We start from the raw sequence: 58984 nt of genomic DNA on the forward strand, positions 1-58984 counted from the left end.
AGGCCATTCTTTGGTTTGCAAACTTTTTTTATGAAGGGATGATAATATCCTGATGCAGTGCTGGAGCTCTTCAGCCTGGCCAGCTCCTGGCATTGACACCAGGAGTGGATCACTCCCCAGAAAGCCACACAGTCCAGTGTTGGAGTCCAGGGCACAGGGAAAACTGCTCAAACAGCGCTGGAGGGTCTGAGACCCCTGCTGGGACCCCAAGGAAGCATTGCCTTTGACTTTAGTCTGTTGGAAAAACTTCCAACTATTATGGATGAAATGAGGATGACAAAAATTTAAATTAGATAGTAGTTTACTTTGGCACAGGGTGAAAATTTGTAGGTTTGGGGTTTTAGAATGGGAATAGATAGAGGCAAGATGGAGAATTTTGGGCGGTGCCTTAAGTTCTTCTACTCCATCTTCTGCTGTGACGGTGGCACAAAGACATTGGGAGAATGTAGGTGATGTTGAAAATTGTGTGTCTAGAATTGGTAGCAATTATTAGTACAAAATTGTAAATATAGTATGTTTTAAGAGTTAATTGGGTTAGAAACCTTTAAGAGACCTTGGACACCAGGTCTCATGGTCTTGGCTGTGGTGTCTTTCACGCTGAGCCTGGTGTTGGGTGGTGTGCTGACCGTCAGATAAAAAATGTAATAAACACCTTTTGAGACCGAGCTACAAGTTCCATTCCTCTTTCAAACCCTAGCACAGAACTTTGAAAAGGAAAAAAAAAAAAAAAAAAAACAATTGGGGGGATCTTGGACTCAAAATACAAGAAGGTGGAATGCATCGAGGGCAGGGACAGGCCTTCTGTGAGATTTCCAAAGGTGCTTATTCCCAGCACGGTCAGGGACAGAAAAAGGCACAGAATCTGTGCTCACAGAGGCTATAAGCAGAGGAAGTCCTGGGAGAGGATACAATTTCCAACCAATAAGGGTTACATGGGGGAGGAATATAGGGCAGGGAGTACAATAGACAGACCAGTGAAAGAACACAAGGGGAGGGAACAGTTTAAACTAACCACTAGGGCATCCAAGATTGAGGGATTGATAGGGAACAGTCCAGAAGAACGGGAAAGGCCGGGGAAGGATTGACAATACTGTAGGTGGTGGGAAGGGCAGGTCTAGGATAGACAGACAACCAAGGCAAAACCAGCAATACAGGGGGAAAGGAGCAATCCACTAGGGATAAAATACACTCTAACAGTACAAAACTGCGGAGGTGAGGTGGGTTATAGAACAGACCATTGAAACTGAGCTGCAGTTGAAAACACAATAAAACCACAGCACAACAATATCCTAATTCTCTTAAGGAATAAAAGCTCTCCAGGAATGAAAGTCCACTCGGTGTTACAAAAGTACCCCAAACAAATGAGTAGATAGCAAAAGGGGTAATCCTCTCCCTGGTGCAGATAATCTAAGTGGCCACTAAAGTACAGCTCTCCCCTCTTCTTCCCTGCAGGAGAATCAGGACCACTAACAGAAAAAGTTAGAGATATTATTTCTGCCCTCCATAACCAAAGCTGTGCCAACCACAGATGCTGCCTTCAAACTGACTCCAATTCCAGCCTAAACCTCTCACCTTCCAGACACCTCCTTCCCCAACACACCCACCAACACCAGCACCCCCTGAACACCTGCACAGAAGCCCTCCACATCCCACCAGTAGCTCCAGCTGTTCCCATCCCTCCACAGAGCTTTCCCACCCTCCACTGGCTCCCCGCCCATGTCAGAGCAGCTTCCACCAAGCCAGAGGCAAATGCATATTGCCAGGACAGGAAAGATGTGAAAAGTGTGTGCCTGGAGGCCTTTTATTTAATTCACAGCTCTCAAAGAGAGCTTTGGGGCATGCAGCTGGACAGAGATGCTCCTGCTCACACCTCTGTCCATAGTGGGGGTAACACACCCTGCTGCAGGTGCTTGCCTTGGTCTCTGCAGGTCCAGGTGGATTCCAAACCTGCTCTTCACAGCCTTCTCCCTTCCCCTGCCCTTCTGCCAGGTGCAACAGGCCTCCAGGACTGAAAGGACCACAGAGAGCTAAAGGGGGACACCTTTGGTGTCTTTGCACTTTCCTCACTGGGAGCTCCTTGGAATGCACTTCCCTTGAGAAGCAAGCCCCTTTCTCCCAGAGGCATTTCCCCAGATGTGTAGCTTTCCTGGGAAACACTCTTAAAAAAAGCCTGGCAAGGCTGAGTTACTTGTGGTCCTTTCTGGACAGGCACTCCAGCTCCAGCTCGGATTCCCTGCAGTGTGATTCCAGGTGGAGGTTCAGCCCCAGGCCTTCTACAAACACAAGCTGCCTCCTCACCTGCCCCAGCTCCTGCCTGTGGCCACAGCACCAAAACCAGGCTGTTCCCGGCCACAGACCAGAGCCCTGTTCCTGCAGGATGCTCTTGGCAGCACACTCCAGGACTCTGCTGTGCACACAGCACTTTTCATCCTGCTCTCCACAGCCTTTGGAGGACAGAGCAGAACCTGGCTGGCGCTGCCATCAGCACAGCCCAAACACGGGCAGGGGAAGGAGAAGCAGGGGCTGCTTTGTGGCCATGCCCAAGAGAGTGGGAAGGGTGCCCTCCCTCTGGTCTCCCTTGGGTGCCTTTCTGACTGCTCTGACGCAGGGGCTGCTGTGGGAAGCCTGCCTGAGATGTGGCTGCGTGAGAAAGGACATAGCAGCCAGATTCAGCTAATCTCTGTGTGAGAAACTAGGCGTACGTGACTGAAGCAGGGCCAACAGTGCCCTTGAAACACAGGTGCAGAGATACCAGCTGGGTTGTTGAGAATAGTTGGTATGCAGTAAAGAAAATTAACGAGATGGGAACTTGGAATCGCAAGGCTAGTAATAGAAAACAAAGCATTAGTGTTAGACCCAATCCTGAGCTTAGATTTTGCAATATGCATGAGCTAATTATTGTGTGTATAAAAGACCACTGGTTTTACAATAAAGCGAGACCTGTTGACCATGACAAGATGAGACATGTCTCCCATCTTTTCCAATATCTGGTGACCCCGACGTGATGCGCTGCGTCCCTCCCTGCAGGAGTTGAGAAAAGATGATGGGTTCGGATTCTGCAGCAACCAGAATGGTATAAGGGCAATAAGCGAGGAAGCCCCGACCCTGAGTGATCGTAACGACGAGCTCAGCCGATACGTGCCGCCGACAGCCTTTTGGAGAGTTGCAACAGCGCTGACGTGAGTATGGATAGGCAAGCGGCATATGAATTATTTACCGCCTGCTTAAGGCAGAGGCGGATACAGGGTATCGACCTGGATAAAGAATTACCTTTACTTTTGAGACACGGGGAGTCTTATGGGTTTTTTACTAATCCCCACACAGTGCATGAGTTGTCGGAATGGAGAAAGTTCGGAGATAGGTTGTGGGAGTTGACCTTGGAGGATGATAAACCGGCTAAAAAGATTGGAAAGCTCTGGCGGGTAGTGCACAATGAGCTGTTATTAATGCAGGCAGAAAAAAGAGCTGCAAAAGAAGTCAAAGCCGCTCAGGAACGTAATTATGCCTATGACTCCTCGCGGCAACATCCTAATACCCCCAACCCTCCTGCCTTCACCACGGTTACCTTGCCTGCTCCACCGGCCCCTGCTGGAGCCGCGCCATCGGCACCTCCCCTAGACGAGAGCTACGAGCACTCCCCTGAGCGCACCCCTGTCCCTGCCGGTGCTTCAAGCCATCTGCCTACCCCCCGCAGTCAGGAGCCTATCCCTGGGGCGGAATCCGACCTAGCGGAGGCCCTGGCAAGGCAGCGGCGTGAGTTATGGGTATCGCTGGCCCGCCAAGGTGCGGAAAGTGGGGACAAAGGGTTGCTGGAGGTTGCCTCTCAATGCCTGGCGTGTCCGGTGGTGTTTACCCAAAACGCAGCTGGAGGTCTGACGGCAAATCTGAGCGCGCTTGACTGGAAGCTGTTAGCACAATTGCGTACTACAGTGGCACAATACGGTGTGAACAGTGAGCCGGCAAAGCAGATGCTTGAATATCTTTTTAATGCGTATTTGCTTCTGCCTGGGGATATTAGGGGTATAGCTAGATTGATCTATTCACAGCATCAGGTTATGTTGTTTGGTGCGCATTGGCAGGCAGAGGCTCAGGCATCTGTGGCGGTACAAAGAGGACCGGGTGATCCTTTGCACGGAATAACAATAGATGAGCTATTAGGTCTCGGCGCATTCCTTAGACTAGAAGCTCAGGTGTTAATGGGCCCCAATAAAGTCCGTGAGGCAATGGAGGTAGCGCGTAGGGCTATGAATAAGGTAAAAGATCCTGGGGGAACGCCTATATACATGGGCATTAAACAAAGTAGGGAAGAGTCGCTGGGTTCGTTTGTAGATAAGGTGGCCGAGGCTATAGATAAAGCGGGGGTGCAAGAGTTTATGAAAGGGGCATTACTGAAGCAGTGTATATTACAGAATGGGAACGCACAGACTCGCTCATTAATAAATACTATGAATGGAGACTGGACCGTTCCCTTGTTGCTTGAAAAGGCTGCCGGCATGCCATCTGGCTCTCAGGCATTTTTAGTGGAGGCAATTAAGCAATTAGGTTTAGGGCTCCAGGAACAGGCAAAAACATCACAGAATCAGGTCATGGCTGCCCTTGCACCTCTCCAAACTGCAGCGGCCGGTATGGCTTGTAACCGCACCGGTCAGGTCGGCTCTCGCATGAAGTGCTTCCGCTGTGGAAAGTCCGGTCACATCAGGAAGGAGTGCCAGGTTAAGGGTGTCTGGTGTATTAACTGTCAATCTAACACCCACAATACTGCTACATGCCGCCGTAAGCAGGGAAACGCGAGACACAGCGCGAGCAGCAGCCGCGCCGGGATACAAGTAGCAGCTGCAATGCCATCCAACAGCTCCGACCAGCCACAGCCGGGAGCCTCGGTCTGGACCTGAGCAGCCGCAGTAGAGGTTACGCTGATGACACCTCACCCACAGACTGTTCCTACGGGAATCTTTGGACCTATAATCATAGAAGGCAATCAAGTCGGCGGACTGATATTAGGCAGATCATCAGCTTCGATATCCGGACTATTTATCCTGCCTGGGTTGCTGGATGCTGATTACAGCGGAGAAATCATGGTCATGGTACATACCCCTTTTCCACCTTTAAAAATCGCCAAGGGTCAGAGATTGGCTCAAGTGGTGCCCCTACCACAACTCGCGAAAGCCCTCCCCCCGATTCAACCAACACCGCGGGGGAAAAAGGGTTTCGGGAGCACCGGAGGACTTGTCTTGTTAACCGTGGATCTTTTGTCCCGGCCTAAAAGACAGCTGCAGCTACGATTTAAGGATAAGACTGTGGAGTTAACTGGACTGTTGGATACGGGCGCGGACTCAAGTATAATTTCTCCGGACTACTGGCCACAGAACTGGCCCTTACTAGCCTCCTCAACGACAGTCACAGGTATAGGAGGCATGACGTTAGCCAGTAAAACACCTACTGGAAATCAGACTTTTCCCATAATTGTTAATGCCACTATAGCTGCGTATAGAAATGTTACTGCTTGGTGTAACTACACTAGCACGAATGTTTCTCGGTCATCTAACACTCCGATTGCTTTGCCAAAAGGGATATTTTTCATTTGTGAAGATAGAGCATGGGCTGGTATTCCATCAAGGATAGAGGGTGGTCCGTGTACATTAGGAAGGTTGACCCTATTGACACCTAATATGACCATGATCTTACACAAATACAGAAATCACATGCGATTGAGGTCAAAACGAATGACACACGCATACACCCCAGAGTGCAGAGATGATGTAACGTTCTGGTCCCCGGGTGAAATCATTGCAATATCATTTTTTGTCCCTCAAGCAGCAGCTGCTCGGGCTTTAACATTGTTGGATAGGATGGCCTGTTGGCTGGCTAAACAAACTAATGCTACTTCTAAGGCCATTTCAGACCTGCTGATCGATGTGGATTCAGTGCGGCATGCGTCCCTCCAAAACAGAGCAGCTATCGACTTCCTGCTGCTGGCTCAAGGACATGGATGCGAAGAGTTTGAAGGGATGTGCTGCATGAACTTGTCTGATCACTCAGTCTCTATCCATGCTCAGCTTTCTAAGTTGCAAGAACTAACCACACATCTACAGAAATCCACAGGCTTTGGACTTGATGATTGGTTGAAAGGACTCGGTTTTGGCCCTTAGATAACTTTATTGCTGCAACATGGAATAATCTTGCTAATTGTTATTGTAGCTATCTTATTGCTTTTGCCATGTTTTATAAAATGCTTGCAACGCATGCTTATGAACATGATTGATGGTGGTGGGAAACAGCTTTTGTTAGCACAAAAAGAAAACGGGGGAAATGTGGGAAGCCTGCCTGAGATGTGGCTGCGTGAGAAAGGACATAGCAGCCAGATTCAGCTAATCTCTGTGTGAGAAACTAGGCGTACGTGACTGAAGCAGGGCCAACAGTGCCCTTGAAACACAGGTGCAGAGATACCAGCTGGGTTGTTGAGAATAGTTGGTATGCAGTAAAGAAAATTAACGAGATGGGAACCTGGAATCGCAAGGCTAGTAATAGAAAACAAAGCATTAGTGTTAGACCCAATCCTGAGCTTAGATTTTGCAATATGCATGAGCTAATTATTGTGTGTATAAAAGACCACTGGTTTTACAATAAAGCGAGACCTGTTGACCATGACAAGATGAGACATGTCTCCCATCTTTTCCAATAGGCTGCGATTCCTCAGCTGTGGGTTCAGGGATCCTGGCACTGCCTGATGGCACTCCAGGTGTTGGCACTGTCGTGTGTCCCAGTCTCGGCCACCCTGCTGCTGCTTCCCTTGCCCTGAGGAACACCCAAAGCTCCCTGTGAAGCCCTGTGGTTCTGCCCTCTTCTGACCCTGGGCAGGGATGGAGCATGGCTGTGCTTTCAGGAAGCTGTTCTTGAAAACCTCAGGCATTCTAAGCACCTTTGCCCTCTTTGGATGCTTGCCATGAGATTAAATTAAAAATTATTATTGTTTTTTTTCAGTTCCTATGTGCTTGTTTTCGCTGCCTTCTCCTCATTTCCTGTGCTATACAGGATTTTTCTGGATTTGGATGGTGTTCTGCCTCTCTCCCCACCTCCCAGCCCCTTGAAATTCCAAAAAAATATCCCAAAACACTGCAGAAGACTGAATTAGCACAATCTGTTAGGCTTTTCCCAGCAGTTGGCTTTGAATCTTGGAGTGATTTGCAGAGTCATTATTCATGGCTATTCACAGTTCAGAAGTTCAAGAGACACAAAAAAAGTCCAGGGTTTGTAATCAAGGATGAATTGTTGCCAGCTTCCAAAGAAAGGAAGGAAGAAAGAAAAAAAAAATAGGCATACAAACCCAGTTGTTTGAAATCAGAATGGAGGATCTTAGAGGAAAATTATTATTTCTGTAGCTGCTGAAATTGTCCCTGTGAATACAAGTGAGTCGGGAGCATTGTTTCCCCCCAACATCCGAAAAGCTGGGAGAGCAACATAGGCATTACCTAACAAATGCCTACCCAGTTCCTCCAAATCTCTGGAATTTTGCCATTCTGAGTTTCATCTGATGATGATGCTTAAAATTTTCAAGAGTTTTCAGGTCGCAATCCAGCTACAGTACTGAGTTAAGAAAGTTAATCAGAATCAGTTGTAAAAAATAGTCCTTTTGTGTATTAAAATAATTTTTAAAAAAGCACCAGAAATATCCTCTCTCCTTCCTGGCCTTAATTGGGATCCTGCTCATGGAACAATATATAGTGCTAAGTATTTTAGAAAAATCAGTATCTGCACAGAAATTGAATTTGTAATTATTGTAATTGCACATATGAATAAGTCCCCTTGTCTTTTCTTTGTTTTCTGTGTGCCAGTGTCTGCTGAGAGTAAGGAGTCTAAATTTTAAAGACCAAACAGGGCCATGAACTGAGCTGTGCAGAAATGTGAGGAAACAGAATTTGATGAATGTTAAGAAATTAAGGGAAGTGTCCATAGTTTGTAGCTCATAATGAGAGGTTACAGGAGGAGGAGCACACACAACCAAGATAAAAACAGCATAGAAGTAAATCACTGTTTTCTTAATCACACAACAATTAAGGTTGGAAAAATCATATGAGATTGAGTCCCAGCTATGCCCAATGCCCACCATGTCGCCAGCCCAGAGCTCTGAGTGCCACATCCAGGTCTTCCTTGGACACCTCCAGGGATGGGGACTCCAAACCTCCCCTGGGCAGCCCCTGCCAATGTTTAACAACCCCTTAACTGAAGATATTCCTGCTGCTGTCCCACCTGAGCCTCCCCTGGGCCAGCCTGAGGCCGTTCCCTCTGCTCCTGTCCCTGTGCCCTGGGAGCAGAGCCCGACCCCCCGGCTGTCCCCTCCTGGCAGGGACTTGTGCAGAGCCACCAGCTCCCCCCTGAGCCTCCTTTTCTCCAGGCTCAGCCCCTTCCCAGCTCCCTCAGCCCCTCCTGGGGCTCCAGCCCCTTCCCCAGCTCCTGCCCTGGACACGCTCCAGCCCCTCCAGGGCTCTTCTGCAGGAGCCACAACTGGACACAGCCCTGGAGCACAGAGGGACAATCCCTACCCAGTATGATCTGCGTATTTCTTCACAACTCCTAAAAATCTAACTTGAAAAATCCATGGATCTTAGCAAAAAATTATCTAAATTAGTTTTTATTACCACATTTCGTATGTGCATCAGTTCGTATTTACGATTCAGGATCAACTTAATGAAAAATGTGCAAGGAATAATTTTCAGGAGTAAGTCTGAGAGCTTCAGCTCCTGCTTTGTGCCAGTGGTGACACCAAAGTCCAACAGAGAAGGTAAAAACCCACAGATTTTCCCTGATTACTTCACAAGCCCCAGACCACACCTCAATGTCATCAGGAAGACAAACCAAACTTCACCTGAAAAGGTCATGCTCTTTTCAGATTTTAGGAGAGTATCTAAATGATGATTTTTCATTTTGTGCTTTAAATACACAGCAGATGTAACCCCACATACCTCACACACTCTGAACTTGCATGAATTTATATATGGATAAATAAATACTTGATATGTGTCCCAGCCATATTGCTGGGTTGTTTTTGACTCTTATTTCACACTGTGTGTGTAGTTTATTTTCCCTTGTTTTAGCTTTCAGGATGTTTCTCTGGTTTTTACAAAGAGAGTTATTTAGGAACAGCTCTAAGTTGCAAACTAAAGGACTCTGTAAACTGATGCTCCAAAAAAGCAAACCAGCTCACCAGTTATTTACAACTAAGCTGCTGATTCCTGTAAGGGCTTCTTGAAGAGGGGATTTCTTTCTTAGGGGAATTAAAAACCATCCAACTAAAAATACTCAATATGGGACCTAATTTACTTGATGTAATCATATAATCACAGAATAGTTTGAGTTGGAATGGACCTTAAAGATCATCCAATTGCAACATTCCCTGCCATGGGCAGGGACACCTTCCACCATCCCAGGTTGCTCAGAGCCCCATCCAGCCTGGCCTTGGACACTTCCAGGGATTCAGGAGCATCCACAGCTTCTCTGGGAAACCTGTGCCAGGCCCTCACCACCCTCACAGGGAAGAATTTTTTCTAGTATCTAATCTAACCCTGCTCTCTCAGTCTGAAGCCATTCCCCTTTGTATTTTACAGGTGAGGGATTTTTTTGTTTGATGGGGTTTGTTTATTCATTTCAGATTAAGGAAAAAAATTGGTCCCTGGCAGCTGTGGAGTTAAAATAATTTCCAGTTATATCACCAGGAGTTATTGGCACTACTCTCAGACACTTTTCTAATGCCAGACAAGGAAATGATAAATACTCCTTTGTCTAGAACACCAACTACTCGGCTTTCCACGGATTAACCCTCTAACCACAAAATATGATCCAAAATCTGCCCTCTTCCCTTCTGGAGGCACTTGTGGGTGTCACCATGCCAGATGCCGGGGAAGAGACAGCAGGAATAAATAATGCTCCAGCAGGAATAAAAAATGTTCCAGTACTCAGCAGAAGTAAATCCAAGAGTACCCATGTCTGATTTCATCTCTGCTGAGCAGGACTCGCACGCTGGATATGAAATGAGTTTGAGATTCTTGCTTGAGAAGAATCTTGTAATTAAAGGAACTGCTCATTTCCTGAAGATTTCTGTTTTGGTAGAACATTGCAATTTTAGAAACGTATTACAATCTGGCTAAACAAGTTAACACATGGGATTTGCAGAGAGGAAGTGTTTTCAAATAAGTCATACCATATATGCTGGGAAGCATCACTTGAGGTTTGATGTCCATGCCATTTTAATTAATTATTGCAAAACAACAACAACAAAAAAAAAAACCCACCCAAAGTCACAAACATTATGGGCTATTTACCTGCTGATTCTTTCTTTCATCAAAGCTCCTCCTGCATTACAAAAGTGTAATAAAAATCCCCACACTGGTAAGAACTAGTAAACATTTTTCTTCATTTGCATAAACAAGAAACCCCAAACAAATACAAAGGCCAAGGACTTTCCCTGGCCAAGAAGGTTAAATAGTTTGAAACTATGCTCAAGATATCCTGAAAACGTATTTGTCTTTCAGCCAAACAATACTGTTAAAGCAATGTAAATGCTTTGCTTCCAAAATGTGCTTTTTTTCTGTTCACAGAGAGCAGCAGTGTAAAAATAAATCATCCATGAAGCATATTCTCATTTTTAATTTCATCCCTTGATAGATCAGTTGCTTCAAAATCCCTTAACAGCCAAGGAAAAAAAAGTTAGAGGGTTCACATTTTAAAGATTGTCCATTGTACAGACCCAGTGCTGCTAATCCATGGGCAGGTTATGGGCTGCTTCCATCATGACCTGAAACACTGGATTTTATTCACACCAACTACGAATCTTTATGGATGGCTACAAGGTTGGAAAGGCATTTCCTTGCCTTCTCAACACCTTGCTTTTCTCTGGCAAAACCAACTGCCATCACTCAGCAGGTCCTAAAGAACTGAGTCACAGAAAAGGAACGGATTTTGTATTTCCCGGTGACAGGAATGAACAAATGACCTGATTTGGGCAATCACCATAAAGCACATCAGTGCCAATTTCACTGCCCTTTGCACTGGACCATCAGGTTACTGTAGGACTTGAAAATTAAACAACCCAAGAAGGTCTCTGAAGGAGTTTAGCATGCCAAGGGCAGGGGAGGGGGGAAGGAATCCACGCTGAGTTTGAGTTTGGCAGAATGAACCTGCTTTTGTCCTCAGCTCCATTGCAGAGTGAAGAGCAAAGTGCATCCAGCTGCTGGTTGGATGGTTTGCACACCACAGTTCAACGTGCATGTTCATGGATATGCTGTTTTCAGGAGGTGGTGAGAGTTTGAATTTATTATTAGGAAACCAAAACATTTCACTTAATTGTTTAACATGCGAGATTTTCATGAGGGAACGAAGGTTAGTTACATTTCCAACAGGAATTCAAAACTACATTTTGCCTTTTCAACTCTAAGCCAAATGTAAGGCTGAAAGGTTGAAGAGGCTCATCAAAGGAACAGAAGTCAGAAAAGACAATAACAATACAGTACCTAAAAATGGGTAACTCACACATTTTTGACATTTGTGTCTTGCATAGACAATTACTTATTCATTGTTTTTCTCCCAAGACGACTCAACTTCAGAAAAGAAAACGTTAAATCAACTTTAATTACAATTAAACGCATGTGTTCCAATTTTTCAAAAAACCAGGGTGTTCTGGATTTTTGTTTAAGTGCAACTATCATCCCTTGGAAAGGCTTTGTCTTATCCCGTGGGCTGCCAAGTTCCTACAGTCAGGAAGGTGGACTTCTGACTCTTCCAGAAAACAAATCCATGTTGTATTTCCCATGGAGGGACCCATGACGAGTCCAAGTCCCCAGAGAAATGCCCACACAGGGATCAAAGCTGTGTCCTGGGTGTCACTGGCACCACTCTCTGACCAACTGAGGCAGTGTCAGGCCAGGAGCTGGGCTTTGAGCCACCTGTGCTCCTGTTCCACTCCAACATCCATGACCATAAAGCTGCTTTGGAAGCACAGGAAATGGGAACTGCAATTCCTCACTGCGGGTCTGGCTCCTGGCCGCATTTTGATCATCAAAACCAAAAGAATTATTTGTTGCACCCCAAATCACCATGAAATCCTGCCCTGCCAATCCCTTCACCCATACTCAGGTTTCCACTGGAAGAAGAGCCAGGTATGAAGGCAAGGTAAAGCTGGAGGGCTCTCCAAATATTCCTGACAGAGATAAGTACCAGGAAAAGGTAAATGCAGCCTGACATGGATCTGTATGGAGCTTCCCTGAGGTCAGCAGGACTCCACTGTCACACAATATCCAGATGTAGAAAACCTTCTGCAGAGCCAGAGTTGATTCTGAGTCTTTTCCAACATGATTATTTCTTTGTAACAGTCACTCAGAAACTTATCCTGATCTTTTTGGAATTCATTTACTGAACTGCAATGCTTCCAAAGTAAAAAAAAAACCAACAGAAAATTGTCTTGCCTGTTCCAGGAATATTGAAAAAATTGGACTGAGAACCCTGTTTTGGGTTAGATTAAAAAAAAGTTAAAAGTTTCAATAATGGTATTTGCAGAAGAATCACATTGATTCGAAAACCAAATTAGTTCTATTGCATACGAACATGATTTTAATTTGGGGCAGGGTGGGAATTATACACGGATTTGAAGTTAAGTCTCCTCTAAAGACCTTCTACCTAACGTAAACATGTACCTTTCCTGAATGGTGGTGCTTTGCTGAAACCAGCAATCTTTCCTACAAAAAAAAAAAAAAAAAAAAAGAAGGAAAAAAAAGGATTACTTGTTTTTTCTTCTTTTAAATCATGAAAAGAACAAGCACTTCCCTGCAGTTCACACCCGCTACAGAATTCTCACTGAATTGAAAGAAAAGATTTGAGTTTCATACGTTAAGCAGTACTTTTACATTGGTGAAGCCTTTTCAGTTTTAGGAATTCACGTCCCTATATTTTTTTTGTTTCTGATCTGACAGTGAAACTATCCCATATTTTCCTTTCACAGTAAACTCTTATCAACTTCATTCTCCAGGAATTGATAAAGTAGCTGAAGATAAGGTCATGTTTTGGCCGAACAGAACTTCTGCTGCATGTAAGGTGGGGGAAATAATAATTAAAAAAAAAAAAAACAACCTAACTAGAAAATGGCTTTTTTCTGAAAAATAAACTTTCAGAAGTTTGCAAACCCTGAGGCCTGTTTTTTTCCAATAAAAACCCCAAACAAACCAACAAATAGAACCTGCTACTGAATGGAGACAGTGGGGGTGATGAAGCACTCTGGGAGTTAAAAACAATTAAGAACAGAAATACAGAATCTGAGTTCCAGTAATCTAAGCTATCTTTTGTAGGGACAGTAGGCTGAAGGCTTCCAAAGGAGCAAGATTTGTACATGGTTTGTCTTTTTAAGTGCTTTGGGGCCAAACTGGATTTGACAACAGCCTTTGATATAGCCATGCTATGTCAAAATCTTCCTAATTACATCTTTCATAATTCCCTTACTGTGCTGTTTAACAACATGGCACCTTAGTGGCAAAGCAGAGAAGTCAGAAGAAAACAAATTCTTTAGAAATCACCAGTCCAGTGGAGCAGATCATTACAGCACTTGAACTAAGGAAGATCCTCAGCCAGGACTCGGCGAGAGCCAGAGCAGAAACATCTCTTCTGTTGAGTAAAAACCATCAGAAAAAATAAAAACTAACTCCCAGTCACTGAAAACTGTTATGCTCCATGTATGTATGGCAATGCCACTGATATTTCTTCCTGAAGCTTTTCTTCCTACCAACTCAACCTTGCCTTGGAAGACAATCTGCCATGACCAGCTTCCAACCAGTTTAAGCATGTCCAGCAGCACATTCCTTCCTCCTCCTGAAATCAAGGGAACAGAAGCATGTGCCTGAGTGTTCTGAGAAGCAGGAATTAACTATTCAATTAAATATTTGCATCTGCCAAAGGGCTTTGTTCAAATACAGCGTCTGAAGATTGTGAAGGCTACCACCTGTCTCCCTGCTAGGAACACACCCAGATTTGGTGGAAATCAGAAGGAAGTTCTGGCTTTGATCTAAGCCAACACTGTGACAAATGGACAGGGACAAGAGAGGGTGTTGATCATACCATGAGGCTCTTGAGGCTCTTATTTGGACTCAACAACGGGAAATACAAAGTTCCAAAAGCAAGTGTTCATGGAGAGACAATCACAGACTTCAAACTTTGGGAAAATAAAAGAAATGAACTGTTACCATCAAAAAAAAAAAAAAAATTCCAAAACAAAAAACCAAAACCAAACTAAAACCCAGCTGTTTTCATCACCAGCTCTTCGTTTTTTTAAATGACACACAAGGATTTCCTACTCTAACAAAGCCTGCTGTATATTCTGGTAGTAAACTTCAGATCTGAAGAAATTTTATATAAATTCATGTTATATTTTTCTTTTTGCATTAGGGGAAAATATTTCAAATGCAATAAAATAGCAGAATTCATGACTGTATAGTAGGCAACTTTTCATTTTTTTTTTAGATTCAGTTGTACAAACTATAAACTGTTAAATTTCTCTAATAATTGGAAAAGTCGTGGGTATTTGAACTTACTTACCTGAATACTCATTTAGCAAATATTTTTAGATACAAGTCTAGATACAGAGTTATGCAATTTGAATATTAGTTTACACATAATATAAATCAATGTTTGACAATATCAAAATCCCATCAAACAGTGGGCCCTTCTTATGCTATTATCAAATATAGTATATCACTGTGGGATAGCTGAGAATCATAGAATGCTACTGTAGGCTTGTTTATTAAATTGGGTCAATTTTCAGACCTTCCAAATAGGAATACTAAACATTTATTTTTTCCCCTCTGGAAATTCTTTTTTTTTTTTTTCCTCCTGCTTAATACAGTTGTCATCCCAATTTCTAGTGAATTTATAAAAATATTTTTTTTTTATCCAATAACCCCAGCAAGGTAAAAATAGGAGTTTTTATAGCAAATGATAAACAGGCTCACGGACTATGAGAGAAACTAAACTTATTTAAATTGCCATACATTCTCTACTGAATCACACATCAACAGTTTCTTTTTATGTGTGTTGCTGTCCACCTCAGACTAGCAGTTTTTAAGGTGCAGAAGCATCTTTCAAATATATGCATCTAACTCAATAATCAAGTTTCACACACTAGTGTCACATGCTTTAAATTTACATCGCCTGCCCATCAAAAGCTGTGTTAAATAACAGCACTAATTGAAACTGCATAATTCATCAGAAACTGCAGCACTTCCAATTCATAGAACAAAGGGGTGCTTACGTGGTTTTTTATATTACTAGATAAAATTTTCTGAAATAAGGAAAGGAAAAAAAAAAAAATGGAGGAAAAAAGAACCAAAAAACCAAACACATTTGAAAGAAGTTGCTGCACCTGCAAAAACACTCTTTAAGCTTACTATGAAATACAAAAAAGTGCACCCTTCTATATCTACATATAAAACATATTAGAAATAAAACTTGTGTAAAATGTTTGCTGTGCAAACTATAAAAAAGTCAGTCAGTCAGTCCATTCTTGGTTTTTTTTTTCCTAAGTGTTTTTTTTTTTGTTGTTGTTTTTTTCTTCCCCTCCAGCCTCTCCTGCTTCCTACTGCAGGGAGTCGCTGTTATCCAGGACCAGCCCACTGATGTTGGCTGTCGAGAGGTCGCCGCCGTCGTCGTCGCCGCTGTCCACGGACTCGTCCTCACTCTGCCCTGCCATCATCACCTGCTGCACGGCCAGGGTGGCCCCATCCGAGGACAGGGACTGCAGACTGTCCACATTCATGTTCACTGGAGCTGTGATGGTCACGACAGCACCTGCAGGAGAACAGTCACAGCACTTTCAGCACCTCTCCTGCCTTCGGCTTGGATGTAACAGAGCTTGTTTCTAACCAACAGTTAGGAAACTTAAGGAACTACATTAAAATAGAAGATATATATATATTATATTAAACTAGAAGATATATATAGGTGGTCAAATGCTTAAATATCAGGAAATGCCAGAATTAGGTAGGTCAGGAATTCTTAAACTTTGTGGTTTGAATCTTAAATCTGTGCTACGGACACCCACTACAGCAATTCTCCAATCAAGTTTGTGCTATGGACACACACTACAGCAATTCTCCAATCAAGCCATCACAAGGCCATTTCTGCAAAGTATTCCAGCTTAATTCATTGCAGAAAAAGGGGACTGTTCAGATTCAAGGTAACTTCAATGGATAAAGCTGTTGTCAGATCCAGACAGAGGCCGAGGGAAAATTTGTTACGAACTGGAAAGAATAAAGCACCAGGCAGCAGGATAGAAAGGATGATCCTGGCATTAAAGCAGTTATTTATCTTTCTTAAATTGAATCTTTTTGTTTGATCTGACACTGAGGAAGTTACTTCAGTCAAAGGCTGTGGAGGCTCTATGACATTTTTTTCTGCCTCTCATTGTTCAGCTTGAAGCACGAGGCAGATGTGGAATTGCACCTGCTCAGCCATGAAGCTGAAGCTGCAGTGCTGCTCATCCAACAGGACACTCCTGACGTGCACACAGACAGAACTTACATCATTTATTCTGTCATTTCATAACTTTTGAAACAAAAGCAAGTTTCTCAACATGAATTCCAACATATTACCCTCGCTTAAACCACAGAAAACTGTTGAAGACAGGAAAAGCGACACATTTCTGTTAGGCTTTCCCAGATTAAAACCACGTTTATACTGAAATAACCAGAAGTTTCCCTCCCACCACAGGCATCAAACCCTCCATTTCCCTGTCAGAGAGGAATTAACTTTATTATCCATGTCAGGCAGCTCTCCTCACCATCTGACATCGTGAGCTCGTTCGATTGCTGCTGAGCAACTCCTGAGGCAATGGAGTCAGGCCAGAACCTCTGCACTGGTCGGTTCTGGGCTGTTTTCTTCTTTGTTTTTGGAGTTTCAGAACAACTGGAATCCAGCATTGGCTGAAGAATTCGCCTTCTAGCATTGATAAACCTAAATACAATCGAGGGCAAGGTGAACTTAGGATCAATTGGCAGTAAATTCTGTCACTCTCTCTCACATTCACAAAGTATGCAGGAGGAAAAAGAAAATTAGGAATATAAAATCATCTATCAGCTGGGCTTCACATTCTTTTTAAAGTGTAGAACCACTCCTAGAACACCAGCATCCTTCAATTTTGGCAAACTAGCTAAGAAAGCACTTCTATCATTTTGCAGCTAACAGCATTTTCCCCCCACCTCAGAAGGAAAAATTCTCCAGACAGCACAACAGATGTACACTTCAGGATCTTATTAAAAACTAAGCACCAGAAAACCTGCTGACAGCCCAGCTCAGAAAGCTGATACTCCTCTCATCAGGGTTCACCTAAAATCTAGCCCCTGCCTAACCTGCTTTGTTTGGTCTGGTTTCATTTACTCCCTTTAAGCTTCTGCATTATTTATTTTACAGGCTCCCTGGCTTTCCAAGGGCTGGCTCCTCATCCAGGAGATGACAGAAAACACATTTGCCAGAGCTGTCCTGCCTCCTTTTAGTTCTCTGAGTTTCACTTGCTTACTTTAGCATGCTAATTGCTGCCCTTCCCCTTCCTGCTAGTGAACAAGAAAATACTTAAACTGAATCAATTTCAACACAGTGAGCTGTGGCAGGGAGTTGTGACTGAAGACATTATCCCTAAATGTCACAAAATACATCCAGGTCCCAAGTTTACTGCAATGGGAGGAAATCAGGTGCAGCTGACAGGTTTCTAAGTTGTAATACAATGCTCTGCAAAGACAGCAGCCACATCCCAGAGCACAGAGCTCCATGGCCACATGTCACATATTCCACTTTTGGAACCAGTGTTCTGTCACTATCTTGACTATTTCCCCCCCTGGACCCCTCCACAACCTCACAGCCAGTGTCATCTTTGAAATCTGAGGCAGACCCCTGTGGAACTTTACTGCAGCAATTTTAGGAACCGATGCCACAAGCAAACAGGACAGATATCAGCACCTTCCCTCCTCTCTTCTGCAGGGCAGGTGTCTTATCTTACACCTCCAGGAAAGATAAAACATGACAAAACATGCTGAACCATGAACTGGTGAGGCACTGCCTCTCCATTCAGACATCAGTGCTCAGGAGAGCATCCTTTGATACAAGAACAGAATCTGTTAACAGTAATTTCTTAAACATCTGCAGCCACCAGGCCACTAAATGCCTTTAGACTTCAATTTCTTTACTTGCAGAAGAGACATGAGAGTACTTCCATCTCTCAGCACTGGAACAGAACACAATTCCTTAATGCTGCAATGTTTTCTGGAGTCCTTATATAATTTAAATGGCATAAGTATTATTATATCTTATAAAAATAACGTGCTTGTTTGCCAGTGCATAACTCTTGTATTTCTATATTGATTTTGTAATATATGCAGAATATTTAAGTTCAGCTCCAGATGTCCAAGTTATCCTCCTCACTATTTCTGAGCTGTTAGCACATGGAGACAAGGACAGATATTATGTTAAGGGCTTTGCTCTTACCAGTTGTTAACCTGGAGTAGTGTCAGATTTGTTTGTGCTGCAATCTGCTTCTTCTCATCCTCTGTTGGATATGGATGCTACAGAGGCCAGAAAAGCAAACAAAAAAGGCATAAGCTTGTTTTTCATCTCTTCATCAAAAATAAGAGCTCCTTTATTACATCTGATTGAAGAGGGTGGATTAAGGCCATCTGACTCATTAAAACACAAACCTTAGAAACATCACAAACTTTTACAGACCTAAATAATTCAACAAAGAGTGCTTTACTACACAAAAACCCCTGATTTTATCCTTGAGAGTGACTGTGGCACCATGAAGCTGCTGCTGTGTAATTCAGAAGAAAAAGCTTCTCATGGCTGACAGTCTTTATTAAAGAGCATGATCCCTGGGCAGCACAGCATGTGAGCAGCTCTGATTAGTTCTGCTGGCCAGGGCAGTGTCATATGAGAGAACTGAGGAGCACTCTGCAGTTAAATAAAGCTGCTCTAAGCAGATGAGGATGGGGCATGTAACACAAGAAGTGCACACGCAGCTTCCCAGGATCAGTTCTCTGCTGCAAAACAGTTGTAAAAGGCAAAGTATCAATCAGCTCAACACTGTAAGAGCTTGAGAGCCATTTATCCTTTCAGGGTGTTCATGCAAAGGGAAGACAACTGAAAGCACAAGTAGACAGCGATGTGCTTGGTACACATCACAAGGATTAGAAAGGAGATGAAGACAGAAAATTTGGAATTTTCCTCGGCTAAAAATGACCCTAAAACACTGCAAAATACAGGCAGAATTAGTTTTCCTTGTGCCATGAGCCAGGGTGTAGAGAGCATTAAGTTCTCAACACAGTGAAATGAAGAAAGGTTCCTTGTAACAACACTTACTGAGACCATGCAGTACAAATGTAACATATTTATTGAAGTATTAATAAAAGTCAACCAGCTGGACTGTGGAACTACTCCAAATGACTCCAGGGGAAACTGAACTGAGATTCCATAATTGACAACACAATAAATTTACCTTGTTTATAAAGAAAAATAGTTAAGAGACCACACGAAAGAGCTACATAAAAAACTGGCCATGCTCAGTCCTTACCCCTATGTGCTGAAAAAGCCAAGATCTCATCACATTTGTAGCGTGCTTGGGAAGAACTCCTCTCTTATTTTTTGATGAGCCATCATCTTGATGCAAGATGCCTAGATCTTGGTTTAATTGCAACTGGAGCTGCACATGTAATTTTAGGAGAAATAAGGCACTTAACATAGGAATGGCAGTTTTGTATCAGTGAATGAACAACTCATTTATAGAAGGGATGAAAAGAAATTAGGCTTGAATATCTTGAATGTGCTCACTGTGTGCAAACACAAACAACTATGGAAGCTGTGAAATATTACTGATTTTAAGACTTAAATGAAGGACAAAGTAAAATTAATTCTTATGCTGCTATTGCAAACCAAGATGCTAAAGGTCCTTCTATATAAATGCAATAAATTCTCAAAAAGCATTAAGATCTATACAGTACAACCTATAATTCACTTTACAACATTCATACAACTACTTCCTAAATATTAATATTTCTTTCTCTTTGTTTTTCACTTCTCATGGCTTCATCAAATCATTTGCACATTGGTTATCTGAACATTTGGGAACACATTCTTAAATGCTTATGCAGAAATCAAAAAAAAAAAGCACATAAATTGCATATAAGATTCTATTTCAGACAATTGTAACCAAAATAATTCTAAATCAGGTTTTCCAGACAAATTGGAGTAATTTCTTAAGCCAATCAATATGTAGGAAATGAGTTTTAAACAAGGTTTAGGCTATCAAATTACTACAAATATATATTTGGAGCACATTTTAATTTCCAAAGTAATGTCTTACATTCTAAATAACCTGCTTGCTTATGGAGACTTTATAATGAACTTTCAGTAGCTTTTCTGCAGTGTTTTTCCCTACCTCCACAGCATTCTGAAACACTGAAAAAGAGGATATTGAAGAAAAATTTTCTATAGGTGACCTTTGCATGGGTGAGTTTGGAAACTCCTACTAACATCAAGAGCAGTCACAGATGTATACAGAAGGTCAAGCCCTTTTTTTATTTATAGGCTAGAGGCGTTATTTTCCTCTCAGCATTTTATTTTTTTCATAAAAGGTAAAAAAAACCACCCAATTTTTCAAAATCCCTGCAGTCCAGGAGAGTAATTTTACACATTTCTGCCTGAGAGGTGTGTGAGGACAGAGCTGTCTGTGTTCTAGGGGAGAACATGGCTGAGCCCAGATATGCTCCTGCCAATTCAAAGAACACTCTGTGCACACTTTTTTGGTTGGAAGGCCACAAAAAGGGGAGAAAATAAGCCAGTGAGTCAGTGATTACCAACAGATTTTACACTGTGGAGATGGGAGCTCCTCATTCACATTTTTAATTAAATCCAGATTCCAGGAAGGTTTGGTTTACCACTTCCAGAGAAAGCTAGCAAGGTTTTCTGTATCAGAAGATGGTCAAATTTTCATGTCTCTTTTTCTTTGGTTGTTTCTTTGAACTCTTCAGATCCAGCTCTTAAGAGGGTTGGCCTTTATATTTTAGAGTATAAGGAGACAAAATTGAGGCTCGTCCAGAGTCTCAACTAAATATTGTGAAGGTTTTATAGAAAAATGCTTCTCAAAATAGATAAACTGTGAAATACATACAGTTTCACAGTACTAGTGGTTGCCACTGTGATAAAAAGTCAAATTTCTCCTAACAGCAGTGTGGCACTTTAATGCAGTACATTAAATCTATCCAGCCATAAACATAGTTCCATGATTAGAAAAGTTATAATCACTGAAAAAATATTAATTTCCCTCAAGAGGGATTTCTGGTTTGTATTGGTGTTTTTTTTTTGTTGTTGTTGTTTGTTTTGTTTTGGGGTTTTTATTGTTCTTGGTTTGTTTAGTTTTGTGTGGTTTTTTTTTTTTTGTTTGTTTTTTTTTTTTTTTTTTTTTTTGTGGGGGGTTTTTTTTTGTTTGTTTGGATTTTTTTTTTTTTTTTGTTCATTTGGTTTAGGGGTGGTTGTTTTTGTGTTTTTTTTTTTTTTTTTTTAATTTTAGTTGTTTATTTTTTAATTTCATGTACCTATACTCTTCTGGCATCAGTAAAGGAACACAATTAACAGGAGGAACTCTGGGGAGCTGTTGTGGCAAGGGAGACCTTATGACACATTATACAACCTGTAATTCCCACAGCAGTGGCTGCACCAATTTACAATTAATTACTCTGTGTGTACACAGAGCTCATTCTGCCAGTGTGTCAAACTTAAATCAAAACTCCTAAAACCACCCAGAACACCATTCTGTGGGGCTACTGAAACAAACCTGAGAGTTCTGGATCCGAATAGTCCCAGGTGACAGTGCCTGTGTCACCACCTGTCCTTGTGGAGTGACCACAGTGACTGGCTGATACACTGTCCCCCCTTGAAGCAAAACAGAAATACAGATTATGGGGAAGAAAAAGCCCTTCAAGTATTATTCTCATTAAACACATCAGCACTGCACACCATACAAGACCTTTGATTTTATATCAATTATTCTTTTCTAGTCAGCATGCAAGATGTGCTCTGTGCTACACTAAAATTTTCATCCATTCACAAAATTGGGTTATATTTCTCTGTGTATTTTAGGCCTTCTAAATCTATTTTCAGAGGAAAATGCCACGGTTATCAGGCTATAAAACACTTCCTCATGTTGTTTTGACTGAGCTGAGTCTTCAGCCAACAAAGGTCACAACACCAAAATTACACCTGTGTGTGGCCAGTGCTTAGGGCAGCTGGGTTTGAATTAAAACCTTGCTGAGAAGCAAGACTGAACATTTCATCTCAAATGTGATTTCCCTATAACAAGGACATCGAGGATTTCACACACTTGTAGGTGTGGTTCCAAACTCCAAGGAGCATGAGGCAGCCAAATGCAATGTTTTAGCTAATGCAGGTTTTTGTCAAATAGAATTCTTCTTTTTAAAGGGAAAAAAAAAAGTAAAACGCCACAGTCTGTGGAAACATCTTTTAACAAATGTAGTGTTGCACATTAAGATCTCTTAATATTATATATGTAACTACCACTCCCATAGACACACTTGGAAAAAATATAAATTAAACATTCATAAACCAGTAAAGCACTTGACTGTACTTCAACAACTTTTCAGGTATTAAAACACATTTTAAAAAGTATTTGTGTAGTTTTTGTAACAACCATAAAAGAAACCAAGATGAAGAGCAAGGTGCCAGTTGTTTTTAGTGTGTCATACCTGCTACTGTTGCCATAGTTACATTTCCCTGCTGCAATGCTGATGCTGGCACCACGATCCCTTGGGGACTGAGTGTGCCTGCAATGGCACTTGGAATTTGCTAGAAAAATAAAACAATTAGTTGCTTATATTTTTTAGAATTTTTTTTCTTTTTTTTTTTTTTGTGTTTTTTTTTTTTTTTTTTTTTTTTTTTTTGTAAGGAGATCAAGCATGCTGGTGTATTTTTATAATTAGCATTACATATTTTTGGCTCTAAAATATGTTTGGAGTTCAATCACAGGATTACCTTCAAAGAGAAAGATCCTTCATTAGGGGTTCATCATTACCTACATTAACTTCCTCTTTATCACCAACCATTACCTTTGAAAACCCTCATGAAAGCAACTGCTAAGGAAAGATGTAAAACAGTTTTGAGACATTTTAGTTCTAGGTATATAAAGAATAAGAAACAGTTTCCAAAGACAAGAGGGAAAGAGGACGAATGAAATGACCCTTGATGCTCTTATCACAAGCATCGAAGCTTTAGAATTTTACTTATTACCTTAATTCCTTCAATTTGAACATAATGTATTAAATATTCAGTATGCTTTATTCTGCTCAAGATAGCTCTTACTCAACCCTGAACATGCAAACTCTTACACATTTCCTTAATATGTATGAATAATCTCTTTTGATAGCAAATGCAAAATGGGTCCCTCGTGTGTCTACAGAAAACTGTACGAGAAATACAGGAAAAAACCTTTTAAAAGCTGTTTTTGCCTGATTTTAGAATCTCCTTTCCACACTACCAGACATCAAAACCCAAATAAGGAGTCCAGAAAATGAAGTTTCAAAGTCATTGGGGCTTTTTTTAATACAGAGCATCAGACACATGAGTAATTCAGAGGAGGGCCATGCCCTAAGACTCAGGATCAAGTGGGTACTGGGGTGGCAGGGCTCACTCTGCAGCCTCTGACAGCAAAACCATCAACCATGACCTATTAACTGCAGCCCATTTAATACAGAAAATGCAATATTGCAACTTTAATCCATTAGATATTGTCTGTGCATTCCAGAATACAGGTTGTGTATAAAATGTATCAGTCATCTCAATATTTTAATGAAGGAGGCAGACTAAGGAGGCCTTAACAAGCAAAATTTTCTTTGTTTATTCTGTTTCCTGACCTCCTTCCAACCAAATAACAAATCCAGGCTATTCTGAATATCTCCACTTGCTGAACTGAGAGAAAATCATAAAAGGAAGACAATTAAAAATTGACTCTGTGCTCTGGGCACATGTCAACAAATTTGTCCACCGGGCAGTGGCACAAAAAAAACAAAACGAAAAAACAAACAACAACAAAAAACCCATAACTAAACAAAAAACACACAGAAAAAAACCCACAAAACAAACAAAAACCTCCCTCTTTCTGCTCTTCATAAGTGATTTGAGGGAATACAGGAAACTGCAGAAACTGTTTGCAAACTGATAGTGAAAGAAGTCTAGCTGCAACTTCTTAAGAAAATCTAAGCCAAAAATCCACTGAACAATATTTGAAACACACCTGAGATTGCACAGGTGAATAAGGACTTCCAGGCTCTCCACTTAATAGAGTTTCACTATTCATTTTTGTCTTCAGGCAGGCAATGTAACGACTACAGAAATCCTTGCAGAGTTCATTAACCTTTTCTAGCTCCAGCAGATGGATACGCAGAACTTGGATTGCTTTTACCATCTGAGAGAGAGAATTGGGGGAAAAAAAAATCAGAAACAAAATAACTCTCATGAAAAAAATATATTTAATGTGAGATTTAAGCAAATGAAGACCAGTAACGAAGATCACCCAATTAAAGCAGAAGTGCTAATTGCTAAATCCTGGAATGTGAAAGGAACTCAAGTGAACTGCCACACAGGGGAAACAAAAGAGGAGAACAAAGTGATCTTTGTCCTGTGTGACACTTCAGGGACACAGAGCAGTTCAGGTGTCACAGGATGAGCTTGGACATCCACATGGTCTTTAACCCCTTGGAACAGTTCTGGGTCACAAACCACATAAGACTGGAAGTGATGGAAAGCAATCCCATCCACAGCAAATATTTGGAAAGCAGGGCTGGGACAGGCTTGGCCAGCAGCAGTTCTCTGGAGCTCTAGAAATCAGAAACACCAGGTTCAGCTCCAGGTTTACACCCTGACACAAGGAAACCAGAAGGGTACAGATGAGTTTGACATCCAATGAGAAAGAAGACACTCCTGTGATTAAGCATAAATTTGTCCCACAGATTGCTAGGGAGGATGAAAGCTTTTATTTTCCAGTAAAATCAGAATAAAGAGGTCCCAAATTTACACTGCTCAATAAAGCTTAAAGTAATCAAAGAGTTCTTCAGTGCTACAGCTTTTAAGTCCCTCTGTGATTGTATGTCCAACATGAACAACTCTCAGGGAAAATCCTGTGAGAACTTTCAGATGAGGAGACTGATTCTGAAATACAAAACATTAAATACAAAGCACTAAACCAAATTAAAAAAAATAAATCCATGTTTAAGCTAAAATCCAAGTACAGGAGATATGCATGTGAGGAGAATACTTGTCATGCTCGCTGTGAGAAAACACTGTAAGCCTGGATAACCAATGGTATTACATACTGCATAAAAATAGCTTAGGTGATTGTAAGGGTCATGGCAGAAGATCAGAAGCTAAAACCAAATCCAGATGGTCTAAAAGCAGTAGGAAATCCAGGACATTCAAATATGTACACAATACACCAGCAAAGTAATTATTTTTTATACAACATGCCACCCCAAACATTCCTCTGCTGTGTTGGATTTCTGAGACAAATATCCTTCAGTTATATGAAACTGAACAGCTGAAATTTTGAAGCACAGTGCAGAGCTTGACTTGACAATTTTCTGGAAAAATCTATCTTATATGAGTTATTATTTACCTGGGCAGAGCACTGAATCCAGTGAACAGAAATTATACTCTCCAAACTAATTTATCTATTTATTACTTTCAACTCAAGCACCCAACTGGGAGCTGAAGGTGCCTTTGCTCAAGTCACCCAAAGGAGATCAAGGCAGGAAAACTTTTGGGTGTGTTCCCCTCTCCATCATGACATTTTAGCTTTCATTGAGATCTTTTCCCTGTTTTTTCAGCAAAAGGTTCTAGGACACTCACTCTATGTAGACAACTGTGTGTTAAACAAGATGAAAAAAAATTAGGAAATAAAGTGATTAAAAAAAAAAAAATTCTTCTCAGGGATAAAAAGAAAAAAAGCCAAACATACATCTTTCAAAAAACAGCTGCAGAAAAACCTGAGCTGTAGATTTGAGGGAGTTGATCCAAATTAATATCTGGTAACAACTGAAAGCCTTTGAAACACTGAGTGCAGTGACCCAGCACTGAGACAAACCAGTGATTTTCTAACCCAGCCCAGGTTGCTGTTTAAACTGTGCTTAAGCACCTTGAAACACAACAAAGTTAAAGCATGCAAATGTAACTAAATTTTAACACAAAACAAAGGTTATCTGTGTTTCAAGAAATTCTGTCTCTGTTTCAGAGACAAAAATGCTTAAAATAGAAAATTCTTCTGTGTAACTGATCAACAAATTGCACATCATGTTAGTGAGTGCTTTAAACACTCAGCTAAAACTGAGGTAGCAAAATATGCTTTTGGACATAGAATATTTGACCATATTAGAGATGAGTTTATTTTTGCTCAGTCAAGAGAGCTGGGTATTTTTAAACATTAGCCAAATTTGTACTATTTATTTATCAGCATGTGCTTGGAGGAAAAATGAGAGTCCTTTCCTCAGCTTAGACTTAGTTTAAAATTGATGGTTGAGACTTGAGGTGAAAATTGAATTAAAGTCAAAATTAACCCCAAGTCCAAGCTCAGTAACACTCCCCAGGTTTCTGCAGAGCCCCTCTCCATCACACCACTGCTGCAGGAAGCTGTGCTGCTGTGGTTAGGAGGAAAACAAAACTTGGTAAATATGCCCTGCCTGTCACCAGGACTTACTAATTCATTTACAGCTACATTAATTGTGGCCATATGGCTCCTGCTCTCTTGCAGAACAGGTGGAGCAAACTTAATGGCAGCAGAAGTTCACTTTTTGCCTGAAACTACAGAAACCAAGAACTCCTGATAAAATAACTCAAGTTGGACAAAGGTAATACAAAGAAGTGTTTTCAGACAGGTCACAGTAGCAGTAATATTTCATTTGTTCAGTGCCACTGCTTAGAATATGCCACAGAAAAGTGCAATTTTATAACTGATTCAGTCTTTTCAGCTGTAGCAATAAAACTGGAGTATCACTTCAGAGAAATGCACGAAGATGAAGTAACCATGAGATATATTCACAGAATCCTAGAATGTCTTGGAAGAGACCTTATAATTCATCCTGTTCCAACCCCTGCCATGGGCAGGGACACCTTCCACTATTGTTGAAATTGTTTTAAATAAAGATAATAGTAAACTATTAAGCAGAAGAAGAAAAATTATTGAAAAATCTTCAAGTTCTTGCTATTCAGAGCCTATTCATGTATCAATATGTCTCCAAATTTCAGAAATTGTATCTTTACATTCACAGCTCACCTACCTCCCTGACCCCAAATCCTCCTGCAATTTAGATTTTCAGCGGAAGAACACGAACTCTAGAAGAAAAGCTATTTTGTTTTCATTTGTTTTGATTTGATAAGCTCTCTCCTCTATTTTGAGTCCCTAGCTAGGAGACATTGCTAGAAAAGGTGTAACTAGAGGTTTATGGGACAGGTCTCCACATTAAAACAGCAAAAGCACTGTTCAGAAAGGCTTGGTTAATATTCAAATGACATCAGCTGGCTTCACCTCTACAACTCAGGCTCCTGACACAACTAAGAATTCAAGAGAATTGAGAAGAGGGTACTGAACCAAAAATCCTTACCCCAAACGAAACAAAAAACTCGGGGGTCTTCAAAAAAGGCAGTGTCCTGTTCAAATACAAAAGGGAGAGTATATTTAACACTCCTTGATTTGTATTTTGTCTTAGACTTGACAAAGCCATAAGTAACCTGCCCTGACTTCACAGCTGACCCTACTCTGTGTGCAGGAGCTTGACTACAAACTTCTTGAGCTTGGAGTCCAGCCTAAACCATCCCATAGTGCTATAAATGTGGGGAAATTAAAAAATCTACCCGTGTGTGGGAAGAGTTTACTCTGAACAGAAGCTACACAAGAGGCAGAAAAAAACACCCCAAGGCAACATGGTATTTCTGCAGCCCCTGGGTTAGCAGTGAGCAACAAATGAGTGCTAAGCAATGAATGCCTTAAAACATAAAATAATCTGTGAAAGGTCTAAAAAAACCTCTGCAAGCAGCCATGCTGAACAACTTCTTAGACATGGAGGAGTCTGTCTGTGGATGTCCTATGCACAAAAGGAGACTAACTGAGAACAAAGAGCAGTTGGTGCCTTGGTTCATTCCAGGATCTGTTTTATCTGTGAAAACGAGGCAGGGATAACAAAGGGTGAGGGGAAAAGGGTGTGGAGCTCCAAAAGATGACACTCCAAGTCATGTGGATAAGCTGAGCACACTTCCAGAAAGCAGCAACAAAGATGACGTAGATCTGGTTAGTGACAGCAAACACACGTCTTCTGATGCTTGGTAAAAGGACTAAGGGGACGTTCAAGAAGATACAGAGGAAGTTAAAGCTCTAAGAAATCACATTTCCAGTCTAGTAAGAACATGAGCACAACCTTCAGCTTCCACTTCCTTCCCAGAGGATCTGAAAACAGGGGATCTGCAGGAAGAACCACAGGGTCATCCCAGAGCACGTGGCCCAGGATTGCACCCAGACCTGGGAAAGATGCTGCAGAAGTGAAAAAAAAGGCCTGGTAACAATTCTTCTGCAGTGATTATGATCCTTTGCCATGCTGATTCAAGATCACCAACTGATGTTGGAAAGCTTAACAGGGAAGAACCGAATCCTTAGCACAGAAACCCTCCAACTAGATAGTAACAAGGGTTTGCCTCATTTACAGGAAATTTAGCAATTTACAAGTATCCTTAAAATTAAATTTCAGGTGGATGCTACCCACATTTCCCAATGCTGAAATCCTTTTTAATACTAAAGCAGGAAGCTATTAATTTAGAATGGAAATTATAATACCAAAGTAACAAGATAATCTAGGCCATAGCTTAGTAAGAGCTACTCAAATTGGAACAAGCATCCACTGCTCTTAATGAACTTCCTTTCTGGTCAAACTGATCTAATGCCTCTGCCACCCAGATTAACATTCTGTGGTCCTCTGGATGAACTCCAAACTCCTCTTGTGGAGTATTCAAGGCGCTTCAAGTGAGGGCACAACGTGGAACATTGCCAGGACTTGTAAGTGACCCTACAATCACTATCTGTGACCCTTCATAATTTCTGTTATCTACTTAATTAGCCCACAGGCAGCATGGAGCATGGAATTATATTCTGTTGCTTTGGAGCTGTCCCATGAAGCTCTGTCACAGAAAAACTGAGTTCTACATGCCACATCTCAAAGAGGCAAAAGGAAAAAAAAATGAAACAGCTGAGCAATTTCCTTACTGTAACAGGCCTGTGATTTTCAGATAGGACTTGAATTTGGCTTTTTAGTTCATCTCAGTTTAGCTCTGGCTCCGAGTTGATCCTACTGAGCAAACACTTACACCTTATTTGTTTGATCCACCCTTCTAGCCCAATCTAATTATCAGTCTTAACAGCTTCTCCTTTCAGATGAATGGCTGAATTAACATTGGAGTTAAAAAGGGGAGGACAGCATGAGCAGAAGATGGAACAAAGGTGCACAATTTCTTGCTACAAAAGAGAGACTTTTAAATCTCTATTAAAAATATATATGTGACACGAGGCAGAAAAAACCTGCCTATCTACAGGCTTCCTTGTGGCAAACACCAATATTTCAAGCTGAAAAGAGACTGAAAGCCACGCTAGGCAGTTCACAACTTGACAGAAACTTGTGCTCACTGCTCCAGAGCAGATGAAGAGCCTGTCAGAAGGTCAGCTGTTTGGAGCTCCCAGCCTCCAGGACAGGCAGAGGACAAGCTGCACTCAGGTTTCATCTGGTGTCCAGTAACAGAAAGTCACAGCTAACAATACGACCACAGGACAGGAGCTCAATGCCAAGGACTTTGGATTTTGCAACGTGGTTCCAGTTTAAGCCACTAGTGACCTCAGCAGCCACGGAATCCAGGACATAAACAAATAATTCCTCACCCACCTCAAGCAAAATCAGCCAGATTTGTGCAGCCCATCAGCAAAGGGCAACGCCACATAAACCAAGAGACTCTGTCACTAGAACCACAAACTAAAACCATAAACAGGTCAATGACAGGAAGGACTATTTGAACACACCAGACCCAACTAAAACCAAAGCAAGCTGGATCTGACAGTGTGTTTATGTCTGACCTGAAAGCACAGGGAACAGGCCAAGGCAAGCAGGATCTTTGGAAACCAATCTTTGGAGGCTCACAGAAACCACAGAACAGTTGAGGTTGGAAGGGACCTCTGGAGATTGTTTAATCCAACCCCCCTGCTCAAAGCAAGGTCTGGTAGGGCAGGTTCCTCAGGGTCATGTCCAGCTGAGTTTGACTGTCTCCAGGGATGAAGACTCCAAACTCTCTGGGCAGCCTGTAGTATTCAACCACCCTCACAGTAAAAAGGTTTAATGGAACCTTCTGTGTTTCAATTCATGCCCATTTCCTCTTGCCCTTTCACTGGGCACCACTGAGAAGAGTCTTTTACCCCTATTAGGACTTGGAATTCCCTTTGCTCAATTCCATGAGATTCCCATTTTTCTGCTTCTCCAAAAGCAGTGAAGTACCTCTGAATGGTGGCAAAGCCATGTGTGGATCAGCCCCTCCTCCCAGTTTTGGAACACCTGCAAACCTGCTGAGGGTTCAGTCTGCCCCATCACCCCAGCCACTAATGGAGATGTTAAACAGTTCTGGTTTCACAACCAGCCCCTGGAGAACAGCACTTATGAGCAGCCCTCAACTGCACTTCATGCTGCTGATCCACCCATTTTCCAGTCCACCTCACTGTTCATTTATCCCCTCTGTGTCCTTGTCAGTATTATCAATGAGAACATTGTAAGAGACATCAAAAGTCAAGATAAACCACATAAAAGACAAGATAAACCACAACCACTGCTCTTTCTTCATCCACTGAACCACAGCTCCTACATTCCAACTATTAGATTTCAGAAGTGCTTCTGAAAAGAAATTGGGATTAGAGAGATATGAGGAAACAGTGATTCTGTGTGGGATTCACAGAGTTACAAATGAAGAAAATAACCCGAGGCTTACAAGTCAGCAGACCTGCTTCATGCAGAACAGAACTAACTCTCATTTTTGAGTAAAATATTGAAGGTAGGTATATTCAAAATAGGGAAATCACAGCTTTATCATAGGAATGACTTTCAGAAAGCCTAGAGGAGTCAATGACATGAAAGAGAAAAAATTGTATATCTTAAAGATTTTCTAAGATCATCTTATAACAGCTCTTCTCTCACATTAAGAACCATGATTTACATAAAATTGGAAAAAATTTACATCAATTACATGTTTTTGATAAATATGTTAAACACCTGACACTCTAAAATTGATTTTCAGAGTCAATATGGCTATGGAAAGGATTTGTTTTTGTCTCCAATACACTGATGTCAGCTGAGAAGAGGAAACAAATGTGAGGAGTCCAATGTAAATTTACAGATGAAAGGGGAAAGGGGGTCAGAAGGAATTTTAAAAAATATTTTCAATCATTAACATAAAGAAGGATCTCTCACAGGCAGAAAAAATGTAAGAAGAAACTATAAGGACCAGTTGAGATTAGAAATTAGGAGGAAGCTGCAAATGTGATGATTGTTTCAGAAATAAACAGCTAATACTTACCAAATTATCCGTTTCTGGATCTTCACAGAAGAAAGGTTTTCCTTCTTTCTCCTGCTTCCTTACAAAGTTTTCAATATCTACATCAAAACTGGCAGAAGTTGTGCCTTCTGAGCCTTGTGTAGATTGTTCACATTTTTCAAATAATAGTGCTAACAAGGGAAATAGTGGGTGCCTGGAAAAAGAAAGTTTAAATACATGAACAGGTATTTTCACTTACATGAAAATTAAGACATCTAGCTCAGAAAAACTCACAGTCACTCATGTGAGTGTGACTAATTCTGGAAGAGACTGCATGTAACACCACTTGCTAGAGCAAAATAAGAGAGAAGTTTATTTTCATTTTGATTTACCACACTCCAGAGGCAAATACAGCAGTAGAATATGTATATATTTAATTAAAGAGAACAATCACAGGCAAAAAAGCTCTGACTGTTTATTTCACTGTGATTGAGTAGCACTGAGACAGATTAACACAGTGCATTAGAAATGAGATTCAGGATTTACAAAGAGGATGAATGCAGATTTAAATGAAGGTTGATAAAATTAATTTATTCTTCAATGTGGGCCATACTTATACATCACAAAATATTAAAAAATTGAGAAGAGTGTTCAGGCTGTGTTCAGAGGCCTCCTGTGAAATCATGCTCTGAGGAGATGTGGTTAGCACAAGTCTGTAAATGAATGGATACATCTTAATGGATACATCTTTTCTGCCTCATGTGGAGGTTTTTGGTGTTTTGTTTGGCTTTTTCCTGTTTTAGTGGTTTTTTGGATTTTTTTTGTTTGGGAACCTGAAAACCAATAATAATTTTATCTTTATAAAGCAGTCAAAGTGAAAGAACACTTAACCCCATGAAAACTGAGCAAACTGCTTAGCACAGCACTTTTCACTGAAAAATCTCAAATTAGTGTGCTCATACATCAATATTTAATCCATTTTGAGCTAATTACTCGGGAATAGATTGTTACCCTGAAAGAAAAAAGGAGTAAAGATTGACCTAATTACAATAAAAGTAAAAACTCGTATTAAAGATAAAAACTACAGTATGACAAATAGTGACCACAGTTTAAAGTCTAAGGCAGCTTTCTAAATTTGGCAGCCACCCTTAGAAAATCCTTTCAACCTGCTGAAATTGAAAAACCCCACAAGCTCAGGAGGTTTTCCCTTGGCTGATGACTGACAGTGAAGCCTATTTAGTCTCATTCTTTCCCTACAAACTATGGAGACAGCCAACCTGAATTTAAGCTACTTCTTATTTATTTATTAAAAAAAAAAACCAGCCCCAGATATCCTGTACCCTATCCTACACCCTTCAAAAGACAGAACACAAGTCCATCACTACCTGTAAATGGCTTGCTTGTCTGCATCCATTGGAGTCTGAGATTCTACAGGGGCAGGACTCACCCCTTCTGCATCAGTTTCAGAGCAGTTGGGATCTTGTTCAGTTTTTAACTCTGTTACCACTTGCATCTGCAGGGGAAAAAAAAAAGAAAAAAAAAAAAGGAGTAAATCTGTAGCCCTGACGTAAAATAAGGGTGCTGTGTTCTAAGGAAAGAGCAGTGCAAAAGGCTCCTAAATTGCCAGAAGGTTGGTGTGACTTGGCAGTGACACAAGGAGTTGTAGCAGCAACAAAACCCCTCTTTTTAATCCCTGACACTTTTTGATGGATAAAGGTCACTTCTAAGTTTTAGCATTTGGCTTTAAAATGGGAATGTCAGATATTAGTAAATTGTTAAAGCATTTTGTCTCTGAAGTGGCTGGTTTTGGAACAGCCTCCAGTACATTGCTCCAAAAAGTTCATGGGAATGTCTGCATAAAAATCCTTCAGGATGAAATCAATGTAAAGAAAAGTTTATCCTCTTAAATTTTCTTTCTTATTTTTACTGTGCATTGTATAAGGGTACTCAAGAAAAAGATCTTCCAGAGTTTTTCCGTCCATTCAAATGCACATTTGCTTTAAAAGACCTGAAATATTCTGTCTCCTTCCAGTCCTTTAATTATAGGAGCATAACCTCCCATGACCTTTAGTACTCCATTTTACATATTCTAAGAACTAAGTATTTTAGGGCTATCAAACTACAGGAGAACAGCAGTCACTCCTTCTACACACCCATTTAACACATTTATACCATGGAAAAGCAACACAGAGCCACAGCTTCACCTGAGCATCTCCTAAATTGCATTAGGAAGCTGAGCACAGCTTTGGGATGCTTTGAAGATGTTCCAAGTGTTTTTTAGATCACCTCCAGCTAAGCATCTTTTGGACTAAAAGGTCTTCCAGGAATGTGAACTGTGAAAGTCAGAGTTTCCACCCCTCAGCCCAAAACTCTTTGGTTTTCTCCCATTTGAGCATCTGCACAAAGACACAGAACCACTGCAATCTTTTACTTCTCTTTTCTCTCAGGTAGAGGGCTGCAGAGATGAAGGCCTCCAGAAACTATTAGAGAACCAGACTTCAAAGAATTTAATTTATTTCCACATAACAGCAGCAGAAAAAAAATTATAGTATTCTTAACAGTCTGCAAAGAACCAAAACGTTTGTGCTTTATTACCTGTTGGGACCAAGCCATCTCCTAGAAAAATCAGAAACTGAGAAAACTCAGCATCTCCCACTCAACAGAGCAGCCTGCCTTGCAGAGAGCTCCCTCAGCAAGCAGAGATGATTTTCAAGCCAGAATGTTTGCAGAAAAAAAAAAAATAACTTATGGACTAATTTCTTGGCTAATGACAGGAAGGAGGAGCAAATTAAAAGGGGATGACTCAGACAAGTGATTATAAATATAAATGTTGGCCATACATCTGCAGTCTGAAGGGAGAAAGTGTGTTCAGTTAGGGTTCTATCTCCCTAGGAGGAGGAAACAGCACACTTAAAACTGCATTTTTTTTTTTTCTGTGGGCCATTTCCAAACTAGAAGAGCAGCAGGCATGTGAATTACCTGTCTACCTTGGACACTGAGAGCTTGAAATACAAACAAATAGGAAGAAAAAGCTATCTCCCAATCTGTTATTTTAAAAAAAGGTATATTTTACTTTCACTGCCACAGGATGCTATGTCTTTGCTGAGGATCAAAGTCAAATATGTAAAGTAGGTGAGAGGAGAGAGAGAAATTAGAATTGCAATTTAAAGACTCCCCAATAAAACTAAAAATCCAAAATCTGTCTGCGTTCAGATGAACATTTTATAGGAGATGTGGAAAGTTGCTGGTTTTTTTCTGACTGTTCCCCATTGTTGCCATCTGCTGACAGAAGTATTTATATTTATTGCTTAGGGCTGACACAGAGTAACAGCAAAATGAGTTTCAGAGTAGAGGCCACCTCAGAACTTGCCTCCAGTCAACAGCATTTTAATTTGGCAATTTAAAGTGTACAACTACACAGCCTGTTGTATGAAAAAGAAACATCATGGCCAGATATACATGACTATGTTCATTAGTCCAGTTTAAACAATGCCAAAGCAGGCACCAAGGACAAAGTCACTATTTTTCCCCCCTCTTCTTAAGTGTATTTTAGTTCCTAGAGAAAGGAAAACACACCTACCTGTTGTCCATCTTGATAGTTGTCTATACTTAAGGTCTGTGTTGCCATCATGGTTATTAAGACATTAATTGTGTCAAATCATCATAAGCTTGAACAAATATTCTTTAAAGAAAAAGAAAGTAGTCAGTTAAAAAAGCGGCCCCTTAGAATCCAGTTCTAAAGGGTGAAGAAAAAATAAAGGTAGAAATTCAGATTTATGCATACGTCTCAGAGAGTTTATTGACAACAATGGCCACGTGCAAATTCAAACAATAAATAAATAAATTCAGTTTGGAAATATAACAGGTTTTATCAGCAAAAAGTATCTTTTTATACTCTAAAGTATAATTTTTAATAAGAGGTTGAGGGTTTTTTTATACTCACAAGCTTCATGTGAACTTAAGCATTCACCTCTGCACTATTTAACTGGCATTCTAAGGTAATACATGAAATCTAGAAATGGGCAGGTTTGTGCTTCTGTGTTTTGAAAAGGCTCCCAACTCACTGAGCATCACTGTAACTGAAATAATTATAGTTAAAAATGATGAACCAAATGCAAAATGTTAAGGGAATACCCTGCTCACTTTTGAGTGTGAATCCCAGAAACTACTTTCAGAGATCAAGCCTCAAATCACTTCTGACATCAGGAATTTGCCATCCAAGCCATTTAAGGTTCAACAAAGAAGGGAACAATATCTAACAGTTTTTAAGCAATTGGGCCCACATGATTATAAAGTTTCAAAAGGGACCTAGGAATTCAGAAGTCTCGATTTCAGAGACATCTGATACTTTGGCCAATATTAATTACAATAGGATTTAAACACAAGTAAAGGCATCATGTTAATCTCTCTAGGCATTAGCTGGAGTTTGGTGCCCAAATGAGTTAAATATTTTTAAGTTAAGACATACAGTAATTTAAAAAAAAAAACTAGCAAAGCACCACCACCAGATAGAGTGTACCCAATGAATTACTACTTCACATTTCATTTTCTTGTCAGATTTGTAGCCATTACAACTGAAATCATGTAACTCATTAAGCTATTACCAGTAACTATTAACACAAAAGTCAATTTTCCTTGACACAAAGGAGTCCTAATGTTTAGCTACTATTGAAAAAATCCATACTAAAAAAGAAGCCAGAGCTCATGTCTTGAAAAACATTACATCCAGGTAAGAATTCCAGGTCTTCTGCTCTTTTTCATTTATGTCTGTATTGAAGAACTAAGTTTTTAAATTTTCACCAGTTTAAGATCTGAAACAGATTTTTTTTTTTTTTGCAATGTCTTCAATCACTACAAATTTTTCAAATAAGTCCTTCCCTTGTTGCATACTACTACTGCATATGACCATTTTTAAGAGCAATTTTTACATTTCTGGATAGTTTCCCCTATAGAAACTATCTATAAACTATCAGTCTCAAGTGAGTGTTTCATTTTGCAAACCCAGGAGAAATTTGAAGGTTCCCTTCTTTGAAAACAGTTCCAGGCACAGAGACAAACCAAACTCCTCAGCAGATATCTCAAGCCTTACTTTGCATCAAATTCACTCAGGTATTTCCTAAGTATGACCGCAATTTTTAAAAATTAAATTAAAGAGAACAATCAAATCTTAGTGAGCTTCAAAGACCAGAGAAGTTCACCAGGATGATGCCAACGTGGCTTTCTCTACAAACTAGATTATATCTGTTTTTACAGAACATCAGTATTCCTCCTTTGAAACTCCAAAAACATGACTGATTTCTTCACTAAAATCAAAAAAACAAAGGGAGCAACCTAAGTGCACTCACTGACAGAAGTACTTCAGATTTTAATTTTTTTTTTATAGTTACAAATCATTTAGTGATAAAAGTTAAATCAGCATTTGTCACAATATGTGAGATATCTCTCAAAATACTTTAAGGGAACACATTCTAAAGCATCAGCCCTGTAAGCATTTGCCTGATGTTTAAACATTAATTTTGCTTTATAAATGGCAGCTGACAGCCAATGCAAGTGCCTGTCTGTATTGACAGAGTGAACAGACACATAGAAAATGCTGCTTTTCTTCTTTCTCAAAAGACATGCATTTAATTTATGACTGTGACATCCACAGCATGGACCAGACGACCCTCAAAGTAAAAGCACAACAGTTCAAACGATCAACAAAGAAAGAGCAAGTACTATTTAATGATTATTTTAAAGCTAAATCCCACAGAAAACACTGCTAAAGGAATTGTTTGACAGTGGGAGAAAGATGAAATTCTTAGGCAAAAAAAAAAGAGAAAATAAAAGTAAAACATTTGTAGAAGAGGAAGAAAGTCTTAAGAGTTCACAGGGACGTAAGATCATATTTGTGGCACGAAGAAAAACCTGGAGAGGGAGGCCACAAAGACAATACATGTAAACTGGTAAAGACAGTAGGACATGGCAAGGATTTTTGGAGAACAAGACAAGCTGGACGAACCCCTCCTTCCAGATTTCCATAATGAAGAGACATTCCACATCTGGAAGGCCCCTCAGGCCACACAAAAGAAGAAAGGAGGTGCACAGCTTTGAGCTAGATCCATAGATTATTTCATCTAGAAGGACTTTTGCCATATTTTCTCCCAGGGGAACAACTGGAAAGAATTCTACATGGGTATATCCTTTATTTCCCACAAGAGCTTCCCCTCTGACTTATAATTACAGTAGAAAAAGATTAAGCTATTAGGCAAGATAGGAACTGATGAGATTTAGTGAAGACAACCACTGCAAATCAAGAAGAACAAATTGAGCTAATCACACACTCAAATTGAGGCAATTAACTGAGGAATTACTTCTGCTCACTAAAAAGCAACATTTCCTCATTACTCAGTAGAGGCAAGAAACAAACTCTGCTAAACTTACAGAAAAGTAACTGAGAAGGTATTTACAGATTTGGCTTTTATAACCTCATTTGGGATGCAGCACCCAGGGCTCGTTAGCAGGAGCAGCCTCAGCAGATGCTCAGGCTGCAGACAGCCATGGGGCTGCTATCGCTCCCAGATGTTTATCACTGCCACAGCTAATTACTTCCACAGCTCCTCCACACACGGATGGTTTCTGATCCTTTTCACATCGAGGCAGGCTGGTTCAGGCCTCTCCCTGCTGAAGGTGGCTATGATGGAAAGCAGCTGACTCGGTCCGAAGCGGTTGCGGCGCACTGGAACAACCCCTGCTCTTGGCTGACCTGTTGGTGTGGTAATTCCTGGCTCATGTGTGTCCATTCTCAGCTCACAGCAGCACCATCCCCAACCAGCACACTCTACCTCAGGGCACTGAGTATTTGGGTATCTGAGGTGAACCCAAGAATATATGATTTCCGGACATCTGAGCTCTCAAAATGCTAATTATTCGCTGCGAAAGAAATGGAGAGTAGAGGGGAAACTGTGTTTGTGTTATATTCAAAGACTTAAAAATAACAAAAATAACCTGAGGGTGAGTCTGCTGGTTTGCTTCACACAGAACAGAACTAACTCTCATTCTATTTGAAAGCAAAGCATGTGGAAAACTCAAGGAAAAACTTAAGGTCATGTAACTGGAAGCTGATGCATGACCTGCAATCAGAAACTCCACTGATACCTCTGGTGAAAGGGAATTCATAAAAAGATTGTGGTCTACAAAGCCAAGGGTAAAAAAATTAAAAAAGGGAGACCTTTTATAAAATGAGGTAGGAAGGGAAAATGTAAAGTAGAAAGGAAGCTAAATGAAGAGGGGTAATCATAATTAGAAACGTGGAGACTTCGTGCAAATTGAGTATGTAAGAGAAGAGATTAAATGTGAGCTGAAACAGGCACACGGAGTGATCACTTAACATCCATCACTCCACTCCTCACTTGTTCCACTTACTCCTTCATAATTAAGGGCACAGGGACCACCCAGTAACATTAACAGAAGGTGAAGTGAGCTGCTGGAGATCAGTGGTATCATTTTTAACATACACAAGCTACAACAGATGTTTGTAAGAGATATAAATAGTTATGCTTCAGGCTACGACCTAACCACCAACCCTCTTAGCCTTGTGAAGGAACTACCCAACAGACTTGTTAACAAGTAATCATTCCTTCTAATTTTCCCTCATACACGTCTCTTTGAAGTCCTTCAGAAAGAAATGCATGACTGGCAGATTCGGCATGGCTCTTTGTTCACTCTTATTTAACTTCAGTCCTGGCACTTGCTATGTAACATTAGATCCTTACATTCAAACACCAAGTTAAAAAGAAACAAAAGTCAATTCTCTTTGACACATGAAAAGCATCTAGAACTGGCTTCCTTTTTAACACAATACAAGATGATGTTTATTTCCAGGACATGCTGTTTTCTAAAGAAGATAAAACATTGGCCAGGAGAAAGCTGCTCACCCCTTTCCTTCAATGAGTTGAAGACATTATCTTGTTCCAGCACAGAGATCCCACTGATGTACAACGTGGAAGACAGAAATCTAAAAACCAACAGAGAAATAATCAGAAGAAAACAAAACCATAGAACACACATTCTAAGACTCAGTATTATTTTTCTAAAACAAATGTTCTATTGTGTGGTTCCCTCATCAAGTTTTAATGAACAGACAGGAATTATTTTGCAAGTTTTGCACATTTTTGCATTGTTAATAATCTCTGATCACACCCATTATCCCACGCTTGAACTTCTTATCCCATTATTTGATCTTTCTCTCATCTTATTCCATTCATTCTCTACGTTCACCTTTGTCTCTACTGACACCTCTAACAGAAGGCTCCATTTGGATAATAACTCCCTCACTGTTCAACCCTCATATTTTACTCCTTGGATCGGTGTCTGTCTGCCAGGACTAGACAAGACACATCCCAAAAATAAAACCATGAAATGCAAATAGGAATAATTCACCACTGTTGTGAAAATTAGGCATGAAATCAAGAAAGGTGAGATATTTTCCCCCCTATTTAAATCTCCTTCATAATAATTTGTAAACAATCCATGGTAAAAATCAAAGCATGATGCTAGAAATGGGCCAGTGTTGGGATCCTGTGAAGACAGGTTCTGCTACAGGATTATTCAGCAATTTTAAAAAGCTTTCCAAAAATTACCACTTAAAATTACTTTAATTACATTTAATAGCACCCATTTGATACATTGAAGCTGCTTTTAAAAAGCAGTAGGGATTGTGAAAGCAAAGATCCTGAAAACAGAAAACACAACTGCTGAAAAGCATTAAAAAACCATCTCAGGGGAAGTTCCAGACACCAGGGTTTCACAGAGGCCACCAGAAATTAAATGATGGCTAAAACACAGCTGAGATCTTGAATTTGATTATCTGTTTCTCACACAAAGTTCACAGTAAGAACCAGAGAGAAAGTAACTCCAACATTTTTGAAAGCAAGATGAAATTGGTCTTTGAATTGATTAAAATTTATGCACGTGTTGTTTTCCGAGAAGTGATGGCTTTCAGGCAAGTTCACAGAAAAACAAAATGTGAAGGGCCACTCAGTCTAGATGACATCTCTGGCTCTATACAGAGCAGGGAAGGTATTTGAGGAGTTTTAAGGTGGTTTAAATTTCAGCCACTGGTTAGAGACTGAACACTGAGCAAGAAGGAGTTTGAGTCAAAGTGATACAACTGGTCTTGAAGGTTCAAGGAGCAGATGGCACATTAAAAGTTCTTACCACTTTTCCTTAAACTGTCAAAGATCTATGTCTTCAGAAAATGGGCTTCTCTCATTTTTTGCAGCTTGTTAATTTTGTTCTGAGGACAGTGTATCCCACTTGCTCCCTTCTTCACATGCCATGCATTTTGGTACTCATTCTCACTTCAGTTTACTGGGCTACTTTCAAATAAAAGACTTCTCACTATTCATGGCATCTTCAGAACGGAGGTCACTGACAGATAAATCAGAATAGATAAATACATAAATTATCCATTCCTTGTCTCTGGTCAGACATGAGGAGGACTACTGCAAATCTCAAAGTCCTGCTCTTCCATTCAGAAATAACTGCTGTGAGATCTGGTTGGTCAAATATTCAATGTATGAAGAATTAGCCCTTGCCTGCAAAGCTTTCAGCTGAAACTCTGGAACCAGCAAATTTCTAGACAGCTCATGAGATATTGAGGGCAGGAACAAAGAGATGCTAAAGAAATGCAAGCCTAGGATGCTAAAGATGCTGCAGAGGGGAGGATGTGGCTGAGAAGAAGCCAGAGGATGTTGCAGTGGTATTGCCCTCTTCAAAGAGACACTACACAACATCTAATACTGCTGTCTACCCCAAAACATAGCAGACAAGAGAGATCTGAGTTGCAGATGATGATGTCTTCGTGCACATTTCAGTGGGGGCAAGAGGGAGCAGATACACCTGTTACAGGGTGGAAACACCAAGCACTGTGGAGTCTTAACTGGACTTGCTATTGCAAATTTTTGTTTTCCTTTTATTCCTCTGGCAGGCAAGTTTTAAAGTAATGCCATCATAATAAAAATACCTAACTATGAAATCAAAACAAAGGGTAACTTCCTTTGTCTCTCAGAAAGTGAATCACCACTGAGGTTTTAACTACAAAGTAAAAGAGGAACTTGTTCATTCAAGCATTGAAGAGCCCTCCTTTGAGTCATCCCCTCATTCTGCATTTCAGATCGCAGGAAGCAAAGACCTCTGCCTACATTCACACACACAAACATGAGCACACATTAAGATCCATGTATTTTTATAGATTCAAATAATGGCAGTAATAAGTGATTCAAATAATGAAGCAGTAAGTAGAGCACACATGCCAACCTCCAGGATTCATTCCATCTTTGCTGCAGTCCATCTCCATCTCCGCTGACCTGCCCACGCAGAGTCATTCACAAAATTAAGACAAACAAATCAATATGAAGTCGATGCAGACAAGTTTATTAAAACTGTGCTCAATGAGAATGTTCTCCTCATTCAGCACCAAGGCGGCTTCCATTTCCTCTGTCTCATGTACTTAAAAAGTACAGTCATTATTTAGAATATTACACTTTTAAGAAAGACAATGTTCCTGTTCAGGAACATAATACCAACCTCAGGGAGTCCCATCACACAGATACAGCCACTCAGTTACTCTACAACAGCTATGCTGTCAATTGCCCTGGGAGTCAAGCCCTAAAAAGCCACAAAACCAATTTTTGGCTGCAGTAAAATGAGATTTATTTTGTGTCACTTTGTTCCCTTTATTGTTCGGTGGTGCAATAGAGTTATTTATATGTTAATCTTGATGAATATGAGATTACATTACAAAAAAGAATGCAAATTATACTTTAAGAAACTGAAAATTCAAAATCAATTAAAATCCACAACTAAAGTTGAATTTCTGCAGAAAAACAGGCTACACTCCAAGCTGCCATCAACCTTTCTTTGCATGTAGGATTTTGATGCTATGCAATAGTGACTTTATTCAGCAGGACCTCTCCAACAGTGTATCTTCTGCTTTGTTGTCCCATTAATCTTTTATAGCATCCTCTTTTCATATCCCTCCATCTAGATCTTAACAATCCATACAAAATATTCGTACCACAGGCCACCTCCCAAGCACCACCACACATTGTCACACAGCATGACCAACAACAAACCACCTCAATAAAAGATTTGTGTTCCTCTAGCAACTCACTCTTTGTTTAAACTCTGCTTTTAGTACACTTAATTCTATGAACTCCGCTATTTGCAAGTTCCAGATAACAAAAAATGTAAAAAATGTGCCACTTTATGAGCTAAAACTGCATATGCAGTTAACTGATAAAATGAATATTCAGGATGCATAGATCATAGGAATTCCTCTAGGCACAACAGAAATAAAACTGAGGGGATCTGGGTCTTGTGAAGAACTCCAGCTCCTAATTCTGCACACATCCTCACTGTGTACACTGTCTATTTCTAAGGAAAGGTGCATAATTGTGGGTCATATTCCTGATTCCACGTCATCACCAATTTATCACAGTCCTTCTTAACAATGATGAGAAAGATGAGGAATTCTACCCAATCCAGCCATAAAATTCAGTGTGCCAGGTATCCTGCCCCCAGGTAGCTCTTGGAATTCTGGAAAGAAATCCTCAGGCTGCTCTCCTACCTTCTGCAAACCAGAATCCTCATTCTTCTGACTACAGAAAGATTCTCAAATTCAAGGAACTTCCTGCAGCATCTCATTTCTCCTACCCAATTCACACTGTAATTTGACCTTGCTTTATTAGCCCTATAAAGTAATAGTAAGGAATTTAGGGGACTAAACACAATTTTGGCAAGAGAAAAACAAAACTCGAGGGAAAAGAAACTTCCCTCTTTAATTGTTCCAAGACTCTTGAGGGATTAGGGTATGAGGGAATAAAAATATTTCCCATCACTCCTTCATCCACCATCAATATTCACATAATAAATGAATATTCCTTTTTTTTTCTGTATTATTAATACGGCAAACAGAAGGACTTTATGGGTCCAGCATGAGAACCCTCAAACATATTTATTGTTACAGGATACAGAAGGACTTTTTGCCCTCAGTTTTCACCCAAAGTGCTTTCAGAATGCACCCAAAAATCAGGAAGATGGTGTCACATCTGCCTTGCTGCTCTCGTGGCAAGAGGGTGGTACTGGAAAGACTACAAATACTCCTTACACCCCAGAGGATATGTATCAGCCCTTCCACAGCTGGAATTGATCCTGTGCAACTCCTGCTTACTGATAATTACTTTTTCAAACCAAATTTTGTTAAAAAAAAATAAATTAATAAACAGAAAAAAGAAAGGTGAGAACTCCACCACCCTCCCCATTTCCCTGGTATTCCCCACATGGATAAACAGGGTTGCTTATGTCGTAGACACAAATCCATCCCTCTGTCACTGAAACCTTTGGAATATCCACACGAGCACTTCCCAAATTTCTTACTTTTGGAGACACTGATGGAACCATTTCCTTCCAGGCAAATTAATCCAAAGCAACAGGAAATCCTATTTTAATCATGATTTGCATCAGCACCCAATAAACTATGACTGAAATGAATGTTGCTTTGTGTTTATACTTTGTGGTTTCATAAAGAAGACACGGAATAACCACCAGTCTCTCTGCCTTTATTGCTATTGAATACTTTACAATGTGAGCAGTTTTGTGTAAGCATATGTTATGTTTTCCAACATTTTTATTATAAAACTGTAAAAGTTTCCAATTATTCTATGAAGGCATGAATTCCTCAAGCTATTGAAGTACAGTTGAAGGGTGAATAGCAGTTTTATTTAAATAATAAATGCATTTAAAATGGACTTTGGATGTTGAATGGGTAAGAAAATGCCCTCTACACATTCTTGGCATTTAAACAATTCATCAAGATCAAGATGTTCCCTTATCAATCATTTCATTTTTGTATCTTTTATGATTTCTGGAATAACAAATGCATTAATGAATCAAGTATTCACTTGGACTAGCCAAAAAACCTGAAGTGACACAAAATCCTTGCAACTGTCTGTGAAATCCAATTCCAATCCATCACTTAGTTTTCCACAATCTGTCCTGTTTTGACTAACATTTGGTCAAACATGAACAACTACCTTTATTTTGCTATTAAGTTCAGGTCGTAAAATGAACTGTCCTTTTCTTTTTAAAACGAGGATTAAATAAAAACTCTTCCTTGCCTGCTCCACTCTTGTTTCCCACCTCTCCCAAACACAAGTGTCCATCCTGCCAGGAGTTATGACTGCTGCCTAAGTGTTCTGGGGTAATTAAAGATTATTTAGGATTAAATTTACCCATCACAGCTGTGAGCTGCATCATGCTGAACCACTTGGTCCAGGTGATGACTGCACAGGCAGGTGACATGCAAGGACCAACAGACAGGAAGACACTCGTGTTACATGGAATATTCAGGTAATTTAGATAATAAATATTTTCCCAGCAGCATATAAACCAGGTTTTTCAAGAGGTTATGGTCTGTTGAAGGTTCTCAAGGAACAGCCATATGCTCCATGTGAATGCTTATGCTCCCCTCTGCAACACTAAAATCCACAACTCAACTGCTGAAATGCTCTTAAATACGAAGAATCCCATCTTTCCTATAAATTAACATATTTACTTTCTCTTCGAGTCATTCTCAACATGCTGAGTCATTTTAAAGTTGGCAGAATAACCCTGCTCAAACACATTCATCCGGGCAAATTTCAGTAGGACTAAGAATTAAGCTACTGAAATCAACACCTCAAAATAAAAATAATAAAGACATCCAGGTAATCTTGCTTTTGGTATTGCTACTATCATGGCCTAGGCCACATAAAAATGGGCTAGAAAACATAAATTAAAGGATCACAGACTGATCCAGAAGTTCTTTAGTTACAAAAACATACAACACAGCAAACACATTTTCATTCCCCTGTTCTCTAGGCATGTTAAATACGGGTAAAGATCCAATTTCTGTTCTCTAATTGCCTCTGTTTCCTTGGAATATAAAAGGCTTGGACTTTATTTCTCAGCAAATATGATAATATCCTCTTCCCTTTGCTTTTGTGTGCTGTGTAACTCGTAAAAAGCCAAGCAGGATGTGAAGTATAGCCACACTTCCTAACTTCTTCTGCCCTCAAGAAAAAACACAGGCAATTCCAAAACCTCACCAATAAAATAAAAATTGGAATTTGGAGGTTTAAGAGAAATGGATCATTCTTTCAGGGATCCAGAAGCAAGCTGCCATATTCTACTTTTTTGCCTGAATTTCTCATCAGCCGCAGAAGAGAGAGCTGCAGATCCCTGGGCACAGCAGGGGAAGGGACAGTCTGTGATCATCACACTCAGCTCCCATTTTCAAAATCCACCTTTTGACTCTCTGTGTACTTAAACAGTCCTCAGGTTTAACAGCAAATACCTTTTGTACATCTGGGTACTAAAAACTGAGAACACCACGGCCTGGAGCAGCTGCCACAGCAAACCCCAAACAACGTGTTCCTTCGGAGGATGAGAACCAACCATGTGAGAACAAGATCCAAGTTTTATTTCCCTTTCTAGCACCAACTTTTGCTTCTCCGTGCCATTCAGGACGTGGTATCCCCTCGCTGCTGGCAGGGGAACCAAGTTACTGCCTCTCACCAACTTCATAAAAACATGCCACAGCTCCTCAATAACAAAATTGGCATTTCCAGATCTGTGGTGCCATTATTTTATTTTCTACCCCAGCCCCGGTTCCACATGATGAATCCCGTGTTCCACACCTCTGGCATGAAACCACTTCAGTGAATAAAGTGAAGAACCTGCTACAAGTGTGAATATTTCAGTGTTCAGCATCCTTAGGGACATCTAAAATGGTCTGGGTAAAAGATTTTGGCAACATCTGGCACCAAGTAAGCAAATGGAAGAGCTCTATCAGCAGCTTTTTCTTCTGGGTCTTGGAATCCTCCTGCTTAGAAGAGCAGTAAGTTGTTTTACATTTTGTACAGCACTGAGCTGTGGCAAAATAACCCCCCTCTGAGACTTCTCATTTTTAAACCTATGGACTCTTTGAACAAGTGAGAAATGAAGTAACCAGCTGCTGCTGCCGCAAGAGAAGCAACATTTGCAACATTTTTAATTTCGCCCCCAAAAAACTGCATTTGGTCTTACTTAGACCAAAATAAAAAATATTAATCTGCTTTACTGTAAGCTTTCACATATGTGCCAGTTTTGCAGAGGCAACATTTGGCTCCCAGACCACGACATAATATTCTGAAATACAATTTGGACTGCTTCATTCAGGACATTAACATGGTCATTAGAACAGGCAGTTCCACTGCCACAGTGCCGCTTCTGTGATCATTCACCCTCGGCCACTAACACAAGGCTTAATTTCACCAAAGAGTGAGTCTTTTCCAGGAAATTGAATTGCTCCTGAACACTCCCCAAACTTGCCGTGGTAGCAATCAGAATTATTAGGGCTTTATTAGAGCACTGCATTTACAGCACAGAAAAACACGGCTGGAAAGCAAAATTCTGAAGAAGAAATTACAGCTTCCAGAAGACTAACCGTTTTATAACACGAAAGCATTTAAAATAAATTAAATTTATCTTTCATTCATTCTAAACTCCTTTCAGTCCTACCATGGAAGACTGCAAGGATTTAGTTTTTAAATGTTATTTTTATTTAACCCAAATATTACAAATTGTATTGAGAGTACAAATCAAAGCTGTAAGTACTTAATACCAGCTTGACTTTTTACATGTCAAAGTGAAATTTCCAAATACAAAATAAAATCCCCACCAACCCTAAAAACAACAACAATGTACTCAAAATGAGAGGAATTCTTGGGTTTTCTATCAGCACATGGGAAATGGTAACAAAAAAAAAATTTCAGCCCAGCAAAAACCATAAGCACAGATTAAAAAAAAAAAGAAAAATGCATGGCCCAAACCCACTGGGGAGATCAATGAGAAATTACTTGAGCTTCCAGAATTTCACTGCAACACAACAGCCCCTACTTTGCCCTGTGACTGAAGCACACTGAGCTGTCTTTCACTGAACTGCAGATTATGTAAAGAAAACACAGTAAAACCTACATGGAAATTTTCCTGTGGATACTTTAATTATGAGATGACAAGAAAATACGTCAAGTAGTCAAGAGTAAAAATATACTGTACAGTCCATAAAATAAACTGCAGCTAGAACGTACATGAGAAAAATAATCAGAATTATTTTGAATAGATTATGGGAAATGTTCTGGGGATTTTCTTTCCTTCAGAAATTTGAATGTAATGATTCTATATGTGATTACATACAGATTCAGAAAAGGATAAATCTGTGATTTTACTTGACAGAAAACGCACTCAAAATGCATATGCTGTTGCTTGATACTGTAGCAATGACAGAGTCTGGAAATACATGTAAGGATGGATTTCTGATAAAGTCACAACAACTTGTTTCCTGGTTGAGTGTAATCCATAAAATTCACACATGCAGCTAGCAGGGACTGAGCAGGACTTTATCCAGCTGCAGAAGCCATCTCACTTCAACCACACACACAAATACAGCTAAAGGGATATGACTCCATAGCACGGGCAGGTAATATCCCATAAAAACAGATTATATCCCACAGAGGACAGGGAACAAGCTGTGAGTGCATTCTCAGTATGAAGAACAGAAGATGTGTGGATATCCTGAGCCACAGTTGTTAAAATTCCCCCCATCAAACAATTTACACCAGTGAAATTTTGTGCAAGAGCAGGCTCGAGAATAAAATTAAGAACTAACTAAACGTTCATGTTTTTTCTAAAAACTAAGAAAGGATTTAGTTAAAAATATATAAAATTAAAAGAGATATTTAGTATAGTTTGAGAGTGACCTACACCCTCTTGCTCTTCTCCACAGGATCTTGGCCCAAGTGTTTTCCAGCATCCAGAACATAATGCCCACGTTGCCTGTTCCTGGGATCTGTTTAATGGAATGCACACAACCTATTCCAAAGAGGGGCAAGGACAAAAAAATGAATCTTGCCTGGGCAGCTCTCAAGTGCATGCGTTAAAAAAAAAAAAAAAAAAAAAAAAAGGCCAACAACCCAGCAATTCATTCACTTTTAAGGGTTTCACATCAAATATTGTGTCTTGTATTAAGAATACATTATTTATGTATTATTTACTGTGTGAATGGTGAGGTACTGGAATAAAGAGCCCAAAGAAGCTGTGGATGCCCCATCCCTGGAAGTGTCCAAGGGCAGGCTGGATGGGGCCCTGACCAACCTGGGACAGTGGAAGGTGTCCCTGCACATGGCAGGGGGTTGGAACAAAATCATCTTTAAAGTCCCTTCCAACCCACCCCATTCTGGGATTCCGCCTCCCTAAACCACACCAGTCATTTACTCAGACAAAAGTGCAAAAAGGAACTAAAAACTTCAGCAGCAGTAGAATAAAAAAATAAACGTATACTACGACGTGTCTCTAAAATTAGAGTACATAGCACCATTTAAGACTAAAATAATATTTCATAAATTGTATTTTAAAAAATACCAAGAAGCTATAGAGAGAATTATCACACCAAACGCGTTAACTGCTTGTATTATTACATTGTTAATTGACGAACTCCGGCGTAGTGGGAACCAAGGCAAGCCACGGACTGCTCCATGACCCCTGGGACACGCGGCTCACGGAGGCAACACTCGAGGATAAAACCAGCGCTTGATTTATTATTGTTTACACACATCTCCAGCGGGGCCCCTGGGCACTGTCAGGTCTCGGCTCCTAATTGCGGCCGCGCAAACACCCGGCACCCCTCGGCCCGGCTGCAGGGAAGGTGTCTGCTCACCACCCAGCCGGGAGACCGCGGGGTACACGGAAAACCCCCCAAAACCGAGGGAGAAACCCGAACCGGCTGCGCGCACACCGCCCCGGGCCGGGCTCCGCTTTCCACGAAGGCGGCGGGCGGGGGGAGCATCCCCCAAAGCGGGGCACGATCCCCGCGGCCCCGGGGCCGGGCAGGTGTGCGGGGGGACAGGAGGAGAGCGGGCTGCAGCTGCCGCGGCGGGCCGAGCCCGCGGTCCGGAGCCCCCGGAGCGCCCCCCGTTTTTCCCCCCGCCTCCGAGGAGCGGCCAGCACGGCGCTGCCCCTTTAAGCATCGCGTCGCCTCCTCTCCCTCCTTCCTCCCCCCCGTTGCATCGCCCCCATCTCCTTCCTCCTCCTCCTCCTCCTCTTCCTCCTCCTCCGCGCGGACCCGCGCGCGCTCCCGCGTCCCCTCCCCGCGCGCGCCCCCGCCGGGACACAACGGGCGCACGGCGGCCGTTCCAGAACCTTCCTCGCTTCGCTCCCCCGCCCCCCCCACCCCTCCCCGCTTTTCCCCTCCTTCCCCTCCCCGCGCCCGCCACCGCCCCTTAAACCCCCCGGTCCGTGCGAGCGGCGGCGGAGCGCGGGTGCCCCTTTCTCCCCTCGCCGCCGCCGCCCCGCTCGCCCCTTCCCCAGCCGCTCTCCCGCTTCCCCGGTGCGGCCGTGCCCGGGCGGCGGGCGCGCCGTGATGGACGGCGGGGCTGGAGCGGGGTTTGAGTGACAGCGCTTACCTCGGGTGCCAATCTTCGTCACACTGACAAGCGGCTGCAGCAATCGGGACCCGCACCGCCGCCGCGCGCGTCACCGCGCGCCGCCGCGCCCGGCCAATCGCCGCCCGCGCCGCCCCCGACGCCACGGCGCCCCTCATCAATATTCATCGTCCGGGGGCGGGGCTTGGGCGCACCGCCCCTCCGCATTGGGGCCGCCCGTCGCGTCCTCATGAATATGGATGAAGGGGCGGGGAAAGCCGGGAGGGCGAGGCCACGCCCCTCGCCGTGTGTGAGGCGGAGGGGTGAAACCACTGCTGGGGCTGGGGGGAGCGGGGAGGTACCAAGTGAGTCCGCCATGGAGGGAGCGGTGGCGGCCGCTATGGCGGGTTTGTGCCGCGTTCTGTGGGAGAGCGATTGATGCTGTCGCTGAGGTCGCCTCAGCGCGCTGCTCCCCGGCCTTGGGGGAGTATCTTGTCTCGGTTGTTGCAGCTGCGAGTCCCCGCGCCCTGTGGGGTGTCCTCCGGGAGCCGCCTGAGGCGGGCGGGGGGAGCCCCGGGGAGCCCCGAGTGCGGGAGCCGCGCTGGAGGCGCCTCACGGGCTGTCCCTGGAACTTCTCCTGCGGCCTGCGTGGGGTGAAACTGCCCCGCTGGTCCTTGTGACCCCTCCAGCCCCAAACCTGCGCCCCCTGCTCTGCCCAAAGCCCCAAAGTGCGCGATCTGAGTGAGGCTGGACCTGCGCTATCCCTCAGGATCCTGCCCATGGATCGATCGTGTGCTTCTCTTGCCCTGAAAAGGATGCTGACCACACATTCGATTTTTTGTACTGAAACTCCACTTGGGAGGAACTACTGCTGTCAGTTTCTTCCCCCTTGAGCTGGCACTGTTGAAGTTCCCCTTTTTCCCAGACCATTCCTATATAAGGGACAGGAAAGTGTCAGGAATGTGCTTGCAGCTGGGTGCCCTGTGGTGTGGCCGCTTTGCTGTTGGGGTGTTTAAAAAGTGTCTCTGCTGTGCAAAAGGGCTGGAATGCCTTTGAGTCATGAAGGTCACAGGTGACCAGTCCATCTGTTAAAAATTTCACATCCTCTCCTTGGTCCTCAGCCCTTCTGGAAGATCATCCCCACAGCCCCTCACTGCCTTTGGGAGCACAGGTTTGCAATGGGAGGAAGAAGGTGACACATAAAAAGCAGATCTCATTTTAGGAAGCTCAGTTTAAACCCAAAGCAGTTTTACTTCTAGCTCTTGTAGTCCCTCTGCCGCTGGGAATTTACTTGATTATCCTGTACCCAGTAAACTGGGAATACCCTACATTTTTGTCATGGTCCATGTCTCTTTTCCTAGTTTAACAGTAGCAAGTTGGTTATTTTTTTGTTGTTGTTGTTGTTGTTTTGTTTTGTTTGTTTGTTTTGTTTTGTTTTGTTTTTTGGTTTGGTTTTTTTTTTTATATAACACCTTCCTGGGCCAGGCGACTTTTTTAAAGATCTGGCTAATACTTTGGCAATAGAAACAGCTACTTAAATGTTCCTGAGGGCAAAACTAGGTCTGCCCTCAGTCCTCTGCATGTCCTTGCTGTGTCAAGACCTTGCTCAGCCAACACAGTTGCTTCAGGAATCTTGTCACCCTGTGCACACTGCCACCATTTGTCCACTGACAAAACAGTTGCTCCATCCCCTCGCCAGACCGCCTGGAGCCTTCACAGGAGTTCCTTTTCCAGCCATTTTTCCCTGCACAGTCGCAACCATGTGGACATCGTTGGGCTTGTGAGCAGAGAGGGAACTCCTGCACCAAGCAGAGAGGATGGAACTGAGCTGTGCTAATCCAGGGCGCTCTGATGGGTAAATCAGTGTTAATGGGAATGATTTATTTAAACAAAATTAGAAAAAAAACCCAACAAAACCAACCAACTCTTAGTTTGTCTCATTCACAAGAGCCTCTTTCCCTGTTTCCGCTCCTGTGCTGTGTAACGCAGCTCTCATGCAGTTCCTGTGGCCAGGTTGGCTGCTTCTACCACAAGTTTCAGCTCTCATTATCCCTGACACATTCATTAGTGACACATTCACTAAACAGTACTTAAAATTAACTGCTTCCCATGTCCAGACCTGCCTCTTCTTCAAATTTGATTCTCCCTGCAACCCCTTTGTTCTCCTTCTGCCTCGCCTGCACTTCTTTGGATAGGAGTTCACTGATTTCTTCTGAGAACGAGGAGATTAAATTAAAATTAATTTAGTTTCTGTTTAATCTCTCCTCCCAGTGATTTTCAAAGCCTTTCTGGAGGACTTTACCAACTTGAATTTTTTTTTGTCCTCCCGCTTCCCTTTGCCTTTCCTTCCCTTCCTGCCTGCCACTTTCTGTTCCTGAGTTCCCCCCTCACTCACAACAGGTGTAGAAATTCCTCATCTGCTGTTTTCCTCTCACCCCTGCTCAGCCTCTTACTCTTTTTTGTGATTTCAGTAGATGTTTTAACTCCCTTGATCTTAAAGCTTGTGACCAGAATGAAGAAAGCCTGGTTCTCCACATGTCTGTGACTTGTGGTTTGTTAACTTCAGGATGTAAGGTGCAAGTTTTAACTGAAATCTCTTCCAAAGCTGTGATTTATTTAAGACTTCTCTAGAGTCAGTGCATGCTGTTGCCCAAAAGTTCCTGCTGCAGATTTTCCATGATCTGAGGAGAACAGGATACATCCTCCCTGCTCCATAACTTATTTTCATGAAAGTCACAGGAACTAAATTATTCTTTCAGCTTTAATCCTGTCTGGAGTAAGGCAGTTGATTCAAACATTATTAAACAACATGGATACACCCTCAGATATATCTCTGCCTACATGACATGACCATGCAAACCTCACTCCCAAAAGAAAGTGACCTAAAAATAATTTCTGATCAAATTTGTGACTTCCAGCTCACTGAAAGCTCTGATCCCACTCCCTATCAGGAGGTCCCTTCTTTTCAATTTGTCTTCAGTCACCTCTCATACAGTTTCTGCAAGCTTAATTTTTAAAGCTTAAGCTTAATTTTTAAAATATCTCAGCTGAAATGAAATGGCTTCAGGAGCTGAAGATTTAAGAAAAGCCCTAAAAATTACAGGACCCTTGAGAGAAGCCAGCAACTTGGAAAACAGGAGCAGCAGGGGAAAAGAATGAAGAAGTAACTGAGATGAGTGATCCAAAGGTGAACAACAAAAAATCCCAACAAAACAACACAGAAAGAGAAAGGACAAGTACCTTTTCTTTCTGTTTCTCATTGTCCAAACAAACAGTTCTGCAAAAGAACAAGGACGCAATCCATAGGCTGGAAGACAGCACTCCTGAGGAAATTCTCCATTCTACAAATCTTGTAAGGATTATTACACAGCTGATGAGGTTTTATGCTCTGAGCTCCCATTGGTATGGGTGCACTCACTTCAATGCAGTGGCAGTTTTCTTTCTAAAAAAGCAAAAAGCCACATGCCACAATGAATGAAATGTCACTTTAATACTTTGTAATAGCAAATTACCAATACATAAAAATGGGTTTTCACAGTATTCAGGCAAATAACAGAACGCTCAGATTCTTTAATTTCTGTTACCTTCTTCACATTGTACATATTAAATAAAATTATTAAGTATAGCGCATTATTTAAAGCATGTCCAGACAGGTCTGTGGGATCAGGACCTTACTTGACTACTTAGAACAGTCCCCAATATATAAGAGCACTCCTCACATCTGGAACAAATAATTCACACTGAACTATTGAGGTGCTGCCTCATCAAATGAGACAAGCACTTTCCCAAATCTCTTCTCTGAAATAAACTCTCAGTATCAATTCAGGTGCAGTAGGATTCTGTAAGTGTATTGGGGGGCAAAACTCCATCCTACCTACAGCTGCTAGAGGAATTAAGCTTACTCTGACATCCTGCAGCAATTACCACATTAGGAATATTACAACTTTGTGCAAAACAGAACATTCACCTGCATTTAACCTGTTCAGATCACTTCTCGTGCCTCTCGACTGTGTACGTGACAACTCTTTCATAATTAAGCTTTCAAAGGCAGCATTTACATAGAGATGAAGGGATGGGCTTCCATGCAGGTAGCAGTAATCTGTACTCATAACTAGTGGAATAAAGCCTGTAATTGCAGCGATAAGACTGGAATAATCTAAAGAGAACAGGGTTCCCCTCAGATTTCCATAAAAATCAGGTGAGTTTTTAAGTGTTGATCTCCTAACAATGGGAGGCCTCTGCAGAAAACCAGTTTCTCCTTTCATCACTCCAAGGGAATAAAAAGGATGTAGTAAGACATGTCAACAGCTTAGATGTCCTCTGGCTGTTTGGAGAGCATTCCCAAGAGCAGCCTTGGTGTGCCCTGTTTGCAGGCACAGCACATTCACATCTGCAGCCACAGCTTTACGTGGTACGGGAGGAGCCTGGAAAAAACGTGTGATTTACTTTATAGTGGATACAGCTTTTAAGATTTTAAAGCCGAAATTAATGAGTTAACTCAGGCTAAATAAATGCTAAGCTTTGCTTGAACTGGATCATGGAGATCTGCGTAACTCGGCTGGGAACACTCCCTCTGGAGAAATTAGGAGCTCGTGTCCCACAGCAGGACTTGGGCTCAAACCAAGAGCTGGCACTGCAGTGCAGCACTACTGCAAGGAGTTTCTGTGCAGGGACCAAGGATGGCATCCTTTGAATCAGCTGTTAGTGGCTTATGTTTTTCCACACTCTCTGTTCGGTAGAAAAACCAACCTACTTAAAGCTTCCTTAAACAAAAGGAAAAGCTAGAAATTTCCTATTCAATATTTCTCCTGATGTTAAATCAAATTTGAATTTTCCAGAGCTGTACATTAGCTGAATCACTGGCTGCACACTACTCGTTCCATCTGTTTATATGGTTGAGTCACTGCATTACCGATATTTTAACACGTTACTTGGAAAGAATTTTGGGCGATCTGGAGGACAACCCCCCAGAGCTCTGTAAGATAATGTTCCTTTCTCTGTGTTCTGTAGCACCATACTCTACTCATTGCTCCCTTTCTGCTACCAGAAAGATGTTAATTGGAACAAACAGCTATTTTAGGAATAAAAGCACGGCTTCCTCTTAAAAGCTGAAGATTGAGCTGTGATGTAGAAATCCACTGTCACCTCCCTGTGTGCCACGTCTTGGCCTGGGAACTGTGCAAGGAGTTCCATGGTGATGGAACAAATATCTTTCACAACCCAGCATATCTTTTTTCCACTTGAGATACTACAAACAGGTTATTTTCTGAGGGCAAACTGTCTGTTTTTAACGATGCCAAAAGCTGAGGGTATTTTTCTGCTCAAAGTTTCTTAAAAAATGTGCTATATGTAAAAAGAAATTTTTATATACCTCCATGTAGAAGGTCAGGAAGGTGGAAGGGGGCAAAAAACAGAGTTGAAGAACAGAGTCAGAAGGACAGAAGTGGAATTGCTGATACACATTTTATTTTATGAAAAACATTAAAAGAGATTATTTTGTATGAATGTCACCATGGAGGACTATGAATGCATTCATGTTATTCTGGGAGTTGAGAAGCAGAAAGTGAAACCAACTGAAATAAAAGAAAACCAGTGAGACTAGTTTTACTTTTCAGACCAGGGGTTAGATCCAACTCTTGCAGAAGTCGGTGGAACAATTCCCACCGGCTTGAGCGGGATTTGGATTCAGCAAAGTGAAACGCAGAAAAAATAACCAGGAAGCACTAATGAAAGGTTCTCAAACACTGGTCTACAGAACACTTTCTTCAGTCCACAGAGACGTGACTTCCCTCTCCATTACTCATTTACTTCCAGCTGCTTTTATGGGTTTCTGCATTTTGGAGCCCTGAAGGACTGAGAGGTGTTGGTGACCAGGAAGGAGAATGGCCGGCCAGCAGAGCCAGCTCTTTTGGAGATGGAAGAGGAAAGAATTCAACTGCTGAGCAAATAGGGAAGGAATAAAGAAAGGACTCTCTGAAGGAGCAGAAGGCCATTAAGCTGAGAGGATTAGGTGGCCTTCAGTGAGGATTAGGTGCTTTGCTGCCTTATGCAGCTGTCTAGCCAGGCACCTGAGCTCCCAGCACAAAGCAGAAGCAAAGCTGAGCCCCACACAGACATCTGCACGGAGCTAAAAGCAAATAGGAAATGCCAAGGGCAGAAGCCTTCCACAAACATTCCCCTTCTCGTCTCTGCCAAGGTGGGATTTGTGGAAACTACCACGCACCCCCATCCCTGGGGTGAAGGTAGCCAAGCCCATCTCTGATGGTCCACACTGCAGCACTTGCACCATCTCCTCCAGGTCTACATCCACAGTACGTTCCAGAGCTGACACACATTCCTACCACCACGTCTGGCTGAAGCCCAGAGCTTTGGAGCAGCCAGGCCTCTGGACAAGGCTCTGGATCAGCTGATGGGTTATGTTTGAGGCAGTATTCCCATTAATGCTCTCAGACTCTTCCTCAACACGAGGGGCTGCTGTCATCTGAGTTCAAGGACAACACATACATTTAGGTTGGAAAAGATCTCCAAGATCATCAAGTTCGACCTTTACAGATCTCCATCTTTGTCAGCCAGAGCAAAGCACCGAGTGCCACATTCAGATGTTTTTTGAACACCTCCAGGGATGAGGACTCTAACACCTCCCTGGGCAGCCCCGTGCAATGCTGTGCAGCCCTTTCTGTGAAGAAATTCTTCCTGATGTCCAACGTGAACCTCCCCTGGCACAGCTTGCACCTTTCTGAATCAGAAGTTGCAATCAGACCGTCATATTCAATGGCCACTGGCAGACTTCTCCTCTAGTAATTCCTTTATTCCCGATTTTTAACAGATTGCAATTCTGTAATGTCCTTTTGCCTGCCAATAATTCTCTCCTGGAGTCAGATTACCCAAGTCAGCCTTTCCTCACAAGAAAGAGGAGATACAAGAGACTTTCTAGACAGTTTTTCTAAGATTTACTGATCAGAAAACATTCTAGGAAAGAAAGGCTGTGTCAACACCTTGCAGAGCAGTAAGGTACAGAGATCCCCATACTGGCCCTGCATGAAATAGCTTTGGATCTGGAAGCAGCAGAAGAAATATCAACCTTACACCATGCCTGGGTTAGCTGGTGGGCTGGGAGGCAGATTGGCTTGAGGCTGAATGCTCTGCTAGCGAGGCAGTGCTTCCTCTGGGATCCAGGCTTGTATCCCTGCCAAGCTCTGCTTCTTCCTCTGAGGAAGACTGGCCCATTCAGCCCTGGGCTGGGGAAAGGCAGCACAGAGATTTGTGCATGGCGTTCTCCCAAAGCTCTGCAATGCCTGCAGCTACAGACCCACCTCCCCCATGGCTCACCAAACTGGGCAGTGCAAACTTCCAGCCCTTTTCAGTTGGCAGCATCCTGTTTATTTCCCGGGGCAGGTGCAGATTTCCAGGGAGAGACTCAAGCCTCCTTCCCATAGAAGGGGCACACAAAACCCCACAGATCACACAGTCCATACCATTGCTGTAGGGCCTCGTGGGACAGAGGCTGTGTCCATCCAGCACTGGGATTCTTTCTCACCACACACAAAATTTATTCCTTTACCAGCACAGAAAACAATGGAACAGTGCTCTGTTAGGGGGAGGTTTAGGTTGGATATCAGGTAAAAGCTTTTTCCCCCCAGAGAGTGGCTGGGCACTGGAACAGGCTCCTCTGGGCAATGCTCACAGCCCCAAGCCTGACAGAGCTCAAGAATCCTTTGGACAGGGGCATGGTGGGATTCTTGGTGTCCCAGCTCACAGCTGCTGTCAACAGCCAGTGCAGCCCTGGAGAAGAGAGCTGTTAGCAACTCATTCCCTTTTACTCATGTAGGGAATAAGTCACATCAGTAAGGTTTTTCTTTTTTAAATCTAGTAAGTGAAGTTCATGTAGACTGCATCTTTTTTTTATAATCTGTGTATTTTCAAAGAAACAACGAATCCCAGAATGGTGTGGGTTGGAAGGGACCTCAAATATCCTCTTGTTTCACTCCCCTGCCATGTGCAGGGACACCTTCCACCATCCCAGGTTGCTCGGAGCTCCATCAAATCTGGTCTTGAACACTTCCAGAGATGGGGCAGCCACAGCTTCTCTGGGCAACCTGTGCCAGGGCCTAGCAACCTCATAGGGGAGAAATTCTTCCTAATATCCAGTCTAAACCTACTCTCTGTCAATTGGAAGCCATTCCCCCTTGTCCTGTCATTCCAGGCCCTTATGAAAAGTCCCTCTCCTGCTCTCTTGTAGGCTCCCTTTGAGGTATTGGAAAGCCACAATTAGGTCACCCAGCATATTTTGATAATTTTACTGTCATAAATACAGCATTGATCATGGGCAGAGAGAACACACTGGAATCAGCAGAGACCCTTCAAAAGGTGCCAGAAACAATACTGCTTCTGGCTTTGTAGGTTCATAGAGCAGGACCAGCTCTGCAGTCCGTTTCATGACTAAACCCTGCTCTCCATAAGTGGTTTAAAGTAACAGAAAAAGCAGCAATGAAATCTGCTCTTCATTGAGAGGTGACTCTTGCTCTGCTCCCTCCACACTTCAGGGATTTACAGTTCAGCTGCCTTCAGGGTTTGATTCCCTCAGTTCTACTTTCTGACAACTATCACCAAACCCAGTCAAAATTGTGCTTTTGTTTTGCACTGCCTTCTCCAATTCTCTCCTAAAAATGGTCATGCTTTTGCTTTTCCAATCACACAGGAATCAAAAAGCTGTTTCAAACTCAGCGTGTTTGTCTCAGTACAACATCCCACGAATAAAACGTGTGCCTACTTTACATGTCAGTTTTCATTATTTTCTTTACAGATACAGGGAAACAATCATGAGACACTTAGCGGATTTTTTTTTTTCCCTTCGGTGCTTTTTCAGGATGCTGGCATCC

General features: G+C 41.8%; 1 protein-coding gene across 3 annotated transcripts; it reads right to left on the reverse strand.

Moving 5' to 3' along the window:
- Positions 1 to 11278: 11278 nt before the first annotated feature.
- PKNOX1 (PBX/knotted 1 homeobox 1) lies at positions 11279 to 50274 on the reverse strand. 3 transcript variants are annotated; one of them, XM_066314125.1, is made up of 13 exons: positions 50148 to 50207; positions 40825 to 41037; positions 39543 to 39622; positions 35207 to 35308; positions 33012 to 33139; positions 31669 to 31840; positions 24320 to 24490; positions 22776 to 22875; positions 21848 to 21945; positions 19589 to 19717; positions 18508 to 18584; positions 16811 to 16983; positions 11279 to 15819 (listed from the first exon to the last, which is right to left on the reverse strand). In XM_066314125.1, exons 4-13 carry the CDS (start codon positions 35255 to 35257, stop codon positions 15608 to 15610), a joined length of 1311 nt encoding a protein of 436 aa, XP_066170222.1. In that variant the 5' UTR covers positions 35258 to 35308; positions 39543 to 39622; positions 40825 to 41037; positions 50148 to 50207; the 3' UTR covers positions 11279 to 15607. The 3 variants fall into 3 exon arrangements, with proteins under 3 accessions (XP_066170222.1, XP_066170221.1, XP_066170223.1); XM_066314124.1 differs by lacking the exon at positions 40825 to 41037 and having other exon boundaries at positions 50148 to 50274; XM_066314126.1 differs by lacking the exons at positions 19589 to 19717; positions 40825 to 41037 and having other exon boundaries at positions 50148 to 50274.
- Between the last annotated feature and the right edge of the window lie 8710 nt (positions 50275 to 58984).

Source organism: Sylvia atricapilla, chromosome 2 (genome assembly GCF_009819655.1).
Source record: "Sylvia atricapilla isolate bSylAtr1 chromosome 2, bSylAtr1.pri, whole genome shotgun sequence".
NCBI classification, from domain to species: Eukaryota; Metazoa; Chordata; class Aves; order Passeriformes; family Sylviidae; genus Sylvia; species Sylvia atricapilla.

Bases quoted from the DNA above. Each gene is read 5' to 3' on its own strand.
- PKNOX1 (XM_066314124.1), bottom strand. From the start codon at position 35,257: ATGATGGCAACACAGACCTTAAGTATAGACAACTATCAAGATGGACAA. The intron at 33,140-35,206 runs GTAGGTGTGTTT...TTTCCCCTGCAG, and splicing joins ACTATCAAGATGGACAACAG to ATGCAAGTGGTAACAGAGTT. The intron at 24,491-31,668 runs GTAAGTATTAGC...TCTCTCTCTCAG, and splicing joins ATCCAGAAACGGATAATTTG to ATGGTAAAAGCAATCCAAGT.